The 72,089-nt window shown below is 36.2% G+C and overlaps 1 protein-coding gene across 1 annotated transcript; it reads right to left on the reverse strand.

Annotated features, from left to right (window-relative positions):
* Positions 1-26,768: 26,768 nt before the first annotated feature.
* On the reverse strand, positions 26,769-49,098 carry ZC3H15 (zinc finger CCCH-type containing 15). The gene is made up of 10 exons (XM_032292725.1): positions 48,348-49,098; positions 39,654-39,755; positions 34,872-34,983; positions 34,065-34,217; positions 33,202-33,293; positions 31,879-32,061; positions 30,525-30,671; positions 30,280-30,381; positions 29,293-29,416; positions 26,769-27,588 (listed from the first exon to the last, which is right to left on the reverse strand). Exons 1-10 carry the CDS (start codon positions 48,420-48,422, stop codon positions 27,398-27,400), a joined length of 1,281 nt encoding a protein of 426 aa, XP_032148616.1. The 5' UTR covers positions 48,423-49,098; the 3' UTR covers positions 26,769-27,397.
* Positions 49,099-72,089: the final 22,991 nt, after the last annotated feature.

The raw sequence follows: 72,089 nt of genomic DNA on the forward strand, positions 1-72,089 counted from the left end.
CATGCCTGTACTTTGAGAGGCCATGGTGGGAGGATCCCTTGAGGCCTGGAATTCAAGACCAGCTTCAGCAACATGGTGAGACCCCCATCTCTACAAAAAATGAAAAAAAAAGTTGTCTGGGCATGTTGGCATGTGCCTGTAGTCCCAGTTACTCAGGAGGCTGAGGTGGGAGGATCTCTTGAGCTCAAGAGTGCAAAGTGGCAGTGAGCCATGATTGCACCAGTGCACCAGGATGGGTGACAGAAAAAGACCCTGTTTTAAAAACAGACAACTCCCCCAAAACCCCATGTAATTATACATTTGTTCAAACCCATAGAATATACACCAAGTGTGGACCCTAATGTAACTATGGACTTTGGGGAGGTAATGTGTTGATATAGGTTCATGAATTGTAACCTATGTGTACCACTCTAGCGCAGGGTTTTGATAGTGGAGAAGGCTGCACATATCTGGGCTTAGCAAGGATGAGAAATCTTTGTACCTTCCACTTAATTTTGCTATGAATCTTAAAGTTATCTGAAAAATAAAATCTATTAAAAAACAAAACAAAACCCAGAAACAAACAACAAAGAGACTTCCTGGACCTCACATCCCTTCCAGCCACCGTCTCATTTCTCTGCTCCATCTTACAGAAAAACTCAAGAATTCCCTATGCTTGCTAGCTGTCTTTGTTTCCTCTTCCCATTCCCTTTTGAGTCTGTTCCCACTAGGCTTTTGCCCTCACTATTCCACTGAAATGTGGGCAATTCTGAGTATTTATCTTACTTGAAATGTCAGTAGCTTTGACACCAGGACACTTCATCTTTCCTGATCCACTTACTTCACTTGATTCCTGGGACACTCGTTCACCTTCTCCATTATGGGGCACTCTTTCTCAATTTTCTTTGTTGCTGTCCCCTGATGTCCCTAAATGCTAAGCATTGGAATGCTTCTAGTTCAGTCCTTGTTCTTTTCTCCATCTACACTAACTTTCTTGGTGATCTCATTCAGTCTCGTGGTTTTTAAATCCTATTAAGAACTGAGGACACGTAAATTCAAAATATCTCATTTAATGAGTTGTAGTGAAGATTAAATGAATTAATGTAGATTAGGCACTTATAACTGCTTGGAACAGAGTAAGTACTTTATATAATCAGCTATAAACTTGTTAAGCTAATAGGCATTGCAAATGTCACAGATTCAAAACGAAGCTTCCAATTTTTCTCCCTTAAACTCTCCCTCTGCAGACTTTTCTCAAATACCTATTGCTTCCTATCATATTCTGCATCTAGTCTATGGGAAAATCCTAGTGGCTCTACTTTCAAAATATACTCAGAATTCAAATTCTTTCCAATAACTTCATTACTACATCCTTATTCAAGGTATAACTATCTTCCACCTGTTTTATTGCAAATGTACTAACAAGTCTCCGTGCTTTCTTTTGTTTCTCTGTGGTCAAGTTTAACATGGCAGCCAGAGTGATTCTTATAAAATGTGAAATCATGTGACTCTTTTTCCAAAATCCTCCAGTCTTATTCAGGGCCATAGCCAACATCCCTGCAATGCCCTATCAGGCCCTGTGTTAATTGGTCTTTTGATCTTTCTCTGATCTTGTGTCCTACCATTCTGTGTGATCACTCTGCTTCTGCCACACCAGAGTTCTTGCTAGTGTGTTTGTCACTAGAGTGTTATATTAGGTTGGTGCAAAAGTAATTGCAGTTTGTGCCAGCACTTTTAATGGCAAAAAAATTATATCAGTGTGTAATATACCAAGTACACTCCTTACTCCCTTACCTTTGTATTTGGTTTCCTTCTTTCTGGTATGTTCTTCCCCCAAGATAATCTGCTCAAATGTCTGCTCATCCTCTCTTGCTTTTTCCAGTGTCTTTCTCAAATACTGTTCCTCTCTCTCCTGCATCATCAGGGCCACTAGGGGACAATCCAGCCTGTGCCCTAGGCAAAAACTACAAAATCAGGTTCTTGATGAGATCCTCTGAGCATAGATCAAGTCTTGCCTATTGATGGATTCAGTTACAGGAAGCAATCATGCCTTTAGAGTTTATTATAATAATCAGCAAGTTCTTCAAACTTGGGAGGTGATATACATGAAAAAATCATTATTCGTAGTATATTTTAATCATAATTTATTATTATTTTAATGTGATGGAATTGTATAATGATTCATATTAGAAAGAAATGTATAATTTGCCTAAATAGAGGATGGAGAAATGCATGGCTTAATCTTTTCTTCTGGAAACACGATTATATTGTACAACATCAAAAGAAGTGATAGAAGAGAGGGCAAGGAGACAAAGAAAAGGGAGCAGACAGTTACAAACAATTAGGCTTTGTGCTAAGTACTTCATATGCATTTTCTTCTTCAAAACTTAGCATCCCCAGGGCTAGTCTTTTTCTCCTCATTTTACAGATGATGATGGTCAGAAGGTTATGGTCATCCAGCTATGAATGGGGAAGAATCAGGATTTGTGACTGCGATTGTGTTACTCCAAAACCTATCCTCTTGCCATTTTGCCATGCTGGGTTTGGTCTTTAAACTTTTCTACAATAAGTAAGTCTTGTTTATTGAGTCAGTGAGTGAAGCCAGAAACCAAGTGGAAAAAAGAGTTCTTTCAGTCTGCAAATGTCAAGGGTGATAATATGTAGTTTTGTTCTTACCATTGAGCTCAAAATCTTGCAACTTAGTCTTCTGTAAAAATACGAGGAAGGGAAGAAATTTTCCATCAGCATTTGAATGTATTAAAGAACTATGAAATGTTACTGCACACAGTTACAATATCCCACCTCTTCTTTGGAATCCATTCTATGTTGGAGAAAGATATGAATCAACTATAAATAGAATGCATTAACTCATCTGTTCCTGCCAGAAGCAGTGAAATTTAGTATCTAGGGTAAGGGCAGATTTAAGGGTCTCCCTGAACTTACTTTTCAGTGGGCAAAGAATTTTGAAGTAGTGTATATCTAAGAAATTGTGATTATTCACTGTATTATTATGATACAGATTGTAGCTTAAACTGTATCATATTTGAAATAATTCAAGAAAAACAATGTGATACTATCTCTGGAGAGATTAACCTTAAGCTACAGGAAAAAATATATAGTTAATTCATTCAAGTCAACATTGTTTACTAAGTGCCTGTTTGTACTTTGAACTCAGCTGGATACCATGAATAAAGACAGCATGGTGTACTCAAACTACTCCATAGTCCTAGAAATCCTTCAGAGACCCCTCTTCTTTTGTGAGCTCCCAGGCAATGCAAAAGCTACTTGGGATGAGTTATATCCTGGGCACAAAGAAGTAATTTAAGTTGGCCAGCTCCACTCCGTCACGGAGCAAGAAGAATTGAAATAAGGGAAGGGTATTCTTTTTTAATCCTTTGCATAACCAACCTAAATATAATCCTTTAAATATCTTCTAAAATAGTTGGTCTTACACATTATTTTTTGAACCTGTATGAAAATACATATTCCCAGTACTTAGAGATACTTAGAAATGGATACAATAATTTTCTAATAATTCTTCTGGATACATAGATGTTTAAAAAGTCAACATTCTGGTTTTTTATTGGGACAGCTGATCTGCAAGGTTTATTGTTGACATTCTAGTTACTTTAAGTTTGATAGCCATGTTTTCCTTTTAGATTCAATGTTTAATTCATTTGTTGCTGAAACTGTCCTCACTCCCATTCAACTTTTGTGCTGTGCCAAGAACATGTTTTAATCTATATAAATCTTTTGCCTTTTGTTCCTCCTCTCTCAAGAATTTGCAATAGTAGTCAGTCTCCATTTGGGGCCACTAGTGTGTTACTGTGCTACCCTTTCATATGATAAGGAAGTTGTTCATGGTGTTATATCATACAGTTAGGAGTTTCCAAGAAAAAGTTTATTCAATTCCAAATCAACCACACCTTTCAATACACACATACAGCAGTGTCTGTACATGGATGCAAAAAATACTTGGAAAACAAGACTACAATACTCTTGCAGGAGAAGGAAGATGACACACTGGCTATGAATTTTTACTTCTGATGCCAAAAGGGCCCTTCTGCCTGCACTTTTACACTCTCCAATCCACTTTGGGGTTTTGAGGGTCCAGTTTCAAGAAACCCTTATCAGTTCTGGCAGTCTTGCCTTGCTTGTATGGTTTTTGGAGTTTGGGTGGGGCATCTATGCTTGTTGTGAATATGCCAATCTGTGAGGCAATTTTTAGGGACCCTAATAAGCAAGGAATTATGACTACTACATAATTTTATTCTTTTTCTTTTCTTTTTTGAGATGGAGTCTCATTCTTTCGCCAGGCTGGAGTGCAGTGATGCAATCTTAGCTTACTGCAATCTCCGCCTCCTGGGTTCAAGTGATTCTTCTGCCTCAGCCTTCTGAGTAGTGAGACTACAGGCACGTGCTACCAGGGCCAGCTAATTTTAAAATTTTTAGTAGAGATGAGGTTTCACCATGTTGGCCAGGATGGTCTTAATTTTTTGACTTCGTGATCTGCCCGTTTTGGCCTCCCAAACTGCTGGAATTACAGGTGTGAGCCACCGTGCCCAGCCCATATTTTATTCTTTAACAATCATGGGACATACAACTTTTGTCAGTTTGTGGTCTGTGTATCAGTTGGGTGGCATCCATGGAAACATTTTTTCTCTCTCTCCTTACATGCAGTATGTTGAAATATATATTCAAACATGTAACTCCAAAACATATTTACGGTAACATCTTCCACTTTAGTGGGAACTATTAAGCTCCAATGTGATATTGCTATTTTTCAGAAAGAAAACCTAAGATAATGGTTGAAAGACCTAGACAGTTGATAGAAATTAATTTGGAATCGAGGTAAACACTGGAAACATGTTTTTTCATTTTCATGTTGAATATATGAAATAATTAAATAATAAATTTTCTAGGCTGGGTGTGGTGACTCACACCTGCAATCCCAGCACTTTGGGAGGCTGAGGTGGCTGACCACTTGAGCCCAGGAATTTGAGACCAACCTGGACAACATGGTGAAATGATGTTCCTACCAAAAAAAAAAAAAAAAATTACAAAAATTATCCAGGTGTGGTGGCGCATGCCTGTGAGTCCCAGATACTCAGGAGGCTAAGGTGGGAGAATCACCTGAGCTCAGAAGGCTGAAGCTGCAGTGAACTGTAATTATGCCACTCCAGCCTTGGTGACAGTGAGACAGTCTCTCTGTCTCTCTCTCTGTCTCTCACACACACACACACACTCTCTCTTTCTATGTTAATACTGGACATGTATAGCTTACTCTGTTGTTTTAAAATTTTCATTTATCATGTAAATTAGACAGTATTGTTTAATTCTTTTCTTTGGTTTATCTGAGTCAATACATATGAGAATTTGGTTAACGTAGTTAAATCTAAGTTTTGTTCTATGTTTGGCTAATGCCTATCACATTATAAACATATTAGACTAAGCCATTATTAATAACAATTATATTTGAGAGTTATTGATGAGTAATTCACTCAGATTCAGAGGAAGCTGGGGAAGGTGGGATATGTCGGCACGGAGAACATCATTTTGGGGATTAAAAAACTGGCTCTTTTTGATAGCACAATAGTCAATAAAATTAACTCAATTATTGCTTGGGTTTGATGAAATTGATTGCTAAAGATCATCATTTCTGGCAACACTGAGGACTCAGTAGTGGCAGGGGCTTTGTAGTCACTGGAGTATTTTAAGAAGCAGGAGCTGACTAGCTCTGCTGTGTGAGCTATTTCTTGAAATATCTCAGGAATGAGCTCTACTAGAGTCTTCATTCCCGTGCACAAGCCACCTCAGAACTTCTTCTCTCACTCTCGAGCTTTATCTAAAGAAAAACTGTATGACATTAATTTATCATTAAAAGCCATAGCAGCATCTAAGAATTTCATCATTTTGGAAGAATGTCGAGCCAAAAATATTCCTTTAATTTTAGCAATAATTATTTGACTGTGAAAGCGTGGCTTTTGAGACCCTGAATCTTAATTATGGTTTCCTTAGGTCTAGAATGTTTAACTACTAAATCAGAAATCTCTTACCACTCCTCCTTAGCTTCATGTTCCAACTATACTGAACTAGTCTCAGGGCCTTTACATGAGCTGGGCTCACTCACATTCCTGTACCTCTGCTAATGCTGCTCAAACAGCAACCTTCACTTACTCATTTGGCCAATTTTAACTTGCACTTCACGTTTTAGTTTAAGTATTATTCCGTCTTGCTTCTGCTTTGGTAAGATGCTCCTCTCACATGCTCTCATAGCACACATGCATGTCTCTATCACACAGTACGAAAACCATTTAGTTTTCTGTCTTCCTCATTAGGCTAGGGCTTCCTGGAGACAGGATTCTTTTTTTAAACCCCTGTTATTCCAGTACCTAGCACAGTGCTTGGTATATAGTAGCTGCTGAATGAATGAAATAAATAAGCAGACATGCTTAACAAAGGAACAAAACTGTAGGGATTTGGCTATTTTTGTCCTCCATATTTGAAAAAATAAAAATAAAAAAACAAGAGTCATTGTTAAGTAGACACAGCAGCCAGATTGCCAGTTTCTATACTGACCTCTACTCTTAAAATTATTTCAAGTGAATTATTCTCTGTAGCAACAAGTTCTCCATGTGAAGCAAGCATGTTAGCATCACCCCATTAACATTATGTATAATAGCGGTACATTATTGATGGAGCACTTTGATCATTCTAATTAAAATGTTCTAGTTAGAAGAACTGCTACAAGAATGTTGCACTGAGAAAGAAGGAATGAGTACATATAGAAATGTAACAAATGAATTCATTAAATGGCTAAGCAGCTTGCTTTAGAAGTTCACTGGTGTCATTGAACAATCCTTTTTTCACAGAGAGTTCGGTATTCATTTTGAATGGATCTGTTATTTTTTGGTCCAATTAATTCATCTTGAAGACCTGTTGCCCAGAAATGAGTTGCTGAATAGACTCAGATATTCTTCTAACTGCATCACAGTACTGTCGATTTTTATATTAATAATCATAATAGTGTTCAAGCTTAGTTTAGGAATAAAGAACTACTCATAAAAGAATGCCCTTAGCAAAGCTTTTAAGACAAATCAGGATTTGAATTCTGCTTCTGATGCTTACTGGTTCTGTCCCTTGGGTAATCTTCTTAAGTTTTCTGGGCCTCATTTACCTTTTATGTAAAATGGGGTAACAGTACTCAGATCACAGGGTTGTTGTGAGGAGTAAGTGAGATTATCCCGTAAAGAATTTAGCGTGATGCCTGGGACACAGTAAGTGCTTAATAGATATAAACTGCTCTCCTTCTCTTCCTCCTCCTCATCACTACCACTGCTCGTTATGTGACTGTTATTTCTCCTCAATTCCATTGGGTTTGAGCTCCAAGTAAAGGAATATCAAACCCAAACTTAATAATTAACAACATCCAAATTTAAAAAAGCCTTCAAAGTACTTTAAAATCCAGTAATTAAATATATCTCATTTGTATAATTATCTTTATAATAAAATGCAAATCTAAATGCATATGTTCATGCTATGTAAATATTTTAGAAATTTAGGCATAGTCCCATGAATGTTTCTGCTATTCAGCTTATTAAAATGATGTCAATATTGCTTTTAAGATAGCAAAGTAATGTTATAATGTAGAATAAAAAAATTCCCAATCACAATGAAGAAAAAAAAAATTAACTGTTTATGAGTTGTGGGATTTGATGACTTTCTTTTTTTTTACTCTCTGTATTTTTCCAAATTTTATATAACAAAATCATTTTAAGCTTTTAATACAGTTTTAGCCAGTAAAAATATTCACCTTATCTCATATATATGCAAATATTACACACACATAATTTTGCATTTTAGAATATATAATCCTCATAAAAATGATATAAACCAAATAGGCATGTGTAAAACAAAGTTAATTCAACATAAGAAAATCAATCAATGTAATATGCCATACATTAACAGAATGAAGGGCAAAAACCACATGATCATCATGATTGATGCAGAAGTATTAACATTTATTTATTCATTTTTTTCAAGACAGGTTATCACTCTGTTGCTCAGGCTGGGGTGCAGTGATGCAGTTAGTTTACTGTAACCTCAAACTCCTGGGCTCAAGCAAAGAGGAAGATTTTGACCAAATTTAATATCCTTTAATGATAAAAATACTCAACAAACTAGGAATAGCTAAAACACAGTATTGAAAATTCTAGCCACAGCAACTGGACAAGAAAAATAAATAAAAGGCATCCAAATTGGAAAGGAAGAAGTAAAATTATTTCTGTTCACAGATGACATGCTCCTGTATTTAGAAAACCATAAAGACACCACCAAAAAGACCGGTTAAAACAATTAAATAATTTCAGCAAATTTGCAGGATATGAAATCAATATGTAAAGGCCAGGTGCATTTCTATACTTTAATAATAACCAGTCCAAAGAGGAAATTTAAACCCTCCCCACACCCCAAAAATCCCATTTGCTGTATCATCAAAAAGTACCGAATACTTAGGAATAAACTTAACCAAGGAGGTGAAAGACTTGAACACTCAAAGTTATAAAATATAGCTAAAAGAAAACAAAAAGGATACAAATAAATGGCAAGACATACATGCTCATGGATTGAAAGACTTTAATTTTGTTAAAATACCCATACTATCCAAAGCCACTTAGAGATTCAATACCATATTTATCAAAATCCCAATGGCAAGCTGGATGTCAGCACGTGTCTTAGTCCTAGATTCTTGGAAGGCTAAAGTGGGAGGATCACTTAAGCCCCAATTCGAGGCCAACCTGGGGAACACAGTGAGATCCTACCACTAAAAACCAAAAATATCCCAAGGGAATATTTTTTCAGAAACAGAAAAAAACTATCTTAAAATTCATATGGTATCTCAAGGGACCCTGAATAGCCAAAATAATCTTGAAAAAGAACAAATTTGGAGGACCCCACTTCCTGATTTTAAAACATACTTCAAAGCAACAGTAATCAAGATGATGTGGTACTGGCATAAACAGATATATAGACCAATGGAACCTAGTAGCCCGCAAATAAACCCTTGTGTATACGGCCAAATGATTTTTGACAAAGATACCAAGTCTACCTACTGGGGAAAGGACAGTCTCTTCAACAAATGGTGCTGAGAGGACTGGATAACCATATGCAAAGAATGAAGTTGGACCCTTACCTTACACTATATGCAAAAATTAATTCAAAAGTGATAAAAGACCTACATAAGACCTAAAAATATAAAACTCCTAGAGGAAAACAGGTGAGAAGCTTCAGGATACTGGATTTGGCAAAGATTTCTTGGATATGACATCCAAAGCATACATAACAAAACCAAAACCAGACAAATGTGACTAAATCAAATGTAAAAAAAAAAAAAATGTACATCAAATGAAATAACTGAGAGCAGAAATGCAAGCTATGGAATAGGAGAAAATATTGCAAATCATATACTGGATAATGGGCTAATATACAGAATATAAAAGGAATGTTTATAACTCAACAACAAAAAGCAAATAACCCAATTAAAACACGGGCAAACGACTTGAATAGGCGATTCTCTAAAGATACGTAAATGACCAACAAGCCTATGAAAATGTGCTTTGACATCACTAATTGAGAGAAATGCAAATCAAAACCACACTCAGATATAACCTCAGACCCCTTAGGATGGCCACTATCAAAAGAACAGAAAATAACAATGTTGGGGAGGGTGTGAAGAAATTGGAGCCTTGTTTAGTGTTGTAGGGAATGTAAAATGGTACAGCCATTATAAAAAACAATATGAAGCTTCCTTAAAAAATTAAAAATAGAATAGAATGTGATCTAGCAACTTCACTTCTGGGTATATATCAAAAAGCATTCAAAGCAGGATCTTGAAGAGACATTTGCACACTCACATTCACTGAAGAATTATTCACAATAGCCAAGAGGTGAAAGCAACCCAAATGTTGGAGAGATGAGTAGATAGAGAAAACATGGTATATACATGCAATGGAATACTATGCAGCCTTTAAAAAGAAGGAAATACCGTCACATGCAACAACATGGATGAATCTCAAGGATATTATGCTGGCAAAACAAGCCAGTCACAAAAGGAAAAACACTGTATTATTCCACTCACGAAGTTATCTAAAGTAGTCCAAATCATAGAAATGAAAAGCAGAAAGGTAGCTGCCAAGAGTTGGGGAAGGAGAGAAATTAGGGTTTTATGAGTCTGGAGTTTCAATTTTGCAAGATGAAAAAGTTCTAGAGATCTGTTGCACAACAACATGAATATATTCAACACTGCTGAATAGTACATTTAGAAATGGTTAAAGTGGTAAATTTATTAGGTGTCTTTTATGATAAAAAACCTGAAAACAACAAAAACATGAAAATCAAATTCTCTATAGTTACACCTCTTCTGCTCTACACACACCAAAGACAACTACTGTTAACAGCCTAATCTTTAGGAAAAAAAGACCACACCAGACACAAATACACAGTATACACTCACCTACCTTGAATGCAGTGGTGTAATCTTGCTCAGTGGTAGCTTAGACCTCCCAGGCTCAAGCAATCCTCCAACCTCAGCTTCCTGAGTAGCTGGGACCACACACCACCACACTTGGCTTATTTTGTTTATTTTCTGTAGAGATGAGGTCTCACTATGTTGCCCAGGCTGGTCTTAAACTCCTGAGATCTAGTGAACCTCCTGCTTCAGCTTCCAAAATTGCTGGGACTACAGATGTGAGCCACTGCACGCAGCCCACATACATACTTTTATAATATGATTATCATATAGGCTTTTTGTTGTTGTTTTGTTTGGGACAGGGATCTTGCTCTGTTGCCAAGGCTTGAGTGCAGAGGTGCAATCAGCACTCTGTAACCTTAAACTCCTGGATTCAAGTGATCCTCCTGCTTCAGCTTCCCAAGTAGCTGGGACCGCAGGCATGAACCACCACATTTGGCTAATTTTATTTTTTGTAGAGTCAAGGGCTATGTTGCCCAGGCTGATCTCCAACTTCTGGCCTCAAGTGATCCTCTTGCCTTGGCCTCCCAAAGTATTGGGATTACAGGTGTGAGCCACCACACCCACCATACTTTCTTAAAAAAAAAAAAAAAAAAAAAAGGAAACAACAAAAAGTCTTGATCATCTTTCCATGTCAGTACATGGAAAAATATTTTTTCACTCTTGTAAACAGCTGTGTAGTATTTTACCGTACGGATGTACTGTATTTGGCAAAGGCAGTACCTTAGATTTCAGGATCTTAATATTTCCAAAGGAATTGTCCCTTTAATGATAAAAATTTTAACAAATATTAAAAATATTAATTAAAAAAGTTAACAAATTCTTTGCCTAAATGTACAGCACTATGGGAGAGGACACCAACAAAGAATGACAGAGTTCCTGCCCTCAAGGAAATAACACTTTTATTCTAAGAGCCAAGATACACACATATACAAGGTAGAAACGGATTATTAATTGCCATGTGAATTTTGAATACCCAGTTTTGGGGAATCAAAGGCTTCATGGGAATACATCTTCAAAACATTCAAGGATAAGAAGGATTTGGGACTGTGAACACTGTCAAAAGGGATGTGAGAGAGAATATTTCACAAAGTAGGAACACACAGAAAAGACATACAAAACTACAGTGTATGGGCTGGGCACGGTGGCTCATGCCTGTAATTCTAGCACTTTGCGAGACCAAGGTAGGTGGACGACTTAAGGCCAGGAGTTTGAGATCAGCCTGACGAACATAGCGAAACCACATCTCTACTAAAACACAAAAATTAGCTGGGCGTGGTGGCAAGGGCCTGTAATTCCAGCCACTTGGGAGGCTGAGGCATGAGAATCACTTGAATCCGAGAGTCAGAGATTGCACTGAGCCATATTGCACCATTGCACTCTAGCGGGGGTGACAGTCTGTCTCAGAAAACAAAACAAAGCAAGACAAACAAACAGAAAATGCTACTGTGTATGTGGTAATAGCTACTAATATCTTAGTGCCTATGTACTAAGTACTTGTTACTAAGTACTTATATACCAACCTACTTTCTTTACATATAATACCCCATTACAGCTTCACCACTGAGGAAGAGACATTTTAATACCTATCTTACTAATGGGGTAACTCAGGATCAAAAAGTTAAGTATTACATTGTAAGTTACTTGACTAAAGAAATAAGAAGGTAGGAGAGGGAAACTGGGACCACCAAAGACGACTTTGAAGATCATGCCTAAATATTTAGATTGTATTTGGTAGGCAATTTAGAGCCATTAAAGAATTATGAAGTAGGAGACCTCCTGATTAAAAATATGCTTAAGATAAATCTGGCAGTGCTTTGGATGGATCAGTTACAAGAAGGAAAGGAAACAGGTTAAATTAATTATAAGTACACTGACCATATTATACCAGTTGTCTAATATCAGTACTAAAAGAGTTTCTTCACTCTCCAGTGTCCCTTCCACAGTCAAAAAATGTTCCAGTTTGGAAGATAAATTACATGTGACTAATTATGAAGGGAGAAGAGAGCCTGAGTAATGTAGGACAGTGGCCATGTGAACAGAAAAGAGGATAGATGTGGGAGAAATCTTGGTGTGAGAAAATAACCAACAGATATTTTTTAGTCCACATGGCAGCATAATAAATTCTCAATCACGGGGAAAGGGGAAAAAGGAGGAAAAGATTTAGGAAAGAAAATAACTTTAGTTTGGAATCTGAAGTATTGGCAGGATATTCATGTTGAGCTGTGCAGTAGCTTACTGGACATGTGAGGCTGAAGATATAGTTGTTCATATGGAAGTGATTATTTAAATCATGAAAGTGAATGAGATTGCCAAGGGATAGAGAATAATCAAAGATGGCAAGGAGGTCTGAAGGAAAAGGAAGATTTCTTTAGAAAAACCCTCAAACTACAAATACCAAATGAGGTTAAAGACAGTTCTATAATTACTTAATCACCTTGAGCCCAGTAAAAATTACCAACTGCCCACATGGAATGCTGAGTTTGAAAGGAGCTGGCCAGGACACCAAAAGGCAACTTCACAATGCGTTTCCTGCTTATCATTTCATGACATTTTCATCACTATTTTTCCTGTCAATGTAAACTCCCGAGTGTGATGTTATAAATGTATTCTTAGCCCAAGCCTAGAGTGATTGATACAAGAAGGTAAATACAGCAGTAAGTGATGTGGGCCACTTAAATGTCTCCATTTTCTGTCACTTTCCTGTACATTAGCACATCTGTAATAATGTTATTGTTTTCCACATAACTTGCCTTAGACTGTCAAGCTAAGGGTTTTCCCACATCAGTGATGACATGAAGACTGAAAAACGGAATTTATCTGTTTGTCAGTGTATTCAAAACCACATGGTATACATTGCCAAGTCACTTGATGTTCACATGTGAAAGCGCGTAACTTACTGTTTCATTTATATAGAGATTTAAGTCTCACCCAGGAAAGGCAAAGTATACCTTAAAATTACTCTGTGGAACTGATCTATGTAAAAAGCATTTTGAATTTAATGACTGCTGTGAATGAGAAAAAAATGCATTTAAAAAATTTAGGCCAGGGACAGTGGCTCACGCCAGCACTTTGGGAGGCTGAGGCAGGCAGATCACTTGAGGTCAGGAGTTCAAGACTAGCTTGGCCAACTTGGGGAAACCCCATCCTTACTTAAAATACAAAAATTAGCCGGGCATAGTAGCGTATGCCTGTAGTCCCAGCTACTCGGGAGGCTGAGGAATGAGAATCACTTGAACCCAGGAGGCAGAGGTTGCAGTAAGCCAAGATTGTGCCACTGCACTCCAGCCTGGGTGACAGAGTGAGGCTCCATCTCAAAAAAAAAAAAAAAAAAAAAAATTGTATAAGGCAAATTCATATTCCTTTGTCCAGAAAACAAAGCTATATGGAAGCACATCTAAAACAAAACATCACTTAACTGTCTGAGAAGTTGAAATTAAGCTGCAGGAGCACTGGCATGCTTACTATGCTTGTCTCTCTTTTTAAAATAATTCTAATGCTTCAGTAAGTACCAATAAATTCCGTAATTTACTACAGTCCAACTTAAAACACTGACTTTGCAATTATTTATCTATCTTTTCCCTTATTTAACAAAATTCTTTTTTTATTTTCAGTGGAAAAACAGTTTTAAAGTAGACCACATATTTCCCCATGTATCTGAATACAAATGGTTCCAGCTCACTGGGGTTACATAACATTTGTAGAGAAGAAAATAGAGCAGGGGAATGAATTTTTCAAGCCATTTCAATACATTCCAAACCTTAAAACTACTGTCAAAAAGACACAGTGCAGCAACTCAACTATAACTCCCTGAAAAGCAGACAGTGTTTTTAATACCTGCTTGGAAGAGAAATAGGTATCTACGCTACAATTAAGAATTCAGATTCTTTGCCAATATTGTGAAATGAATTCATGCAGTTGTGAGAATGTGCAAAATGCAGAATTTATTACTCATCAGTACCAGCAATTTTTTTCCAGGTTGGCATTGGGCCTTTCAAATGTAAAACTGATCATGTTTAATATGGCCACCATCAGAAGCTTATTTGATGGTAAAGCACATCAGTGATAAGCTATGGAGAGCTGACAGCTGACTCTAGCTAAAATCTTGCCATACACTATGTTGTCTGACATTATCTAAATGAATATACCAATGATGTGTTCAGGGCTTGAGGCAAAACAAAATGTCATCTTATATTCCTTGAATTTCTAGAGCTTAATTTTTAAAGTTTAGATTTTGAACAAGTTGTCATTTCAAAATGTATTCCCTGTTTTTATAGTAGTCTTCCATGTGTGGACAAGCAAATGAACCAAGGAAAAAGTGGTCAAATGTGTCTCAATATTTCTTGAGCTCTAATTTAAAGCAATAATTTTAATCTGAACATATAAAATGAGACATAAAAATAAAAATGAGACATGATATATCTGTATCTTTCTGAGAAGGTCACCCCCTGAATATTTCAGCTCCCATAAAGTTTTATAGGGTTTTAAATGATTTGTTAGTAGTTTCTGTGGCTTCAACATAAAAGCAATATATTTGGGGGAACCTTTCTTGGTTAATGGAATCACTTTAAATACATCTTTTTAACAGCGAATTAAAAGAAAACATGTATTACAACAAGAACATTCTTTACGCAATTCAATAAACCTCTTTATTAATTTCTCCTACAGTTCTTGACATTTATATTACATCTGAGTTGTTTTTATGAGATTTTAATATTTCATATTCCATTCATACATAAAGAATTTCTACTCAAATGCCTAAAGTATCATTCATGTTGGCCATTAAAAAAGAATCTTAATAGAAAAAAATGAGATTATTCTTTTCAGGCTGTTTTAAACCTTAACTCTGAGTATGAACTTTCTTAATATTAACAAAGCTATTTCTGTCAAAAGTAGAGTAGTGTTGACTAAAAACATAAGCTACCTGGGTAAATATGAGGATCTAGCTGTGAGGAATTAGCTGGGGGTTTTATAGTACTCAATGCTTATTTTAGAAAAAGGATCAAATCAATCACTCAATTGCTAGGTTAAGGAACTTTAATGCAAATTAAACCCCAAGTAAGCAGAAGAAAAGAAATAAAGACCATAGGGGAAATCAATGAAACAGCAAATTTATAGAGAAAAATCAGTGAAACCAAAAGCTGGTTCTTTGGGCTGATCAAATTACTTTTGCACCAACCTATGTAAGTTTCAAGCTTTATCAGCAGAAGGGTCAATTTCTATGTATAACCAAAAATAACTGTCTACAGGACTACTGAGCCAGTTTCAACAGCATTATCTTGATACAAAAACTACAGATTAATGCATCAATTATGAACATAGAAACAAGTATGCTAAATTTTATCAAATCAAATCTAACAACATATAAAAAGAAAATGCATCAGGCTCAAGGGTTTTTTTCCTAGGAATTTAGGCTGTCCTCACCATATATATAAGTTTTTTAAAAAAGCCATTTGATTATTTCAATAGACTCAGAAAAAGATTTGACAAAATCCAAAAGCCATTCTTAATTAAAACAAAACATAAAGCAACTTCTTCCACAAATCTCAGTAAACCAGGAACAGAAAAAAAACTCCTCAGTGATTATAAATATACAGCTAACATCATTACTTAATCATGCAAGATTGAATGCTTTCCACTTAAGATCACAAACAAGGCAAGAATGTTTGCTCTTATCACCAGTACAGTAAGGTAGAATTTTCCAACTTTTTTGTCAGTCTCTGTGGCAACTACTCACATCTGCTTGAAAGCAGGTATAGATAGTGCATAAAGAATAAAACTGTCTACAATAACAAGTTTGCTGACTCCTGGAATAACATAAAAATAAATAAAATGTATTCAGACTGGAAAGAAAGAAAACCATCTTTATTTACACAGGACACGATTGTTTATGTAGAAGACAATCTTGTGAAATCAACAAAAAAGCTATTAGAATAAGTGAGTTTAGCAAGGTAGCATGAAAAAATCAAAATGCAAAAATCAACTGTATTTCTATATACTAACAACAAACTGTGAACTGAAATTTTAAAAACTATTCACAATGGTATCAAAAAATATAAAATACTTAAGATAAATCTGACAAAAGATGTGTAAGACTTGTATACTGAAAATACCTAATACTGCTGGAGTGATTTTAAAAGACCTAAATAAATGAATATACATATGGGTCAGAAGGGTCAATATTAACATTGAGATGCTGTATTAGTCCATTTTCATACTGCTATAAAGAACTGCCTCAGCCTGGGTAACTTATAAAGAGAAGAGATTTAATTGACTCACAGTTCAGCCTAGCTGCGAGGGGGCCTTTGGAAACTTAACGATTCTGGCAGACTGAGAAGGGGAAACAAGTTACCTTCTTCACGGCAGGAAGGGCAGCAGGAAGAAGTGCCCAGCGAAGCAGGAAGAGCCCCTTATAAAACCGTCAGAGCTCATGAGATCTTACTTGCTATCACGAGACCAGCATGGAGGAAACTGCCTCATGATTCAATTACCTCCACCTGTTCTCTCCCTTGACACGTGGGGATTATGGTGATTACAATCAAGATGAGATTTTGGGTGGCAACACAGCCACATCGTATCAGATGTCAAGTCCATAAATCTGTTCTACAGATTTAATTCAAACTCAATAAAAATTATTGCAATTTCTTTTGGTAGAAATCAATAGCTGATTCTAAAATGCACATGGAAATGCAAAGAATCTAGAATAGCCAAAGTCACTCTGAAAAAGCTTAAGAAAGTTGAAGGACTCATTTGACGTGATTTCAAGACTTAATTATTATAAAGCTGTAGTCATTAAGATAGTATGGTTGGTGTGAGTGTAAAGATGGACAAATAGAAAAATGAATCAAAGCAGAATTAAACAAAGCACCATTGACTGAGAATCAGTTGGTTTTTGAAAAAGGTGCAAAGGTAATGTAGAATAGTCCTTTCAACAAATGGTGCTACAATGATTAGACTGTTAACCACAAGGAAAAAAGTGAACTTTGATTCAAACTTTGATTACATACAAAATTTAACCCCAATGGATTACAGATCTAAATTAAAACTGACCACATCAAGTGTTACTGAGGATTTGGAGCAATTGGGACTTTTTTTATTTTGACACAGGGTCTTGCTCTGTTGCTCAGGCTGGAGTGCAGTTGTGCAATCTTGTCTCACAGCAACCTCGACCTCCTAATTCAAGTGACTGTTGTGCCACCCTGAGTAGCTGGGATTACAGGCTTGCCACCACACCCAGCAAATTTTTTGTAATTTTGGTAGAGACAGGGTTTCGCCATGTTGGCCAGGCCAGTCTCAAACTGCTGGCTTCATGTAATACACCCACCTTGGCCTCCCAAAGTGCTGGGATTACAGGCATGAGCCACCGCACCCAAACTTGAACTCTTATAAACTACCATTGGGAATATAAAATAGGACAACCACTTTGTAGAACATTGTAGAAATTTCTTAAAAACTTAAAACATATGAATCAAACATTCCACTCCTACAGTTATCCAAAATTAATCAAACCATATGTTCATTCAAAAATTTCTATGTGAATATTCATATTAACTTATTTGTAACAGCACCAAATTGGAAACACAAGTCTATTAACAAGTGAATGGTAGTATTAGATCCATACAAAATACTACCGCTAAGCAATTTACAGGAATGTACTCGTATCTGCAATAACACAGATAAATCTCCAAATAATTATGTTGAGTAAATGCAAAATGAAAAGTACATATTATGATTCCATTTCTATAAAATCTTTAAAACTATAAACTAATCTATGGTGATCAGTGCTTGTCTGGAGTTGGTGGGTAGCTGCTGTTTTGGGAGGAAAGGATTACAAAGGAGTATAAATAATCTTTTGGGAGGGATGAATATGTAGATTATATCTTGTTATGATTTCACAGGTAAATGCATTTGTCAAACACCAAATTGTACACTCTGAATATGTATAGCTTATTGTCAATTATACCTTAAAGCTATTTAAAAAGCTTAGTAAAAATCTATGAAAAGTTATTTTGCTTTATCAGAGGAATTAATCAAACACCTCTCTCAATTTACCTCTTTGAAATTGGGCTTATTTTATACTTTTAGATGTTAATAAGTCACTATATAAGCTCCCATTTTGAAAAAAAATATATATTTCACTTAAAACTGTGGCCAAAATTTCCATGTAAAAACCATTCCAAAACAAATTTCAAAATATTGTTCTGTTTCTCATAGAGGGCTCATTCTTATTTCTACAGGCAAGTATGTTGATTCTCATTTACTTATGCAATTAAGTCAGATGTAAAAATATAAGTACAAGTATAAACCTGTCAGCCGCACTTAAGTTTGTTGTCTAGGACTCTGAAATCCTATTGGCTCACTTTAATATTTTTCCTATGGTTTTACTGTTTGCCTCTGGACAAGTTCTGACAGTGAATTTTGCATTTGGTATTCTGATCTTCAACTATCAAAGGGAAGAAATGAAAAAGATGGACAATTTTTTCAAAACTGTTAGCAGCAGGCAATTCTGTTCAGGAAGAATAAGCAGTAATACATTACATTATACATTTAAGAATCTTACTGAAACCTTAAAAAATTCTATTTTTATTTGGCTTCCAATAAACTCTAGGCAGCATACAAAGTTTCTGTTAAATTTTAATGAGTGCTATTTCTAATAAAAATTATGTAAATACAGATAAAATAGAGATTTAATGAAACTTAAGATGAATGACCACAAAATACTATTAACTTTTAAATGCTAATAGGTTAAATCCATTCAGGAAAGCTTAAATTTCACTTTTGCTGTTTTCTACTCACTGAATGGCACTTATTTTGTGTTGGGCGCAGAGAGTAGTAGTAGATATTTACCAACGTCTCTATCTCCTCATACTAACTAGTTTTTTAATTAAAATGTCCAGTAATGCTCTGAAAATCATTTTGGGGAACATTTAAGTATGCAGTATACAGATTTAAAAATGGCTTTTTAATAAGTATAATATACTTTTCTAAACATTTAAAAATTATATTCTATACTGTACTTCTATACTTCCATAGCACTTCTAGTTTAACATGAAAAATTTCAGAGTGCTTGTTGAAACTACAAAGCACTTTGGTATGTCTATCTTATGCTAAAACTGATTCCTCTGAAAACTCAAACAGTAAAAAATCTGCAATACAAGTGTACTATCGGGTATTCTTCCTTCAACAGAAGTTCACCTTATTTAATCTTGTATTTCTTTGTATAATTGTACTGATTACATCATCAAACTGGGGCAGGGGGAAAGCAAAGACATCTGAACAAGGTATATTTGGCTCTTAGATTTGAGGATTTCATTATAGTTTTTATTAAATATAGTTGATTGAAATTAATTACCAAATGCCTCTCTGAGCCATATTCCTCAATTTTGAAATATGGAGGTCAGCTAATTCTGTGTGGAAGGGAACTGTGTTCTTTTAAAAGTATTAAATTTTATATTAATGCATTCAAAGATAATTATGTGGAATTCAACATGATTATTCAATATCAAGAATATTTTGTCATCTCTAGCTTTGGAAGTCTTTGAAATTCTCCCGTTCTTTTATATACACATAACACTCCCATGTAAAGAGTGAAAAGTACATTTATGTGCTTGCCCAGATGAAGGCTTTGATTTTGTGCAAATGGATTATCAAGAGAACAGATCCTTTAAATGATATTCACTTTTCTCTTGCATTCCTGTATTTTTAAATAGTATTATTTTTGTACAGTAGCATGCTGTATATGTACACAGAGATATATAATCATTAGCGTGCTATAGGACTATGTTCCTGTGAATACTCTCGCAGCCTTTTAAACATTGAGGTGGTAGCTTACTTTTTCTCATCTTCCTTATAGACAACTCATCTGTTAGTGCTTCTGTCTCTTCTAATATAGATTCTGCTTTCGTTTTCTTAGTAAAGGGTAAACTTTCACCTATTACACAATGTTTATTTTTTCTTGAGATGGAGTCTCACACTGTCACTCAGGCTGGAATGCAGTGATGCCATCATGGCTCAATGTAACCTCGAACTCTTGGGCTCAAGCAATTGCAAAGTGCTGGGATTATACAATTTTGAATTTTATGTATTTAATCAATCAGAAACCAGCTAATAAACCTGCCAATTAAATAATTTTCTTAGTTGTTATCCCTAATGATGGGATAATTAAATATATAAAAATATTTAACTATAATAGTTAAATAATTAAAGAGAATTATTTGCTGCCAAAAATCTTCTTGGAAGAGAACAGGGGTGGGAGTGGTGTGTCAAGGCATAGATGGGATCTCCTGTATATAAGCCATTTTATTCATCTAAAAGTCCTTGAAAGCTGCATTTCATATAGCTGAGGCTTTGTCCTTCCATTTAGAAGGCTGTTCTGGGAAAAAGTGTTAAAAAAGAACAGGTAATTAAAAAATGGCCACAATTAGCTTAAACTTGATTATGTGATTCTTTGTAGTCCTAGTTTTTCTTAAAACTAGACTGAAGATATCAGCAATTAAGTTTCCTCCCGACGGGTGAAAATAGGTCTAGAGTGTAAAATAATAATTAACCCCAAATATACACAATTATCTATTTATTCAATCAAAATATTTTTAAAAAGTAAATTAAAATTTTTCTTTTCCTTCTATGGTGAGTTATTAGTGCAGTAAGTATAGGAATAGATAATAATTCCTAGCATATCTGACGAAAATGGTCCATGGAGTCAACCACCTATGTAGTTAATTAGTCTGTATACAACTGACAATGTATCTCCACAAATTATCTAGTTTTTCAATCAAATATTAATTCTCAAAATTAATTTATCAAAGGGTATTTAGTTATCTCCTTACCTACTTTTTTTTTTTTTTTTTAAACAGCTAGGGTCTCACTGTGTTGCCCAGGCTGCAGTGCAGTGGATGGTCACAGATGCAATCACAGTGCACTGCAGGCTCAAACTCCCAGGATCAAATGATCCTCCTGCCTCTGCCTCCAGAATACGTGGAACTACAGGCACCCTGTGATTGCACCTGGCAGATTTAGTTATTAAAGCACTTACTTTCAGTACCTATTCAGCACTGTGTAAAAATTCAAGGATGAAGATTCCTAATGCATTGGATTCTATTTCTCACACATTAAGTTTCTCTACTTTTTAGTGAAATACGTCCAATATATACATTAATGGACAATCATGACGTGATCCATACAATTACTATATTACATACTACACTTCCAAATTAAGGTTTTACGTTTTTTTACTTTTAATTATAGATTCTTTGATATTTCTATACATACTGTAAAAGCAAGGTAATTCAAAAAAATAATCAATTAAATATGGTAACATTAAAAAATTAAGTCATATTGATGACCTTTGTCACATTTGGAATGAAACTGATATATGGTCCTTTGAAAAAACCCTAGAGATTAACTGGCAAAAAATATAGTATTTCATTGTCTTTTGATTTATAATATAAGGCTAACTACATAGGAATAAGGGAACTAAGTCCTGATGCTTAAGTCCCATAAGGACCAGTTAATTTTACATATATCTGTTTGAAAATCAGATCAGCTGAAACAGAAATGAATGCCTCTGGGGACTGAGTACAAAATAATCACCTTTACCTGAAAAATGCCCATCACACTATCTTCTTAAAGAAAACCTTAAACAAAAAAACGAAAGAAAAAAACCTCTGTGAAACTGAATGTAAAATACTGGAAAGTCTAATTGAAAAGGCATCCTTGTTAATGGTCAGGCAGTTACTAGTTTTGCCTTGTACAGCTGATTTTTTTCGTTCTAAAATGTATACTCAAATCAGGCTAAGACCATGTCTTAAACTGTTATACAGTTTATACTATCTCTAGTGCCCAATACAAGTGCTGTACGTGTAGCAAGGCACAAAATATACATGAAATGAATGAAAACTAACCTCCTTTTCTTTTGACATTAACAAAGAGTAATCAACAATTAAAAAAATACAACATTCAAAGGAAAAAATGTGAAAATACATTTTGTGCTATTATTTCATTTGGGTCTGTTTTTCAAGACACAAAATTTTGCAGACGTTGTCAAATTCTAGTTAGAGTTCAGCTTCTAGTAATTTCTACTAATTGAAAAGTTAAGTGTTATCTTCATTCTTAGAAAACACCCACCAGTAAGATATATGCTTATAAAAAAAAGGAGAGACAAAAATCCAAAACACAAGACTTTGGTAGTCTATCCTCTCATCTGGTATTCCTTGAAACTAATTTATTATAACATATATCTGAGTTCATATGATATGAATGGTGTGCTAAGTACCTAGAAGCAATGACATAATAGTGTATGTGTGTGTATATATGTGTATGAATGTGTGTGTGTGTGTGTGTGTGTGTGTGTGTGTGTGTATATATATCAGCAACTTAGTCTTATACTTAACATAGGGAGAAATCTCGTCTGTGATTCTGAAAGTTCTTTGTACGAAGTTAACTACCCAGAACAAGATAACTCATATAATAATACCATTAACTATCTGTATGAATGTCATCGTTCCCTTTGTCTACTTTGTGTGTTAAAACCTGATAGATGTGATGCCTTCTTAATGATCTGATCCTGTAGTCTCATTACTACCACATTTTAAATCACTTAATGGTCAGCGTTGAATAATATACATACTAAAAATATATTGTACAATTATACAATTTATATTAGTCCATGTATGATGGGCTTACAGCATCTGATAAACCATCTGTGCAGATGAAGTAAAATTCACAATGTAACTTCAGTCGTGCACTGCTTAACTAAAGAATATGTTCTGAGAAACACATCATTAGGTGATTTCAGTTGTGTGAACATCATGGTTACATAAACCTAGATGCTACAGCCTACCATCCACCACACCTACTGCACACCTAGGCTATGTGAAATAACCTATTGTTCCTAGGCTACAAACCCATACAGCATGTTACTGTACTGAATACTGTAGGCAATTATAACACAATGGAAGTATTTGTGTATCTAAACACAGAAAGGTAGCAAAAATACAGGTCTTGGCCGGGCGCAGTGGCTCATGCCTGTAATCCTAGCACTTTGGGAGGCAGAGGTGGAAGGATCATGAGATCAGGAGTTGGAGACCAACCTGGCCAACATGGTAAAAACCTGCCTCTACTAAAAAAAAAAATAAATAAAAAATTAGGCGTGGTGGCACATGCCTGTAATCCCACCTACTCAGGAGGTTGAGGCAGGAGAATCACCTGAACCAGGGAGGCAGAGGTTGCAGCGAACCGAGATTGAGCCACTGCACTCCAGCCTAGGTGACAGAGCAAGATTCCGTTTAAAAAAACGCAGGTACTATAATCTTATGGGACCCCTTTGTATTTGTAGTCCAGAAGCAACTGAAACTCTGTTATGTGGCGCATGGCTGTATTTTAAATTAGAAAGATTCTGGCAAACATGGGATCACTATAGGCGGTAATAGTTTTTGAGTATAGGAAAGAGAATAGGCTAATGAAATCACATACATATATATACACACACACACACACACACGCATGCACACACACATACACACACACACACACAAAGGTGAAAATGTTCTTACGTTTGGGAAAAATCTCATTTTACAAAATTTAAGGAAGTGCAAAGCTATAGTTCCTCTCCTGTGGAAAACTTCATTCTAAGTTTCAGAATTTCTAAACCACAAACTTTTTATAACTGAAATTAGATCACACAGATAACCTATGATAATAGTGGGAATTATAAAAAAGAATTAGGAAGAATAATTATTTAAAATTAAGGTTATATATAAATGGCTTTGAAAAAGTAGAGTCAATTTCAGATTAACTGTACCAACACTGAGTAACTATACTCACAATACAAAAATTATTTCTAAAAACCTCTGAAATGTACTATAATTTTAGAAGAAGAGTTAATTTTACACTTTGATTCTCTCAGATTAAAATGTTTTTGATTTCTCTGCGCATGTATTGTCTTAATAATGGAAGAAATTTCAGGTCAAGATTGAGGGAGGTCACCTAATAATTAAAGACTTTTAGGTATAAAAAATTACCTCCACATTGAACCATTTTCCTTTATATCAATACACTTACTAAAAAACACCTTGACTTTTTAGATCACAGTATTTGCTGTGAGATAGTAATGTTTTAAACACACCTAGAATCTTCTGGCATCCTTTCGTTTATATGGTCCTACTTTATGTACAGCTTTTTAAAAAAAAGTCCCTAAACTTAGGATGGAAAGCAAGGGTGTCCAATCTTTAGGCTTCCCTGAGCCATAGTGGAAGAACTGTTTTGGGCCACACATAAAATACACTACCACTTGATACATAGGCAAGGACTGTATGACTAAAACACCAAAAGCATTGGTAACAAAAGCCAAAATAGACAAATGGGATCTAATTAAACTCCAGAGCTTCTGCACAGCAAAAGAAACAATCATTACAGTGAACTGGCAACCAACAGAATGGGCAAAAATTTTTGCAATCTACCCATCTGACAAAGGACTTATATCCAAAATCTACGAAGAACTAAAACAGATTTACAAGAAAAAAACCCATTCAAAAGTGGGCAAAGGATATGAACAGACACTTCTCAAATGAAGACATATATGAGGCCAAAAAACATATGAAAAAATGCTCATCATCACTGGTCATTAGAGAAGAGAAATGCAAATCAAAACTATATCTCATGCCAGTTAGAATGGCGATCATTAAAAAATCTGGAGACAACAGATGGGAGGGACAGTGTGGGGTAGGGAGTTAGGGAGGGATAACATGGGGAGAAATGCCAGATATAGGTGATGGAGATGGAGGCAGCAAACCACATTGCCATGTAGGTACCTATGCGACAATCCTGCATGTTCTTTCTATGTACCCCAGAACCTAAAATGCAATTATATATATATATATATATATATATAAATTGCAAAAAATATCTCATAATGTATGAAGTTTACAAATTCATATAGGACTGCATTCAAAGCCATTCTGGGTGGTATGTGGCACGGAGGCTGTGGCTTGGGCAAGCTTGGTCTTAAGTAAATGGATTCTAGCTTTTATGTATAAGATAAATTCTTAGAAAATATTTTAGATGACTTCAAAATAGAAAAAAAGGTTTAAGGTCTTTATGCTATTTTGAAAATTTTTCATTATTAAATAATGCAGCAAGTACCATTTAAACTCTTTCACAAAAAGAATGGAACAAATCTTTCATGAACATAAACTTTAAAACTCAAGCTTTTTTTTATATATAAAGTATTTAAGTACACTTTCCTTGTAGCTAGGAAATAAACTTGGCTTCTGATGTTCTATATTTAAAAACTGTCAGTTATATAGTACTAGTACTAAACAACTAGGAAGTCAACTTCTTTATAAACTTCTGTGTTATCATTTGACAAGATTGGCGATCATGAATTTCTTAGGCACCATCTTGGCTCACTTCAACCTCCATCTCCAGGGTTCAGGCGATTCCCTTGTCTCAGCCTCTTGAGTAGCTGGGATTACAGGCATACACCACCATGCTTGGATAATTTTTGTATTTTTAGTAGAGATGGGGTTTTGCCATGCTGCCCAGGCTGGTCTTTGATCTCAACTGAACCGCCTGCCTCGGCCTCCCAAAGTGGCGGGATTACAGGTATGATCGACCTTGCCCAGCCAGATCATTGAGTCTTAACTTTAACATGCAAATAAAGAAACTAAGGTTCAGAGATTTAAAAATCATTTATCTGAGGCAGAAATGAGATTAGGGCCCAGCTCACCTGACATTTTAGTGCTGTTATCTTAGTTGCCTTAAAATCCATTTGTTTGCAAATAACAAAAGCAGCATTATATTATTTGAAAATACACAACTTAATGGTAAAACAGGTATCATTAGCAAATTGTGTTTATTTTAAATGTATTATCGCCCTAATTTTTCAGGGGATCTTAGTGCCAAAAACCCTCAGCCCAAAGTTTTTTGGTGAATTTGTTTACGCTTATATTAGTACGTACTATTTTATCACCATGGATCTCAACAACGTTCTTAACCAGTACTTGATTCAACTGTAGGTGATATTTAATTCAGTTGATGATCTATCAATTCAGAAGTTACTCTTTTACTCTTTTTTTTTTAACATCACCTACAGTCTCTTTTTGGAAGCTTGGTATTTGTGTTATTAAATTCATAGTAGTACTGTCAGTACTCTAGATGGTTCTGTAATAAGTATTAAGAAAACATGCCTTATGTGACACTGTAACAGATATTTAGTTAATATCAAGCTAGAAATGTTAAATTTTTCATAGAAAAAAGAAGGCCCATATTTGGATTTTAATGTATGATAGTCTTTATTTACAACTTTATTGGCAAAAAAGAAAAGGGAAAACTTTTAAACAGTTTAACACAGGGCATTGTAGCTGATCCTGTCAGATAAAAGAAGTTCCATTTTAAATGTCCATCTAATTGTCCAAAGATATACAATACTGAATCTGCATATGCAGTTTCCTTTATGAAGTACAGTGCTCACGTTTTAGGCAGTTTTCTAAACATACAAATACAAAGGAAATTAAATCACTCATTAAAAACTCTGTCAAATGAAGGGTATTTTAAATGTAAGTTTGTTGTTTCTGGTAATAGCACATGCCCAAATGAAAACCAAAAGATTGAAAAGCAGATACACTTCTTACTTGGGTGGATAGTTACAACAATCAATCATTTTCTGCAATGACCATTATATTTTCAATTTATCATGAACTAGTCTGAACTTACTATGAGATGAAGCCAAAGTCAGAAGAGAAGACATAGGAACAATATTCCTTTTTTGTAGGAGGGTAAGTCCTCCAGAATCAGCATGGGAAATAAACATCCTGTTGATTCTAGGTGGAAAAAATTAATGTAGTCAATTTCAACTCATGCTGAGCTGACTTAATTTTTTCATCGACTTGTTTGGTGTCATTCTTCTAAATCAAGTGTATTTAATTCTTCTTCTAGTTCATCCAAATCCTCTCCAGTGAAAAGATTTTCATCAACAGGAACAGCATCAATAGCTCCATTTTCTGGTCCCTCTCTTTCGTTGTCCTCTTCCAAGTCACTTCTTTCACCATTTTCAGCCCTACCTCCAGAAGCTTCACTTAATTTGTTTTCTAAAAATAAAAATTGGAACCAGTAAGGCGTAGAAGCAGAAAACACCATCTTACATTAGCAATAGACAACACAGACTGATATTACACTTCCTCTTTTCCTTTTCTCCATGAAAGCCTTCCCTACAATTACTCCAGCAAGAACTGATCATTCTTTTCTGAGCTTATTTGTACCAATTATCTATACTTACTATAAAATACTGTTTTTCACTGTAGACATCTGACTGCTTAGTTGTTTCTTCTACAACTCTGTGTTCCCTACATGACCGAGGAATTAGATTTTAGTCAGTCAATTTCCATACAGTATTTTATCTGAATAAATGGTTATGGAAACCAAAAAATGTTTGTAATATAAGCAGCTTCTTGGCTTTTGGTTTTGAAAATAGTATTTAAATCATGGTGTTGTAATGCTGTGATTGTGACAGCAGAAAATCTTCATCATGTAATCGAATGGTTAAAAAAACCCCCAAAACCTAGTCAGTCGTATACAGCTACTTTTCCTTATAGATTAAAATGACTGAGAAAACAAAAATGCTGCCTTTTTTGTTCCGTGCCATTAACATTTACACAAAGACATTTTTAAACAGCCTAATTTAGATTTCAGCTATTTCAAACATCTCTGATGACAAAGTCTTGGGAATTTTATAATCTCTAAAGTATTTGCAGTTGTGCCTATTGTCAACAAAGCCCACTTCTATAAAAAGCAAGTCAATCTAAATACTAGCAAGACAATGCTTTGATAACACTCTCAGATCTTGGGAGGGCAAGCTGGTTTTTCAAGTTATAGCTTGTGTACTTTTATTGTAAAAATAAGGTTCAGCCTTTTCTGTCTCAGCTTTTGCCTTAACTGGCATTTATTCTGCCTTTTTCTCCCATAGCAAGGATGCCAAACTTTCACCCCTTTCTTCAAGCACCTAACTCAAGGCACAATTAGACATAAATTATACCAACAATCCTAGTCAGCCTTCCCTCCATTCTCACACCTAACTCATTATACTTTCACGTCTTGCTTCCATAACTAATTTCCTTTTATCTTCAACTTTTCCTCCTTACCAGATCCTCTTTCTTTCACCTACAGATACATACTTACCAGATCCTCTTCCTCTGACCTACAGATACATTTAGGTTTTCCATATCCTAAAAAGCCCTTCCCATGACCATGTCTTCCCTCTAAACATTAAGAGAGAGAGAGGACTGTACTCATTTTTCTTCTGTTACTGTAGTCTTAATGAAACTGGCACCCTATTCCTATAACCAATTACAATTAGTAACTTATTTATATTCTTTTTCACCCTACTTGCTTCTTTGGAAACTTGTTTCTTAATTTTTCTCTGACTTTCTCAATGTCTTTTCTAAGCATTCCTTCTTTTACCTACCTTAAAACACTGATATTTTGTGCAGGGTGTTCATGTCTATACAATATCCTAGACAGTGCCACTTTGGACAATGAAAAAATCTCAAACTCATGAGGTCCCAAAGTAAACTCACTGGCTTTAACTCCAAGTTCATTTTTGTCTCCTTCTAGTTTCTGTTAATGATTTTCATATCCACCCAGCTGCTCAGGTCTTCAGGCTTCACTCTTTATTACTGCTTTTATATATGGTCAAACCACACATTTATGTTACCAGTTTGGTACCTGCACACATCTAAGTTTGCCATTTAGACAGCTTCCTAGTTCTTAAAATTAGACAAAGTTAGCATACTTACCATCTTTATCGGAAGTGTATGTGCTGAATCTTTCAAGACTGGCTACAGTAATACCTGTTTCATCTACATCTCTTGGGATGTACTGGCTTAAATCTATGTCATTTATGCTCACTGAATCATCAACCTTTAACAACATAAAGAAAAGAAAGTGTTACAAATAAGAACAGTTTTATTTTACTCTTGACATTTATGTTAATGTGCCAAAATTATCACTGATCCAAGTGAAAACAAAAGACCAATTACTGGCCAGGAGTGGAGGCTCACACCTGTAACCCCAGCACTTTGGGAGGCCGAGACAGAGGGTTACCTGAGCTCAGGAGTTTGAGACCAGCCTGGGCAACAAAGCCAGACTTCATCTCTATAAAAAACAAAATATCTATTGCTAACTTTTTTTCTAAACTTCTTTTAAAAATAGCAAGGTGGTATGTGAAACTTCTTCCTCTGCCATTACATTTTTATATAGAATGATTTTTTTCTTTCAACTGAGAGGCCAGAATTTTATGACTACACAAAAAATGAATTTTATCTGTTATTACTGAATCTGTCAACAAGCAAATGACTGTGCTATTCTCATGCTCCCTAGTTTGTATTTTTAAATTAGTGCACTTGTCCCGTAACTTTTTTTTAAGCATAAAATATTAAACAAAAAGAACTCTTTTTCTTTTAAAGGGTGGATAAAACATACTTTTTACAGGTAATACATATAGCACTCAACCACATATTAGGCACTGTGCTAAATTCTATAAAGAACTACTAATCCATGAACTCATTTAATTCTCGTAAACTCCCTATGATTTAGAGATTATCATTACATCCATATTACAGATGAGGATGGAGGCCTAGAGTTAAGTAATTTCCCATAGTTGACATAAGGATGTGAACCCAGGCACTGTGGCTCTAACGTTGGTGGCTCTTAACCATGTTGCGGTATTCTCTATTGTTTCTTTCAATTAACATAAGGAGATAAGGCATAAAGCTTCCTCTTACCTCATCACCACCTGTTCCCTGGGTGTAGTGGGTATCATCTGCTTCCTCATCATCATCATTGACCAGTTCAGGACGAAATTCAAACACTTCACGACCACTGATCTATTCAGAAACACAAATATATAAACTCAGGACAAAAATCTAAACATTCCTTGTTACTGATGAAATAAGGACAAAATCTTACATAACACAGAAATTAAAAATGGAAGAATAAAGAAATCAGTTTGGGTGAGTCTGAGACATACCACTAGTGCTTTCCCTGCTTTGAAGTCAGCTTTCCTTCTTTCCATGTCTTGTTCAAGTTTATCAATCTTTTCTTGTCTTTTCCTTTTCTTCCATGCAAGAAAAGATTCTAGAGTGATTTTGGTAACATTTGGACCTAGGGCAGAACGCTGCAACAATAAAGAGTTAATTTTTTTTCTACAGAAGTCACCTCAAATAATGCTTCACAGCAATTTTCTCTTAATGTGATTAATTCCTTACCTATGACTATCCTAAAAATATTAAATTTGAATAAACTATTTTTTTTTTTTTTTACTTTGCATGGCAATGAGCAAAATGAGTATCCAGAGATACAAACACTAAGAATATATTCTTCTGACCTAGATTTCTTCTCAACATTGAAGGTGAGTAAAACTTGTCATAAGAAATTGTTTTAACATGAATCAACTGCTGAAAATAATAAATGTATTATAAAAAGCACCATAACAATATCCAAGTTTCGTTTGTGTTCCCGAGGCAATGAAAAACAGAACTAAACGAAAAAACCCCACCTGCTCTTTAGGGCCAATAATCAAATAATAAATATACAGAACAGCTCAACACCTGCCAGGTATTAAACACTTTATACATGCTAATGCACTGATCCCCACAAGTAAATGAACAAAGGGTAAGGGGAGAATTGGCCAAAGATGAATAGTTAACATGTCGCAGAACCAGTATACAAACCATTTTAAATATACCTGACTCTGAACTCTACATTTTCTAATATACTATGTTATACCCTGAGTGAGACACTAAACAATATGTCTATTTAAGGCAAAATGGATATAGTTTGTAATATGTAACCCTAAATCTAATATTTTGAATAATCTAAAAATTTGCATAGACTAAAACTGTTCTGTACTGAGCCAAAGACGAGTAGCTAAATATTTGCTTCAGCCTCATTCCCTTCTATAAGCAGAGTGAGTGTTTGAGTCCAGAGCTGATGATAAAACATATAATTAAAAAACTAGAGTGTCTTCTTTCATACATATGCTAATAACTACCAGTGAAAACCAAAAAATATCAGGGTTAGAAATCTAAAACTACAAAAATGCAATCTGAGAACTAAGCATTTTTGCTAACTTGATCTTACAGAAACAATTTGATAAGCCAATAGCTAGTACTTAAAAAACTGTTTTACAATCCTAAAATTAATGTCGTGATTGGCTAATGTAAGGTTTACATTTTAGACATACAAGAATAATTAAAGTAGGGCAACTTTGAGAATAGATCACAGTATTTTTTTTCCTTTCATAACAGGCTATTGCCCCCAAGTGGTAAGTATCAGAATTTCACAATAAATACTGCTTTGTTTTTCTGGTAGGAAAAGGATACCTCTCTTTCAATTAGATCTTCTAATGAAATTTCATCTTCTTTCTCTTCTTTCTTTTTATCCTTTTTCAACACAAATCCAGGAGGAAGAGCATGACGATACATGCAAATATCACCGCCGCCAGGGCATACCCAAAACCAGCCATACTTGTTGTTTTCAATAGCTTCAAGGAAATGCTTACACACCTATAGAGACAATATTATTCACAAGCGGTGGCTCATTGTAGGCCATTTCCAAGGTAAATGCTTAAGTATATGGATCAAGTACATTCTCTTCACAAGTATGTTCTATTACACAAGTACATTCTGTTCATTTCTGCAAGTAAGGGTGCTCTGTCTATCCTCTATTCTGTGTAGAAATGCAACAGAAGTTTATCTTAAAATACTTAAAACAATGGCAAATTCCCTTAAAAGGGAATCTATACAAAGTTTTCTAAACTCTGAATCATACAAAAATGACTTGTTTCGGTTACCCTTTATAAATATACTCCACAAATCAGAACATACAATTGGCTATAAAAAAATAAAATCAATGATTTTCTTTGGTTTCATCTTTCCTAAATAAAACTAATCACATGCAGTATACAGGAGCAAAGCACAAAAGGAATACAAAAGAGAGTGACTCTTCACAACATGGATGGAAGGCATAATTGCATTTAAGCCTCAAGTAATAAGTTTTGCAAATAAGAGAAATTAATAAACAGTATCCACCTCCCCCCAACAAATATAACAGATGTGTATGAAACTAGCATTCAAAATTTTTCTAGCACAGCAAGAATATTCACTGTAACTGAACTATAAATAAATATATGGATATAAACGCAGAGTCTGAGAAACAAGGAACCAATTTTTAAAGGTAAATTTTCTGGAATACTAGAGCCACCACATACCAGAAATTCATTCTGGAATTCGTATGTCATAATATTTTAAACCTTATAAAAAAAATTTCTCCCTATTAAAACTAAATAAATTATTAAGTGTGCTTGTTTAACAGGTCACCCTCTATACAAAAAAAAAACAGAGATTTTAATCTGAATATATAATTGTGTTTATCCATATTTGAGAAAGTTCACTTCAGAAAATGGCATTGAAAGGACTTCAGTATCATAGTTTTACTCTTGTTCAGCTATTCCTGAACAAGAATGTAATTTTATAAAATCTAATTTGTAAATTTCAAAAATAAACCTCAATGTACCTTAGCTTGATGAAATCAAATTTTCTAGTAACTTAGAAAATAATCTAATAGAAAATAGCAGCAAATACCTTGCTACATAATTCTCCCTAATGCTAAATATCACAGCATCTCAATTCAAGAAAAGGACATACTATTTGAGTTTTTGGTTTTTTCTTTTCCGCCTCACCGTGCTTCTTGTTCACTACTTCTTCCAGCTTTTTCTCATCCCAATTATCCATAGTATCTAAATAAAGAAATGAAGATTAAATACTGTAATTTTACCTACTGCTCCCACAACACATATCTCCTTAGACATGAATGCTGTGTTATAAGACTCATGGCTTAACACATATTTCTTTTTCTTTTCCTTTTATTGAAACAGGGTCTCACTCTGTTGCTCAGGCTGGAGTGTGATGGCATGATCAAGACTTACTGCAGCCTTGACCACCGTCAATTACCGTTGACTGATTGAGCTCAATCAATCCTCCTGCCTCAGCCTCCCAAGCAGCTGGGACTACAGGTATGCATCACCATGCCTGGCTAATTTTTCTATTTTGTTGTTGTTGTAGATATGGGGTCTCACTATGCTGCCTATGCTGGTCTTGAACTCTTGGGCTCAAGTGATTCTTCCTGCCTTGTCCTCCCAAAGTGCTGGGATTATAGGCATTAGTCATTTCTCCCGGCCTCACGTTTGTCTTAAAACACCAAAGGCAGAAATAAATAGTTTTAAGATTATTCACCAAAGCTTCCTAAGTACTTTGGACAAATGAGAAGGTAGTACTGAAGGAAAGGGTGACAGACAAATCCAAAATAAATCACTGTTTTTTAAAGCATCTTCATTTACTTAAAGGGCATATTGTGGTAATGTTCATATTTTATAAAAAATAATAAACCCAATTAATTATTCTTCATATAGTCTATTAATATTGAAAGGTTCTTCCAATTCATAAATATCTTATTAGAAGCCAAAAGTATTATACATTTATTTTTAAGAGGATGTTTTTAAAAACATTACCTTTTTCAAGTTCTTCATCTCTTGCATCAATGTAAACACTTCGCTTTTCACATTTTCTCTCCAGAGTCAAGTCATGAGAGAACTTACACTTATCTCCTTTAGTACACTGTCCTTGCTTGAAGAATGCACATACCACAGACTTGGGATCTGCACCTATGTCAAATGGCATATGGTATTTGTATTACAATCTGCCAGATTGTAAAGTATAGATTCTACCTGAAATAGGATTAATTTTGGTTAACTTGTTATTTTCCATTCACTGATGTGAGAGGAAAACGGCACTTATGGGTGACTGGTAAGGCATTTCTTTCAAGTTCTTTCTGTAGCATTTTATGTCCAGTTTTCCTCTTTTATTCTTACTAAAAAAGGTAGCAGAGGGTGGAAAAACAAACAAGAACCTAGGGTATTTCACAGGCTTTGTCTAGTTGGTGTCAATAGGGCAAGAAGCAAAAAAGAAACAAACATACATGGCAGAAAAGTGCCAGAAACTTGGAACATAAAATTTATTCAACTATGGCTTTGCCTTGGCTACTGAATGTTACAAATCAATTAGCAGTCTGTTAAATTACTAATTTTGCCTTATGTGTGGGGTGTATGGCTGCAATTTAGCTGTACAATGACACCGATGTGAACATAGAGAGAAACCACAAGCAAGCCATTGACATACGTAATTTTGATGAAGGGAGTACTATTTTCATTGCAGACACACCTGGCTTATTATCTTAAGAAAATAAACATCAAAATAAATAGAGTTTTTAGAATAAGCTACATCTGATAAAAATAACACTTCTGAAATTTAAAGTTTACCTTTACTTATTTTTTGAGCAGCAACTACAGGTTTGAACAGTTCATTTAGCTCCTGCAATTCTTTCTTCTTGTCATCCTTCTTCAATTTCTTTTCAGCTTCACTCTGTGCTACCTATAATATTCCCAGGTTTAAAATGTAAATTTGATTGTTTACAAAAATTGTTTTTACTACACAGTAAGCATTAACATAACAAAGATACTTGCATATTTATAGTCTTTACCTTTTAATATCAGTGTTACAATGGCCTTACAGTGTCTATTAAATGTTGTAGTTAAACTATTAAACGAAATTGTAATGATGGTACCATGCCTAGTTAAAAGCAAAAGCTTACAGCAACAAGCATTTATTAAGCATTTACTACATGCCCAGCATTTTTAGCATATTGTTTTCACCTGCAATATTCTTCTGTGAAAACAACCCACTCCCCAAAAATGTACAGGTTCTTTTTGAAGATCAGAGAAGCACACATCCTGAAATGTACCGTCCCACATGATAATGAATTAGACCACCCCAAAAACCTATATAGTGCCCTTGTGGAAAAACACTGGGTTAGGTCAATGTAGGAGATTAAACAAAACAATTCAAAATAAAACATGGCATATAACATAATCCAGGCACACGATTTACATACCTAATATGATTAGAGGATTCATCCAAACATTATATGTCAGGTCCTATGTTAGATGACAGGGAATACAATGAAAAGACAAAGATGCTTATTTAAAGCAGCTCAGACTCTAACCATAATATAATATATAGTGCTCTGGGAACAAAGAATGCCCAGATACCTAAGAAAATTAAATCGAGCCAATAACCTTATGGATGCATTTTTCTTGATGGGCAGGTAAAGAAATACACAAAGAGCCAGCCAATGTAAAGTTACAGGGATTAGAGGTACAAAGTATGAGAAACGTCAATGAGATGCTTAGATTGTATCAGTAGATTGAACAGAGTTCCACTTAACTGTTTAAGTAACGAGATCAGGTCACATTTTATAAAAGATCAAGACGACAAGATTTGTGGAGGATGGATTTGGAATCCAAGAATAAAGGCAAGAGGCTATTTTAACTGCTGTACACAATGAAACGCAAGAGCTTAAAATGAGTATTAGTGACGAGAATGGAGAAAAGGAGACACAGAGAGCTATCTTTAGGAGACAAAGCTGATAGGACTATGAAAATGAAGTATAAAGGGGGAGGAATCTAGGATTATCATGTATATGGTTAGTGCTGTTAAACAAGACAGGGGATACAGGAGGAACAGGTTTCAGGGTAAGAGGTGAAGACAAGCTTAGTTTTAGAGTAAAAGATGCACCCAGAGCATCTCGGTGGAGCTCTTTTGAAGGTAGATGGACATGGATATTGATTCCACTGAAATTAGAGAGGGTATGCTTAGAGATAACGACTTTACAAATAGCAGCTTACAGATAATGATTAAAATGTTGGCTATATATTACTCAAGGACAGCATAAAAAAGTGGCAAGAGCAAAGGACACTTCCTTGAAGAAAATCCATATAAAATGGGACAAAAGAACCTAAAAATCCCAATAAAAAGAATTAGAAACATCAAAGAAGCACGTAGAAAACTAGGACAAAATGTGTTCAAGAAAAAGGAAATTTAAGGAAAGAAATGGCCAGATGCCATAATTAGGTCAAAGACATACCAAATCCTGAACATGACCCTATATGTAGATGTGTTTAAACAGAAAAAATGTTTTGAAAGAAAAAATTGAAGTCATTTTATTTTTAATAGAAGCATCCTTTGCTTATCAGGCCCATCCCAAACATTTGTGGGGCCTAGAGCAAGAATAAAATGGAAGCCTACAAGCCATTTATCTTAATACGTAAAATTAGAAATCAAGCTCAGGAATAAAATATTGTCTGTTATCCTACTTGACAAATATACCTTTTGACCTGGAAGGACAGGTTCAAATTTTAAATGCTCAGACTCTATGGAGTTCCACATTGAAGCATGCCAGTAACACAAGAGTCAGTCCCTGGCTCTTCTTTCTCCTCTTCCCTCCTCCTTTCATTCCACTTCGGGTGTAGGCGGAGGCAAAAGGGCAGGAAGAAAGGAAATGGTATGGATAGGGACACACCTTTATAGGCAGATAAAAGAGGGTCAGACTACCGTAGGAAGAGATGTTGCAAAATCTGGGTGGGCACATCGCCTTGGCTTGAGTGACTCCTTACCTGAGGGAAAGAATGATCTGGAGAAGACACACATATCATAGGACCTAGAGAAGGATACCTCCTGCCCAGCTCTAAAAGCAACAATACTGCTCATTTGCAATGTTATATATGATGGGTAGGTACCCCATGTTCACAGAGAAATGTCCAGTTATTCAAGCAAGTGTGAAAAATATAATATTAAATATACTATCAAATCTAACTGCCAGCACACAAATTTCATAACTTCCCAGGTTTATGAAATCTGAAATAATCACTCAAAACACTTCCCACTAGAAGAAAAAGTTGGGGAAGAGGAAACAGGATTAGAAAAGGGGCTAAATGAAGAAAGTCAAGTCTTCTTACATATTAGTATCTACATTCATCAGAAGATTTACATTATTTTCTTATTTAACCACCAGAATAACACAACAAGGAATAACTGCACTTCCACAATACAGATAAAGACCAGGGCTGCTATTTAAGGATCATGTAACAAAAAAGATAGGGAGATTCACACCCAAGTCTATCTGACTGCAAGGTCTAAACATTAATTTTTACTAAACTAAACTACACTACTAAGTTAGCAGTTTGGAAAAGCAATAGTTTTAGATTATAGAATCAAGCTGGGGAAATGGGTGTGAAAGGAAAGTGTTGAATCACTGATTTGCAGACAGCATGAGCAAGAGAAATTTATCTCACAGATACTCATTAGCAAATTACAAAAAAAACTGTAAACACATGAGAAATTCTTTCTTTTTTCCTACATCACAAAAATGTGTTTCCAGAAGTTAATGAAAAGCAGATAGAAATGGTGTGCAAAAGGTACTTTACAAAATAAAGATCCATGTCTATGAAATCTTTAGAAGTGAGAGGTCCAAAGAACCTGAAGAAAAAGGGGCTACATTTTTTTTTTCAAATGAGTTGCCAATGGATAAACTCATTTAAAAATTCATATGAAAGAATAAATGCCTAAGAACAACCAGAAAAAATAGAAAAGGCATACCATTTTGGGGAAAAGACTTCCCTTATTTGAGACTTTAATATACAGTCAAGCACAGCATTGTGACATTAAGGTCAATGACGGACCACATATGACAATAATCCCATAATATTATAACACCATATTTTTACTCTGTCTTTTCTATGTTCAGATACGTGAATCATTACTAATGTGTTACAGCTGCCTACAGTATTCAGTACAGTAACATGCCTTGGAGCAACCAGTTATACTATATAGGCTAAGTATATAGTAGGCTGTAATCTCTAGATTTGTGTAAGTACTCTATGATATTTGCACAATGACTAAATTGCCTAAGAACACATTTCTCAGATTGTATCCACATCACTAAACAATGTATGACTATGACTGTTGGTCAATAGTGGTACTTCAGTTGGATAAACAATGCTGCTGGAAGCAGCTAATCATTTAAAAGAAAACAAACTTAGTCTGGGCATGGTGGCTCACCCCTATAATCCCAGCACTTTGGGAGCCCAAGGTGGTGGACTGCAAGGTCAGCCTGGGTGACATGGCCAAACCCTGTCTCTACAAAAAATACAAAATTAGCTGGATGTGGTGTCATGCACCTGTAGTTCTAGCTACTTAGGAGGATGAGGTGGGCAGATGGCTTGAACCCAGGAGGTGGAGGTTGCAGTGAGCAAAGATTGCACCACTGTACTCCAGCCTGGGCAACAGAGAACTTTAAGATATATAAAATTAATTTATATGACAAATTATAGACTACAAAAATAAAGTAATTAGAAATGATCTAGGAAAACAAGTAGAGTTCAGTGGCAGGTGAGACCTTTTAGCCATATTTTAAAAAAGCTAGCAATGTATCTGACAATATCAAACTATATGTATACATATAAGTGAAAAATTGGTACATGGCAAAATATAACTGAAATATCACCAATTATCTGCAATGCAGACAAAAGGTATCTTATAAATTGACAAGAAGACAACAAATAAAGCAAATAATTTCAATACGCAAGTCAGAAGTGCAAACCCAAACAGCTAACAAGTATACAAAAGGTACTCTCTAGTAGTGAGGGATACAATGTAACAATAAGATATCATTTTATACTTATCAGATTGGAAAACACTAAAAAGAATTTTAGTACCTATTACTCATGTACTGCAAATGAATATGTGAAGTACCACAGCCTCCATGGAAAGCAATCAGGCAAATTTATAAGATTAAAATTAGAAATCCATTTCCTTTGATCTGGAGTCTGTTATCAGAAAATTTATGCCACAGAACTAAAAGCACAAACACATGTAAGAACACCTGTATTTCTTTTAGAGGTGGTCTTAGTGTCAGAAAGCTGGAAACAAAGTGATCACTTATGAATAGTGAAATGGAGGACTATAATACACCTATACTGAAGTATGGCATGCAGTCATTATTAGAATAAATGAGAGTTCTATCAAAATGGCTTCGAGGAATATCCAAGAGGTACTGCTGGTAATGAAGGCCAAGATGCAAAAAGGTTTTGAGTAGGATTCTGTTTTGAAATACAATTATATAATAATATCAGTCATTTTTATCTGAAACAGAGGCTATATTAATACTACATTCAAAAAAAGCTATGGAAACTTAAATTACTTACCTGACGTGGATTTTGTTGACCAAATTTAACCTGATGTGTCACAGCCTTGATAAACTTCTGCTGCTTTGCTCCTTTCTTATTCTTCAAACCAAAAGTTTTGTCCTAAATGAGAGAGAGCACAGAAATACCTTAGCAATTTAGGTTAACATATATTTCATCCAATGATATCTAAAAATCATTCTTTTATTTATTGATACATGTCCTTCTTTACTAATATAAAAACATGTAAAATACTAAAACATCAAATCAAGGTAATATATAACTTTAAATCATCACCCAGATTCTTTACAATTCAATATATGCTTAACATTATCATCATTAAACCTGTTATTCTATGAAAGTTTTTCTAGAGTATGTTTTGGATATCAGTACTATGGGATGTGCAGAGTTCTTATACTGGCATAAGAAATCCTATAGTTAAATAAATTTAGAAAAATGCTTGATTAAAAGGATTCTTAATTCTCAAGCACAAGGTATCTTACAGCCCTTATCAGAGGGGATATAGTATGCAGCACTTCCAAATCTTCCTTTACAGCATAATCCATTTTTACTCAGAGTATTGTGAAGGGTTATACAATACTGAACATATTTTTGGGACTACTACATAAGAGGACGAAGATACCGGTTTTTTGTTTAATAAATGTTATCCTCTCAAAAACAAATTTAAGAAAGGAAGCAAACTACTGAAATGTATATATTCCTAGCTATTGCTAAGATAGAAATATTGAAGGTATGCAACATTTTCTAAATCTGGAATATTATTAAAACTAAACTAAAAAACAACATTTTCTTTAAGTCTGGAATATTATTAATACAATAATTTGGTAATATTCAACATAACAGCAGGTATTACTTACGAAATGCTCATTATGTGCTAAGCACTAATGGTGATCCTTGGCTATCTACTCGTATTTAGTAAGTAAGCAGTAAGAGGTTGGGGGAGAAAAACATCTTAAAAAAAGAAAAAAAATAAGTATGCAGTACAAAAACATTTAGAGGACATTGTACAAGTATGAGCAAGTGTGTCGGGGGGAGGGGGCAGTGGTCTGTAGTGAGTTGGATTTCGGAATGCCCCACAAAATTCAAGTCCACCTGACCTTAAATTTGACTTTATCTGGACATAGGTCTTCACAGCTGTACTATAGGGTGACATCATACTAGATTAAGATAGGCCCTAAATCCAATAACTGATGCCTTAATAAGGACCACACAGACACAAAGAGAAGGAAATGTGAAGACAGAGGCAGAGAGACTGGAGTGACACTGCTAATAAAAGCCAAAGAATGACAAGGACTGCCAGGTGCCACCAGAAACTAGGAAAATGCACGGAACAATTCTTCCCTACAGTCTTCAGAGGGAGGGAGCATGGCCCTGCTGACACTAATTTCAGACACTAGTCTCCAGATCTCTGAGATAATAAATTTCTGTTGTTTTAAGTGATCCAGTTTGTAGTCATGTTACAGCAGTCCTAAGAAACTCATAAAGCGGGCTTGACTAGTGAGCTTCTCCCTAAGGTGAATGAGTGTCCAGCCTGACAAGAAATGATCCAATGCTAATATCTGAAATATTTTTTCTATATCTTTTCCGGTTCTCTGAAGAAAGATCCTCTTAGCTGGGAGGGCAGTAAGTCTAACTGTAGACAGGAGAAAAGACTAGGTAGGAGAAGAGAGTCTCCGTTTACTGCACAGACTTACTAGCTTCCATTTTCAGGCTCACATCCCACCTCCTCTGTGCTTAGTGTTCCTGAAGCAGAGGCCTATTCCCTGTGACTCCCCATCTCCAAGAAGATACCTCCTGTTTCTTGCAGAGGTAGTCACCTGGCTGAATTGTAGTAGATAATATTAATTACTCCTAACACTTTCAACTTCTAGTTTGCAGCCTCTTGCCTTCTGTATTACCTAGTGCTTCCCACGGTTGAGTTTTTTTCAGAATTTTGCAGAGGAAATTCCCTTGCTTCTCACTGGCACACTCCTAGGCAAGCACTCAGGCATAACCACTCTGCTCTAAGTAAGTTATCGACTCATCCATCCACTGCCAGTCTTCATATGTTGAGGTTCAAGATTACAGCTGTCTCCTAATTTCAAACTAGAATTCGTATTTCTTTTTCATTCTCTTGTTTATGAGTGGTTTTAGAGAGGAAGAAGAGGCAAAAAGGTCTTTTCAAAGTAATCTGAGACCCTCTGAGTGGCATTTAGCATGAAACAAATTAAGTGGCCATTTCTAAGCCTTTATTTTGCTATTATTTCTAAGGGAAAGGAAAAAGTAATGAGTAGAAAGTATGATACAAAATACCACCAAGTGGACAAGCTGGAAATGGAAAATAACAGTACTGAGACAATTAGTATTTAAAAACATCCAACATGACATAATGTTTACAGCAACCTCAAAAATCAGTAAAAGATCTTTCAATAGTCTCAAAATGAAAAAGTACATTTTGCTTCTAAATGGTTATTTCTTATTGGGAAATATCTCTTTATTCACGACATCTATATCCATATACCAAAACTTTGCTTTCTTTTACTTAAATGCCTGTATCATGATTTAACATCCCAACATGGTATTATACAAAATTCTACATGAATTTCCTATAGTCTATGTGTATGAAAAAACGTAGGAACACATACAAGCTCGATGTTTCTGCACTGAGCCTGTTATGGATGGCTTCCCATGTTTCTACAGAGAAGAAAGTTTAACACTCAATTCAATTTGAAGATGGATGGTCAAGATAATGTGATACATATAGATGAACACAGTGCTGCAACTAAGTATAAAATGCCATACTTTCCTTTACAAAAAGTGACCTCTCAGGGAGGGAGAGGAGACTCTAGATAAAAATATGATCAGGATTAAAGTACAACAGTGTCTACAGGTGCTCTGCCAGAGGAGAATAACTGGGGTTCAACCCATGCTTCATATGTAACTGTAAAGAAGAAATAGTGAATAAATAATGCCAAATAGCAAAGCAGATACTGCCAGATAAAGACTTAGGAAAGAAAAAAGTCCCCTAAGGGAACCTGGCCAGTAAGAAAATAAAGCACTGTTACAATGGCAGTTTCTGATAAAGGTGTATAAGCTCCAGATCCCAGAAGATAAAAGAAAAAAAATCAGGTTTCATTACACTGCTCTGGCACATAATTAACCAGTTTAAAGAGATAATAAGTGAGTTGTGTTCACCTCTAAGTTAGAGCTCAGAAATTTTCATTTTTCCACAGAGAAAGAGGACAATCATTTATCTAGCATTCACTAAACATAACCCCTGAATATATACTTTATTGAATCCTCTCAACAATTCTATGATATACAGAAACTCAGAAATGATCAATTCTTTTGAAGTTACATTGGTAATAAGGGGCTGGCTGTATAGTGCAAAGATTTACAAGTATAAACTCTGGAGCCAGACTGGCCAAATTTTAATCCCAAACAGAGCTGGGTAAATTACCCTCTTTGCCAGTTTTTTATGTGTAAAGTGAGTCTCACTTAGGGTTGTTGTAAAAGTTAAAAGATTTACCTCAGAGAGACAGTGGTGGACAACAAGGACTCCAGGGGCAGACTTCCTGTGTTAGAATCCCTGGCATGGTTACTTGCCAGGTTAGTAAATTTGGGCAAATTATTTAATCTCTATGCCTGCTTTCGAAACTGTAGAAAGGGTAATAATAATACATATCCTACTGAGAGAATTAAAGGGGCTAGTATATTTATCACTCGTAGTTGACTTGTCTCTCTTCTCTCCTTCTCCCTAAAACACTGAGAACCTTTTCTGGCCCAGTAAGTGTTAACTATTAAGTGATAGATATCTGAACCTAGGTATATTTGACTCCAAGCAAATTCCTTGTTCTACTGTTTTTAATAAACTACTTCCCAGAGAAACCTCGATAAGTTATTGGGCTGGATGGTTCAAAAAGGCTTCTTCCCTTTTTCCTGAGTTTAGGATCAACCCTTACCTAAAGATTAACCTGATAAGGTAGAAAAAAAGATTACAGTCAACCTGAAACCGAAACCACAGTTAAAACTAGAGGAATAGCAGTCCTCATTGGATTAATAAGGTCCCAAAAGTCATGTGGTAGTAAAGGAACTGCGTGTTCATGTGTGTTTCAGAAGACAACTTGGGAAATGAACACAGAGGAGTCTAGAAAGTCGGTAGTAAGAAAAGGATGACTTCCTGAGGCTCCAAGGAGCCTTAACCTCAGTCAATTCCAGGCTTCACTTAAAATACCCCCTCTCATCCTTAAGTAATCCCATTCCTTTTACAGGCCAGCTTCTACTCCTTAAATAAGATGCCCATAAAAAGGGAAGCAGCGGAAGGGCGGGTCAACACTGAACAGTACTCCCAAATAATGGAGTCCACCTCTTGGAACATTAGAGTAAGCAGAGGTTGTCACTGTTTTACCTCATTAGTTTTCTCCCAAATGCACTAATGTATTTTTGTTGTCCATCCATGCAATATATATTATACAACTGGTTAATCCATCTTCAAGTAATCAACATTTGACTTTGGCTGTTGGCAGCTGTTCTACACTGGCAACCAACTTCTCTTGCTCCATCCTTTACAACACCTGGATCCTGTCTCTCTAGGTCCCTATTACTATTTCCTTGCTGATACAAGTTTTTAGCTGGATATCTTTTATTTGCTTGCTCTAAGCCCAAGATTATTTCCCTCTTTCCATAATCAAACTTACTTTTTCCTTTTTTTTTTTTGAGATGGAGTCTTACTCTATCACCAGGCAGGAATGTAGTGGCACAATTTTGGCTCACTGAAATCTCCACCTCCTGGGTTTGAGTGATTCTCCTGCCTCAACCTCCAGAGTAGCTGGGATTACAGGCATGGACCGCCATATCCAGCTAATTTTTGGATTTTTAGTAGAGATGGGGTTTCACTATATTGGCCAGGATGGTCTCCATCTCCTGACCTTGTGATCCACCTGCCCTGGCCTCCCAAAGTGCTGGGATTACAGGCGTAAGCCACAGCACCCAGCCCATAATCAGACTTTCTATTGCTCAATGCCAACTTCCATTTGTCACTGAATTTTTGTTGTAAGAAAGTAAACAGTATATGCCATTTGGGACTAATGTGTTAATTTCTAACACATTAGTGTTTCATAATCCTGTTTCATATATTCGTTTTGGAAAATATTAATACAAATGAATTCATCAAGTTTTGGAGCATTTGAAGAGGTAAATTTTTAAAAAATGGAGGAAATATAAAAAAATGGGCAGGAACTAAGCACTGTATAGACTGTACAGATCAGTCTGATTGCTTCCCCTAATGTTTTTATTTATAATACACTATCAAAATAGGTAATAATAACAGCTGCCATTTACTGAATATATACATTTATATGGCAGGCACTTCACATGTGTAGTCTCATTTAACTCATGGGAGCTAGTTGAATTTTGCAGATGAAAATTGTGGTCCAGATAGACTTTGCAACTTGTCTAAAACTATAGAGCTAGTAATCTGAAACATGGTATTCAAACCCAGGTCCCTGATTCCAAAGCTAGTGCTCCTTTCATTAAATTATCCTAGCTGATGTCTCTTTAACTTCCTTAGAGTCCCCAAAATTTGCATGTTGTTTTTCCACAGTGAGGGTCCACAGAGGTGGCAGAAGAGGTAAAGAAGAGGAAAGAGGTAGTTAGGGCAACCATTATTTTAAAGTCTATTGAAAAGTGCTGCTTAAAAATACATGTTTTAGTTAACTATTAATTTTGAGCAATTTAGAATTTCAGGTCATACAGCTATAAAATGTCCCCAAGTTAACCAGCTTCTGAAATAATTATCAGCCTTCACATGTCAAAATAGAGTATAAAAAAGTAGTATTTTCCCCTCCAAATTTATAACAGCCACGGAGATCAATTATCTTCTTGGAATAGTTATTGAGACATGCCGGGCTTCTAGGAAAATTGAAAAAAAAAAAAGTTACCTAGAGTATTAAATAAAGCAGACTATATCATTTCCTAACCAGGTTGAATAACAGAACAGTCTCTATAAATCTAATTTCACAAATGCTGTAACTTAACACTACAATTCAAAATATTATTGTACCTCTCCAGCAGTAACAATTATCAATGTTGCACCTGGGTCCGACAAACTTTATTATGGTATTTTTTGAAAAAGCTCATCAGATCCCTGGACCTGAACATAACAGAACATCCAGATTACAACATTTCAGGCTCAGAGAACCTTCCTAAAGGCAAGCATCAGACACATTTAGAAGGAAACTACGTTCACTGAGAAACAACTGGAAGAGTTGAACATTTTCTTCAATAAGAACCCATAGCCAAATCCCAGTCTTCAGAAAGAGCCTCAAAGACACACATCCAACAGTATTGCAGGTTTGGTTGAAGAATGACAGAACAAAACACAAGGAAGCAAAATGCATGCATATTTAGCAAAAGCAAGAAGCTCAAAATGCAAGCATATTTAGCAACTGCAATTACCTGAGGGTGTGGTCAAGAACAACCCTTCTTAAAGAAATAGACTCACCTCCCTGATCCCCTAATGATGACTATCCTGTAGCTCTAATGTATACAGATGATTGGGTACTCTCATGCCAACAAGGTGAGGGTCTCTACAGATAACTCCGTTAGTCACAAAATAACCCATTCTGGCTGCCAACATTTTAACAAACACTGCCTCTAACCCAAATTGAAATGCTAAGTTCGTTCTTCAGGCATCAATTATAATATCTTATGGCTCTTCCAAGTAGAGAGAGACACTAAACACAAAAGGTGACATATTATAATGATTCCCATACAAGAGAATACTTTTCAGCAACGAGGAACATATTAGAAATATACACAACAACATGGATGGATCTCAAAAACACTGTGTGGTGTGAAACAAACAAGGACACAAAACACTACCTACTGTATAATTTATATGAATGCCTAGAGTGGTAAAAACTAATCGATCCTGTCAAAAAAATTAGTGGCTGCACATGTGGAAAGAATTGAATAGAAAGAGGCACAAAACAAGTTTAGTGGGGTGATGGAAACGTTTCAAGTCTTAATTAAGGTGGCAAGTTAGCTGGGTGAATAAATTCCTCAAAACACATAGTAAAACACAAAACCAGGCTTAATTTCACCACTCTGTTAGGATATTTTAGTTAAAAAATGGAGTTGTCTTATTTTGCATTTTTCTTTGGAGACATCTTCATTATTGATACTAAAATTGCTTTCTCTTTACCTAAAAAATAATCTTGTCACAAGATGACTGGAGGCATAATATATACATCATTTTTAAAGTTGATGGAAACTATAAATAACTTTCACACATAATGCCTTAAAACAAAAATACTAATCCTACTAATTAAAAACAATTAGATATAGTGAAAGTTCTACAATGCATAAAGTATAAACTGTTACATGATATTTAATTTCAGTGGGAATTTTACTTCGTACCATGGTCCAATCTCAAGGAAAACGACATCCCTAAAATGTGCTGGGTTTTCATAAAACTGAATGCCATCCAATCAGCAACCCCTGAGATTTACCTAAGTGCCAGGAATCCAGATGGTTCAAATAAGGTAATAGAAAACACAAATGCACAGGTAATATTTTGTTTTTAAGTGTCTGACTACAGTACCTGATAACAGTTTTAAATAGCAGAAATTAGTAATAAGAATACCAGTTCTCCTTCAGAGTTGGAACTTGGCCAAAGATACCAAAATTCTTAAGCAGTTTCTTAAATCCAATGAGCAGACTTTACACCTTATGCGGTAAAATGGTCATAGCCTTTTATAATATATCCAAAGTATAAGATGTCCTATTTGTGAGGAGGATTAATAGCAGAAATCGAGGGAACAAATATTTTATTGGGGGCTGTATGATATGTTTATGTAATGTCAAATATGGTTCACTTTTTAAGGAAACTCAATACATTTGTTGGACAAGTGCAGAATAAGTAAGAACATCAATAGCGTTCCTCGGCCGTTAAAGGGCTACAGGCTCAATGTGTTAAACCACAGGCTCAATGGGTTAAACGAATACGTATACACACACACAGAGATACATAGATCACACACACACACACACACACTCTAACAAACTGGGTTATGGGACTTCACACATCTAGTCACACTGAAACCTAATTTCATTTTAAGGCGTTGTTCTATTTAATCCACTTCAGAATGAAAGTGTCAAGCGCTGCGTACAAGACACTGGATTGTGATGTAAAGTCTGTCTATTCTTTATGGGACCTGAAACAGTTTAGAGGTTGATCGAAAAAGCAACCAAGTCGTAATCTGTTGGTTCGAAAGAACCACCCCTGGGTGAGGGGTAAAGAAATAAGGAACACAAAGACTCGTACTGAGTTAGCCTTCCAGAAACTCTGGCCCAAGACCGTTCACCTATTTCTTCAGACATAACCCTGGAAACGTCCTCAATTCTGAGAGGACTAGCAAAGGACAAAACCCTGTGGCAAGCCCGGGGGTCATTTCGCACCCGGGTGCATGGGTGGGTGATCACGGGCGTGTGGGCGGAGAGGCAAAGCCCAGCTGCGGGGGCGCCAGCAGCGTCACTATCATAATGAGAGACAGCCAGCGTCATCAGGGGGCCGGAGAAAGAGCAGTGGGCCACACAGACCTAAGGGACGAACACGTGGCCCGAAGAGGCGAGCCGGCTCCCAGGGAAGCCCGGAGCCGTGAGGTGGCTTCCCCGAGGTCTCGCGGCGTGAGTGGGGGAGGGGTGCGTACTCACTTCGATAATCTTCTCCTTCTTTTTCTGCTCCGCTTTTTTGCTGCCCCCGGCCTGAGCCTGTTTCTTGGGGGGCATTGCGGAGACAGATGACACTGGCCAGGCTTAAGCGCAGCTGTATACTGTCAGGGGTTCTGGCCCTGCGGCAGGAGGAGGAGGACCGGAGCCTCACTAGACGCACAGCACGGAAAGCTAGTCGCTCATTCGCCCCGTAAACTCGGCCTTTGCGACAGGTCGATGTCGCAGAGCATTGTGGGTAGCCAGGAGCGGCTCCCGGAAGCGGAGCTGCGCGTGCGCGTCCGCTGCGTCCGACTCTGAGGGGGCAGGGACGGGACGTGGGAAAATGACTACTCGTCACGCGTGATGTCTTGCACCCGGCGAGCCCTTTCTAGATGGCAACAGGGCTGAGGATGAATCTGGGCGAGCTGGTTGAATCCACGCGTCCGTGCTTCCTCAGTCCTCTTACGCTTAGGATAGAGCGACTATAGTCCATTGTCGACTCAGCTGGAGACTTTTCCTGCCGGCCCAGTTAACGGTCCCGTATACCATCCCCATCGTAAGTGACTACTAAGTAGCCGCAGCGACTAGGGGTTGCTCCATGACCACATTACTCAGTTACCTTCTTGTTCTCTGGCGAGGCAGGGATGAATGGCCCATGAGTGCAGTGTGCTTCAGATTCCTTCGAAAGATTATGAAAAGAACGGAAAAAGTTAACTTTCATTTGAAGGGTCTCTTTCATTTGAAGAGCGTCTGAGATGGTGTCCCAGAGAAGAAGGCACTTGAACTCCTTAGAAGTACTGTATTAAGTTATTTTGAGACTTCAGGAGAGTGCCTAGGTGATTCCTAAAAATTCCTTTATAATATGAAACTAACCAAACTTAGTCTGAACTTGTGTTTGGTAACTCCAGAAATTGCTTGGCACATTACACACACAGTTTCATTTAGTTATCACAACAATTAAGTGGGAGTTGTTACTGGTTTCGTTTTCTAAATGAAGCAGAGAAAGGATGAAAGATGCCCAAGGTTATATTAAGGAATGAGCCAGAAATTCTAATCTTGGCAGTCTGGCTTCAGCCTATTTATATGTAATGTTACCTAACACTATAAACTTAGATCTTGTTTGAAAAGATACTTCAATGATGAATGGCCCCATTGATTTTTTTTTTTTTTTTTTTTTTTTTTTTGAGACGGACTTTCGCTCTTGTTACCCAGGCTGGAGTGCAATGGCGCGATCTCGGCTCACTGCAACCTCCGCCTCCTGGGTTCAGGCAATTCTCCTGCCTCAGCCTCCTGAGTCCATTGATATTTGTACAAACCAAAATACTATCTTTTAAAAATGTATAATGCTTGGCTGTTTTTTTTTTTAAATTGATTATTGTGTAAACTATTTCTGTTAAAAAGCGTTGTGGAACCAGGGGTCATCTTTATAGATAAAAGTTTTATTCTTTTTCATTAAATTGCCGAGGGAGAAAATGATAAGCCCCCCTACTTAGTCAAATTGATTATTTACTTAGTCATTTTCTACATAAGATAATATCAAGAAACCCCAAGTATGTTTTTGTGTGTGTGTGTGTGCAGAAAAAATGTGATAGCTATTAAAAGGAATTGTGTAGAGAATGGTAGTTGTAGGTAGACACTTTTTGTCATTTGGTCTCCTGTTGCAGGTTAATGGGCTCCCCCCTCTTTTACGTATTTTCGTCTTTGTTTATTTTTTGTAATTGTTGTAGTTGTTGTCAGAGGGTGGAGGGATGCAGCCAGCTACCTGTTTACTCAGTATTACAATCTCTTTGATTATTTGGGGATCCTCTCCTTTGAGACTTTGCATATGGAATGTAGTTGTCTTAACTTCCTACTTTTAGTGCTCCAAAGATACTCTTTGGGCCTTTGATTTTGAGTAATTTTACAGATAATTATTATTATAAGGCAAATGAATTATAAGTAACAAATATGGGGAAGCTACAAATAATCTAGAATCTCATAACGTTATGATAATGGCTCCAGTTTCATGGTTCCTAACTTCCTCTGCCTCCTTCTGACTTTTGCTTTTGTTTTTTCCTCTGACGTGTAGCCCAGATAGAAAACAAAGATTCTTTCTTGCCTCAGGTGTAAAATACACATTTCTGAATATAGTCTGTGCTCTCATAGCACTCTCCCTCATCCATTAATTTCTTCATACATTTTGGAAATTATGAAGTCCAACTCATTGAATTCACTGGAATCTGTTGGACTTCATTATTTCTAAAATATATGAAGGGTAAGTGGTTGGAAACAGGGTAAATGGTTTTTCATGGTCTCAAATAGCAAATGGAAGCAGGGCTGAGAATTTTATGTTTTCTACTGCTATTTTTTTGACCGTAAAATTCAAATGTAACTTTCACAAAACAATGCTTAGAAGGCATAGTCCAAAGGTTGCAATTCAGATACCCAAGAAAGCAGGTCTATAAAATTGAGCATCAGGATGAGTGAAACACGTCAGGAAGTTGTGGGAACAGTGTTAAACCTGAGATAAATGCCCAGCATAAAAGAACTAAAAGAAAAACTGCCAAACCTGACTGCTTTGATTTGGTAGACAGGCTGTGAATTTACTGCCTTGGATAAAGCCATTTGGATAATTTTACATCTATTGGAATGTGTCAAATGTAATAAATTAAGAAGTAGACTTTGTACTGAATAGAAATTATTGTTTGCTATCCAGCATTCTAATGTCCTTCTGTGTAGGAAGGATATTTATATTAAAATATAGTAATTATGTAAAAATATAGGAATTATGTGTTATATTAAAATTTCTACTTTAAATGCAAAACAGCAATTTTCTCCCTTTTCCTTGTTCACAGAGTCAGATCCTAGATACATGGTTTAAGATTGAGCAGGTAAATTCTCCCTGCTAGATAAATTCTCCCTGCTATCGCCCCACTATGCCTAGGGTTTTTAATCTCAAGAAAACAAGACAAGGACTTGAGAAGAGTGTAGGAGTTTTTCAGGGCATTAGAATACATGTATGGCATTACCAGTCCAGTGGCAGCAGGCCAGTGTGGCAAGATCCGTACTATTCCTTATTTCTTTGCTATTATTTCTTGCTTCTTTTATTTTCCAAGCTTGATTTTCCAGGCTTCCTATAGACTCTGTGAGCAATATTTCCATAAACACATTTGCTAAGGTTGGTATTTGTTGTTTGCAACCAAGAGCTCCATTATAGGCTGAATTGTATTCCCCAGAATTCATATGTGGAAGTCCTAATGCCTACTACCTCATAATGTGATTGTAGCTGGAGATGGGGCTTTTCAAAGGGTGTTAAAGTAAAATGAGACCCTTTGGGTGGGCCTTAATCCAATCTGACCAGTGTCCTTTTTAATAAGAGGGCATACAAAGAGACTCTAGGCACGTATGTTCACAGAGGAAAGACACACCACATGAAGACATAGGTAGAAGGTGGCCATCTGCAAGCCAAGAGAGAAGCCTCAGAAGAAACCAAATCTGCTGACACCCTGATTTCAGACTTCTAGCCCCCAGAACTATGAGAAAATAAATTTCTGTTTTTAAAGTCACCCAGCCTGTGATACTTTGTTGTTGCAGCCCGAGTAAACTAACACAGACTCTGATTGGTAACAGACCAAACTATGCTATGGGTAGTGGGCAGAGGCAAGACCACTAATTTATCTAAGTAAATTTTTGTCATAAAGACAGGACTAATGTGGCCATATAAATTGCTGATTTGTTTTATGGGTTGAGGCACTACATTTTAGGCAATATTTGGATTTATATAGTGAATGCTTCAAAATTCTGGCATGTAGTCAGTCTCCTTTAAGACTTTTTTTTTTTCCCTCCAAAGTAATATATTACAAAAGATTTGCCAATGTTTCAGTTTCAATTTCAATAGTGTAAACTTTCACTCCAGCCTACACTGACACAAAATTTTCTTAAGTGGGTGACTTCAAGTGAGTGACTTCTCTGTTTCTACTTGAAATATTTCTCAGTGCCATTATGATGATAGTTATTATGGCATTTGTCAAGAAACCAAGATGTACAATTTCCAAATATTTTTTTGCCTCATTGATGCTAAAATCCTTCCCATGACTTAAATCAACTATGTCATTTCCCTAGTAATAGTTTTCTAATGACTTCCCATGTCTTTCTAAATGCAATATAAGGGATTCCACATCTTCCTCAGCCTATAACATCTGCATTTTATCTTCTGTTATTTGAGTTCTTACTCCTCATTTTAGGCCAGCTTTTCCCATTTACCACCTCCATATTCCCTCACTACTCTTATGTGCCTTTGAACTTTTCATAGTCATATGTATATACTTTCCCCACTCCCCTGCCCAAAAATCTACCTACCTTCCATCTAGGTATCATAAGGATCCTCTTTCAAATTATTTCCTTCCTACTTCACAATCCTATTTCAGGGCCACATTTTTACTTGGACTATTGCAAGTGCCCCTTGTTTCTCTTGATCCAATTTCTTCACAATGCATTACTCCAAAAGTAAATTCTCTATTGTATGAATTTGCTAGTGTCACCCTATTTTATAATTCCTTTGAGGACCTCCCATATATGTATATACAGGTTTAAATTTGCATTGATGATTCTTCTATAGCTATAATAGTTAATTTTCCTGTAACAAGTGTAAACATTTTTCATGCATTTATATAGTCTTAGAAGTCAAAATCAAAACCCTGTAAGGATTTTTTTTCTTCTCTGTAAGTTTGTAGACTGAGACATGATATTTTATTCTTCTATGTTTTTCATAACACATTGCATATTTTCTTAAATATAGGTGCTTAATAAATGTATATTTCAGTGGTTCTCAAGTTATGCTCATATGAAAGAGTTCAGTAGGTTGGACTAATATGATCTAAATTGAATGATGATGTGTTTCTAATTCACAGAAAAATATTTTTGTCAATTTTAAGCTTTCTTCCCACATACTCATTCGTTTTTTTTTTTTTTTTTTTTTATTATTATGCTTTAAGTTCTTGGGTTCAGTGCAGAACGTTCAGGTTTGTTTCATAGGTTTACATGTTCCATGGTGGTTTGTTGCACCCATCAACCCATCATCTACATTGGGTATTTCTCCTAATTCATTCTTAAAATATTAGTGGATTCCTAGCATTTTTCAGCTAGCAGATTAAAAAAAAAAAAAAAGAAACAGTAATGGATCAAACATTTTATGTGACTGAAAAACCTATATATTCTAAACAATGTGGGACATTTATGTAAAATATGGTCTTATGTTACAGTCTTTTTGGTCAAATTAAATTTACATGTTTCCCATATAACACTACAAGTTCTAGGTATTTTTTACCTGAAAACGTTTCAGAACCACTGTTTTAATGGATTGAATACCATGTCACTGTATATGTGGATTTAGTGTCACTCATCCTTGAATCCTAAAACCTTTGAAGTCGTAAAATTGTTCCTAAAAGAACTATCAAATTAGAAACTTATTTTTTTTCTTATGAAAGCTAATTTTCCACTTGTTTTTTAAGGCATACTGTATAAAAGGTCATGTTTTAGATTCAGAAATATGTGGGTTAAATTTCTTCCCTACCACTTTAAAGGTGACTTTAGGCAAATTATTGGACACCTCTAAGCTTTACCCTTCTCATATATAAAAGAGAAATAATTAATACTGTTCCTAGATCATAGGTCTATTGGAAGGATGAAATGATAGAATGCATGTGAGTCACTTATTAGCGTACTTGGCACATGTAAACACATAATTAGTGGATACTACTATATAATTCAGGTTAGAGTGTAAAGAAGCAAAGAATTCAGCATTGATAACATTAATTTCTAAATGAGCTTATTCCAGTAAATATTAAGACTATAAGATCAGGAGATTGGGTGACTGAATATGGAAGCTGAGGGGGAGAAGTCAGAAAGTAGAAGAGGATCCAGCTGTCAAGCATGGGCAAGTGATCAATGCAGATGCCAGGGAGTTTACATAGGCAATGATTGGAGTGTGTGGCCAGGACAAGAAATAACATATCCAGTTTTGGCTCTGTTTAATTTATGGTCCTATTGGGTCATTTATATGGCAAAATCCAATGGCATATATTTGACTTGTGAACTCAGAACAGAGTTTAGAACGTAGGGACCAATGGGAATGGATTACTTTGAGAAAGATTCTAGAGAGCAATAAATAAATAAATAAATAAATAAATAAATAAATAAAACTGTGGGGAACAAGGTTTAAAAGGTAAATATAGAAAAAGAAGTTTAGGGAGGAAAGTGAGAAGAGGCAACTCTGGCAGGGACCTTAGGGAGAAGAACCTTTCAGGTAGTAGGGTGTCAACAGGGATTGGTAATTTTGCCTTGAGTTGGCCTAAAAAATATGGCTACTTACTCATTCCAAATTAGGATGAATCGTACTAGACTTCCAATTTAAGACATAGCTATCTGAAACAGGTGTATATTTCAAACTCTACTGGCCTGTATTTCTTTTCTTACTTATATGGATACTGCCACCTGCTGATAACTGCATTTTTGAGGGGTCTTTTTGTAATTATGACATTGTATTTAAGGTATTATTGCCCTTGTTCCCTTTTGGGGGTATATTGTTCCGACAAGTCTCCACCTGGCTGGCTTATTTTCATCCTACAGATAGCAGCTCAAGTAGCAATTCTTCTAAACAGTTATCTCTGACCACTACATCTAAACAACTTCTACTCTCTACCCCTAGTTAATATCTATGTCATCACTTGTTTCACTCCTTTATTTTTAGATTTATGTTAATTTGTAATTACTTTGTGTTTTTATGTCTTCATTTCTTACTTGGGTGTCTCTTGTCCCAGAATATAAGCTTTATGGGAGCAAGAACCTTTGTTCTCGTTTACCATTGCATTAACAGTGCCTAATACAACCTGTCTCTCAGAAAGAGCTCAATAAATGTGCTTTTAAAGATGAATGATGGCGCCCAGGCGAGGTGGCTCATGCCGGTAATCTCAGCATGTTGCGGGGCCGAGGCGTGTGGATCACGTGAGCCCAGGAGTTCAAGACTAGCTTGGGCAACATGGCGAAACCCTGTCTCTACTGAAAAAACAAAAATTACCCGGGTGTGGTGGCGCATGTCTGTAATCCCAGCTTTCTGGAAGCGTAAGGCCTGAGAATCGCTGGAATGCAGGAGGCAGAGGTTGCAGTGAGCGGAGTTTAGGCCACTGTATTCCAGCCTGCACTAGGAGCGAGGCTTGGTCTCAAAAAAAAAAAAAAAAAAAAAAAAGATGGCAGAGAACTAGAGCTGACTAACAGATCTTGCCCCATTTGTGCTGTAAGAGCATATTTAGCTTTGGTGTTTATCTTATCTTTTGATTATGAATTTAACAAAAGCATCTGTGCTAAGATGTTATGAACACTCTAATACATCTGGGGAATTTTCCAATAATAATGGGGATGTCCTATTTGTCCCTAAGTCCAAAATTATGCAATAAAGGAACAATTAATAGATGGCATAAGGATAAATGTTTTTAAATAGGTGTATGCATACATTTGAAGTCTCCTTTTCTTTTCTGTTTTTTTATTTCATGAGATGGAGTTTCATTCTTGTCACCCAGGCTGGAGTGCAATGGCGCGATCTCGGCTCACTGCAACCTCTGCCTCCCGGGTTCAAGCAATTCTCCTACCTCAGCCTCCTGAGTAGCTGGGATTACAGGCATGTGCCACCACGCCTGGCTAATTTTTGTATTTTTACTAAAGATGGGGTTTCTCCATGTTGATCAGGCTGTTCTCGAATTCCTGACCTCAGGTGATCCGCTCGCCTTGGCCTCCCAGAGTCCCTGGATTACAGACGTTAGCCACAGCGCCTGGTCTGTAGGCTCCTTTTCTTTAAGTTCCCCTGATGAAACCTCAGCTACTTATCATGGAATGTGGGTTTGTAATAATGGGGAATGGGAAATGCATAATGTGGAAAGGTAAACCTTGCTAATATATTTAACTGTGTTCTGGACTTGAGATAGCACTTTGTCTTCTTTAACGATGCAGGTTAACAACACAAAATGAGAAAAGATTTCAAAAATTCTGTGAGACAGGTCTTTTCCAGCAACAGATTATTCTGTAAGTCCTGGAAGGGGCCAGCAAGTGTCACTAGCAATTATATTTTTTAATTAAATTATGGAAAACAGTCTGAAACGTTTATTCATGTTCATACAGAGACAAAAGGACAAAATGTTTGAAACTGAATCAGTCCTAAAATTATCCACAAAGTGTAGGTTAACAATGATATGCCGTCAGTAAATGCAAGATAATGTGGAACCATAGTAGATGAAATAATTTCTTACTAAGGAAGTCAGAGAGAGCTTTGTGAAAGAGGTGCTGTTTGAACTCTGGAAATAAGAGTTTGCCTAGCAGAGCAGAGAGTAGTGGGTATTGCAGGCAGAGGAAATAGCATGTGCAAATATGTGAATGTGTGAAAGTACATGCCATTTTCAGGGAATGACAATGATTTGGTCAAGGTTTGTTGAGACAGTGGTAGAGATGAAGCTGAAACATATTACGATCTGATTTTAAAGGGCCTTATATATCATTTTAAAGAGCTTGGGCTCTTTAAACTGGTTATTGGTGAGCCATTCAAGGCTTTTATAGACATATATGATCTCGGATCCATATTTTAGCCAAGATAAATCTGACAAAAAGTAAATTTAAATTAGAATAGGGTGAGACTAGACATAGGGAAATCAATTATTTGGCTCGTGCAGTAGACTTGGAAAGGAATGATGATAGCCTGTACAAAGATAGTAATGATGAGAAGAAAATAAGTTGAGAGTTATTTAGAAGGCATACACAGTAGGGATAAATGCGTATCAAAGAATATGAGAGGTAAGAAGGAGAAGTAGGAATTGAGGATAGTTGTTTTCTAATTTGGTACTTGGGTCGAAGATATTAGGAGCCAAATTGGAGCAAGGAGGAAGAAAAACAGTTTAGTTTTGGACAGGTTGTATTGGCTTTCTAAGCAGATGTAGGATAGGCAGTTGAAAGTACAAATATGGATTTGGGAAAGGAATTGAGACTAGAAACAATGACTTTAGATTCATCTATAATATAGATGACAATTGAAAAATGGGAATAGTTGAGATCACCCATGGAGGGTGAATAAGATAAGAGGGCAGAGGTAAGACCCTTAGGTAACAGCAACCTTCAGGAAATAAAATGTAGAAGTCTGTGGTAGTATAAAATACGTTCATAAAATAATTGATACTCTGATGTGGAGCTGAATTCCCCTCTTTTTTAGAGTGGGCTTGATTTAGTGGCTTACTTCCAATAAAATTAAAGCAGAAGTAACAGTGTATGATTTCTATGGCATAAAATGTACTGTAGTTTTCTCTCAGTATTGTAGTTCTCTCTCTTGCTCTCTTTCTCTCTCTCTCTGTTCCCCCCTGCTTCCTCTCCCACTCCCTCTTCCTCATTGTTTCATCTGGTGAAATCCATCTGTTATGCTGTGAAAACACTCAAGCAGCCTGTGAAGAGACCCATGTGGTAAGGAACCAAGGTTTCTTGCTAACAGCCAGTGAGAACTGAGACATCTGTAAAAGGCTAGCAACAAACTAAGACCTTTATCAACAGCCATGTGAGTGAACCATTGTGGAAGTGAATGCTCTATCTTGACTGTGACTTCATGAGGGCTCCTAAGCCAGAAGGGTGTTTTCCCTTTTCCCCAAGACATTTCTAAATTCCTGACCAACAGAAACTTTGAGGTAATTAATGTTTGCTGTTTCAAGCCACTAAGTTATTATCTATTTAATTATCATTATTATTATTTGAGATGGAGTTTTGCTCTTGTTGCCCTGGCTGGAGTACAGTGGCTCGACCTCCACTCACTGCAACTTCTACCTTCTGGGTTCAAGTGATTCTCCTGCCTCAGCCTCCCGAATAGCTGGGATTACAGGCTTGAACCACCACACTCAGCTAATTTTTCTATTTTTAGTGTAGACAGGGTTTCACCATGTTGGCCAGGCTGATCTTGAACTTTCAACCTCAGGTAATCCACCCACCTTGGCTTCCCAAAGTGCTGAGATTACAGACATGAACCACTGCCCCCACCCTATTAAATTATTTTAACTTTTATTTAGGTTCAGGGGTACAAGAGCAAGTTTGTGATACAGGTAAACTCATGTCATGGGGGTTTGATGTACAAATTATTTTGTCATCCAAGTACTAAACATAGTATCTGACAGTTATTTTTTCTGATCCTCTCCCTCCCCCCACCCTCCTTCCTCAAGTAGGCTCAGTGTCTGTTGTTCCCCTCTATGTGTCTATTGGTTCTCCTTATTTAGCTCATACTTACAAGTGAAAACATGAGGTATCTGATTTTCTGTTCCTGCATTAGTTTGCTAAAGATAATGGCCTCCAGCTCCATCCACGTTCCTGTAAAGGATATGATCCTGTTCATTTTTATGGCTGCATAGTATTCCATGGTGTATATGTACCACATGTTCTTTATACTGTCTGCTGCTGATGGGCTTTTAGGTTGATTTCATGTCTTTGCTATTGTGAATAGTGCTACAGTGAACATTCACGTGCATATGTCTTTATGGTAGAACAATTTATATTCCTTTGGGTATATACCCAGTAATGGGATTGCTGGGATGAATGATAGTTCTGCTTTTAACTCTTTGAGGAATTGCCATACTGCTTTCCACAATGGCACTAATTTACACTCCCACCAGCAATGTATAACTATTTCCTTTTCTCTGCAACCTCACCAGCATTTTTTTTTGACTTTTTAATAAAAGCCCTTCTGACTGATATGACATGGTACCTCATTGTGGTTTTGATTTGCTTTTCTCTAATGATCAGTGATGTTGAGCTTTTATTTATATGCTCATTTGTCACATGTATGTCTTCTTTTGAAAAGTGTCTATTCATGTCCTTTGCCCACTTTTTAATTGTTTTTTTTTTTTGCTTGTAAATTTGTTTAAGCTCTTTGTAGATGCTGGATATTAGACCTATGTCAAATGCATAGTTTGCAAATATTTTCACCCATTCTGTTGGTTGTCTGTTTATTCTGTTTATAGTTTATTTTTCTGTGAAGAAGCTCTTAAGTTTAATTAGATCCCATTTGTCAATTTTTGCTTTTGTTGCAATTGCTTTTGATGTCTTTGTCATGAAATCTTTGCAGGTCCTATGTCCAGAATAATATTGCCTAGGTTGTTGATATGGTTTGGCCGTGTCCCCACCCAAATCTCACCTTGAATTATAGTAATAGCCACATGTCAAGGGTGGGGCCAAGTGGAGAAAATTGAATCATGGGGATAGTTTACCTCATACTGTTTCCATGGTAGTGAATAACTCTTACGAGATCTGATCGTTTTATAAATGGGAGTTCCCCTGCACAAGCTCTCTTGCATGCTGCCATGTAAAATGTTATTTTGCTCCTCATTGACCTTCCACCATGACTGTGAGGCCTCCCCAGCCATGTGGAACTGTGAGTCAATTAAACCTCTTTGCTTTATAAATTACCCAGTCTTGGTTATGTCTTTATTAGCAGCATGAGAACAGACTAATGCTGTTATTTTCTAGGGATTTTATAGCTTTGGGTTTTACATTTAAGTCTTTAATCCATCTTGAGTTAATTTTTGTATGTGGTGTAAGGAAGGGGTTCAATTTCAGTCTTCTGCATATAACTAGCCAGTTATCCCAGCACCGTTTACTGAATAGCAAATCTTTTCCCCGCTGCTGTCTTTGTTGAAGATCCAATGGTTGTAGGCATGCACCCTTATTTCTGGGCTCTCAATTCTGTTACATTGTTCTGTGTGTCTGTTTTTGTACCAATACCATGCTATTTTGGTTGCTATAGCCTTGTAACATATTTTGAAGTTGGGTAACATGATGCCTTCAGCTTTGTTCTTTTTGCTTAGGATTGCCTTGGCTATTTGGACACGTTTTTGTTTCATATAAATTAAAAAAAAAATTTTTTTTAGGTCCATGAAGAATGTCATTGGTAGTTTTATTGGAATAGCATTGAATCTCTATATTGGTTTGGGCAGTATGGCCATTTTGATGAGATTGATTCTTCCTATCCACGAGCATGGAATGTTTTCCATATATTTGTATCACATCTGATTTCTCTGAGTAGTGTTTTATAATTTTTATCGTACAGACCTTTTACCTCCCTGGTTAGCTGTATTCTTAGGTATTTTATTATTTCTGGGTCAAGCCACTAAGTCTTAGGATAATTTGTTACGTAGTAATAGATAATTAACACAAAGACATTGAAGAAGAAAAGGCAAGGAGTTAACAAAGAAGTAGAAAGGAGATAAGAAAAGAATTGTGTTGAGAAAACCAAGAAGAAAGGGTTTTCAGAAGAGAAATGATGTCAAATGCTATAGACAAATAATCATGATACAATTGAAGAAGCTATTTGGGTCTGGTTAGAAGGACATTGGTGATTTAAATGAAATCAACTTGATTGGAGTTGATGGTGATGGAAGCCACATTCTAATGGGTAGAAAAATCAAATAGAATGTGGGAACAATAAATTTAAATGACTTAAGGATATTGGCAGTTAAATAAAGTAGATTGTGGGAATGACAAAAAGTAATGAAAGATATATTTAACATGGTGGGGAAGCTCGAGTGTGTTTATTGATTGAGAGGTCAAAGGCAGCCTAGATGCAGAAATTATAACTGATTTATTGACAAAGCACAAACAGGGAGGCTGAAGAAAAGGTAGAGAACATAGAGAGAGGTGTTCTCCTTAGGAAAGTGGAGAAAGTACCAAGTTTATTTATGAGATAAGAGGAAATGGAGTGTGAATGGACAAAAATATAGGTATTTGGAGGTAGATTTAAGCAGAGGTGAGTTTCTTTCAATAGTTCAGTTTTTTTTTTTTTTTTTTTTTTGAAATCATCATTGGCTAAAAGTAAGGGGGCAGGGACTGTAGGCAGGTAACTTATGAACTTACTTTGAAGCACTCTGAGCCCATGTTAAGTCATCTTTCCCTCCTTTTTATCTGTCTTTCCACAATCTACCTTTTCTCTCTTTTTCTTTCATCTCCTGTTGAGTACGGCTAGAGAAAATCATCCTAATTGGTGTTTTTTAATGTATTTAAATGTATTCTTTCTTATGTGTTCTTGTGAGCAAAAAACTTTTTTTAAAAGGAATGTAATGCTAACTTTTATTAGAGGAAAAACATTTTTGTTACTTTATTGAGGCCTACAGAATAGGGTGGAGGAAGTAACACATTGATTCATTAATGAATGCCTTATTGAATGCTATAGCCCAATTTTCTGTACAACTCTCTGACTCCTATTTATTACAGAAGATAAATGGCCTACTAACTCACAGTTTATTATCTGACTTACCTGCAGCTTTTTTTTTTTAACCAACTACAATAGACTTACAAGTAAATTGGAGGGAGAATTGAGATATATTAATTCAAATGTCAAGTGCAAACAAGACCCAAAAATCCACACAGCAAATGGTATCCTGCAGTTACTGGTCGCCTTTTCACATTGTAGGGCAAAAGTAGCACACACAGATTTGGAAAAGCTATTGTGTAAAAGGAGACAAAATAAATGCAGCAAACCTTATTACATGGCTTTGATCAAGTTATTAATGTCCAATGGAAGTGTAGCAGATCCTCCAAATGGAATACATTTCAGATGAAAAATCAGGGAAGTTTTTCTGACTTTATGTGTGAATCCAATTTGTAATTCGTGTTTTACTGCCATATGTCAAAGCTAAAAATCAAGATACACCATTTTGTCAGTTAAATAGAAAGTAAGTTTTTAAATTGCAGTAATATTAAATATAGTTTGAATGGTTATTGGTGATATCTTTTCCTGGGTAGCTGCAAGAATCCTATAATGAGTTATAAATGTTTCAAGACGTTTTCACGCCTTACCTAATATGAGCTCAGAAAACCTGGTTGAAAGTACAGTTAATATAATCTCTGTTTTTCACAGAAAACTGAGGCTTACATTAGTTGTCCGGAGTCACTTGTTAAGTAGAAGAACCAGGACCCTCTTCCTATTTCAAAGTCCAGGTTTTTAAGTCATTAGGTAGCACAGATTTTACTAGTGTTTGGTTTTTAGTTTGACCAATATTTACCAAGTTTCTTCTCATTACTCTGCTTTTTTATACCTAGTGAAGTTGGTTTTGTAAAAAGTGATTAACTTAAAATTGCAAAAATTTTTGTTTTGTAGTTCTAAATTAACTTAGAAAATTATATATTTCTCTGTCTGTAAAGTTTATTTTAAAAAACTCGTTTTTGTAGATATTAACTTGAGATATTAACAAGACAGATAGTAAATTTTACTGATTTCAGATGTTAAATTTCTTAATATTAAAAAAATCATCTTTACTATGTAGAAACTGTGATTCACCATTTTAACCAAAGAGGATGGGGGGTAATTTTCCTTTTTGTTTGTATGGCCAAAGATCTTCAATACATAATTTAAACAATTGTTAAAATGATCTCCTTCAGCAAACTTTTTTGAATTACCTTTTTTTTTTTTCCTTCAAAGTCATCTCTGGCAAACACTTCATGACATCATATTAATTATCACTTCAATCAAGTATTGTCTTCTCATATTTTACCTGCATGAGTCTTAAGTTTTGAGTTTTCTCCATATGCTTTTCTTCTGAAGAAATCTTATTTCCTCTCATGGCTTTATATAATACTGCATGTAGGTGGGTCAAAAATGATTACATGTAGCCTCCTGGTTTGATTCCTGAAGTAGCAGCTCCTATTGAATCAGTGCCACTTGCCAGAGTCTTAAATGTGCTCAACCTTAATGAGCTATTCCAAATGGTAGTGAATCCTTCTCAAAAAGAGTTATTTTTCTTTTTATAGTCTCACATAATTTGTTCTTATATCTGCATTATAGATACTGTATGCCATCTATTTTCCTATTTATCTCCCTCATCAAACTGATTCCTTAAAGGTGGAGGGCCCATGTTAGAGTCACATCTGCTTCTCCTCTCCTGTTGCAGTAACTGGTAAACACACATTCAATGTATACATTCATTGAATAAATAAATGAATGTTGAGCAACTATTCCATTTGTGTTGTGATAGTCTAACTTGTGTTAGCCTAACTGACTCCATCTTAGCTGTGAACCACACAGACTCCATCTTAGCCTCTCCCTCCCCGACTCTCCTGCCTTGTCTCCCTCAGGTGCATAACTGGGTGCTGCAGATGCTGTGCTCACTGCCGCTGTGCTTATTCTGCCATAAACCATTATAACCACATCCTGCTTGGCAAGCACACCTGCTATTGTGAATACTTCTCCTTGGACCTCCCTTGGTGATTGTATGGAAATACCCTGGCCTGCAACCAGGTCCCTCTAACCTGCTCATTTTGCTTCTGTAAAATTCTGCTTCAGCTAGGCTCCCCCTCCCCTACCTTAATCAAAGTATAAAAAGGAATCAACCCCCTTTCTCGGGGCCGAGAGAATTTTGAGTGTTAGCTCTCTCTTGGTCGCTGGCAATAAAGGACTCCTGATTCTATCTCAGAGTGTGGCGCTTTTTCTATGATACGCTCGGTTACAGCAGTATTAGTTCTCAGTGGCAATGTAATGAATTCCCCAAAACTCATTGGTTTAGAAAACAAACATCTATCATCTCATACTTTTTGTTGTCAGAAATCTGGGCTTCGCTTATGGTGACTTCTGGCTGCAGTCAAGGGGTTGCCAGGGCTGTGATCTTACCTGAAGGCTTGAGCAGGGGAAGGTCCACTTGTAAGTTCACTTAAGTGGTTGTTGGCAAAATTCAGATCCTCATGGACTATTAGACTATCTTAATCCATTTTTCAGCTGTTTTATATTAAGCAAGACATTAAAGAGATTTGAAGAAATGTGTAACAATGCTAACTTTCTTATTAATTTTTCTAGAAAATATATTTTATAAAATATGCTATTATATAAATATAAATGTAATAAGCCTATGTCAACCTGTTTAATAAGTTTATTATTATTTTAAAATGAATAAATATTAATTAAACTTTTCAGAATTAATTTCTAATATGGTATTGAGAGATTAACCCTCATAAACAGAAGCTCTTTGGTTTCCCAAAATTTTTAAGAGTGCAGAATGGTTATGAGAACAAGTTTGAGTGCAGCTGTTACAAATGGTGAGTAACAAGTTGATCTCATGGCATGGGTGGCTGTTCTTATTTGTCTGTTTTAAAGAGTGGAAAAAAAACCAACAAAACTCTAGGTCTATTTCCCTCATAGGCAGAGGCTGAGCCAATTTTCATTACACAGGTGTCTTAGTCTATTCCTAAAATACCTTAGTATTCCAAAATACCACAGCCTAGGTAATTTATAAATAATAGACTATAACAGAAATTTATTTCTCATAGTTCTGGAGGCTGAGCAGTCCAAGTTCAAGGCACAAGCCTCTGGTAAGAATTTGTTCTTTGCTTCCAACACAGTGCCTTGTTGTTGTGTCCTCACGTGGCATAAGAGACAATGCTGTGTTCTTATATTGCAAAAGAGATGGAAGGGCCAGGAAGCTCTGTGAAGTCTCTTTTATAAGGGCATTAATCCCATTCATGATGCCAGAGACCTTAATCAGTGCTCTAAAGGTCCACTCTCTTAATGCCATTAACTTGAGGTTTAAGTTTCAATATGAATGTTGGAGGAATACAGACATTCAAAGCATAGCAACAGTGTTCTCATCAAAGTCATGCTTGGGGTCTTTCATTGTGTGGTTAAGATCAGTGGTGTACTGCAGCTTGCCATTTGACTTTTGACATCTTTTGTAGCTAGTATTGGTTCATAAAAGTAGATTGATAAATTTTCAGAAATTTTGTGTTCCAGTTGTGAAAAAGCCATTATTGAAAACTATTCAAATGTGCAAGAAAATAATTTGTATTGTTAACAAAGATAATATATATCAGCATTATGCATGCTGTTAAGGTTATGTCTATTGTATCTACATGGTAGAATTATTACATTATAATGTGCTACTGTACATCTCGTTCCAATTCTGTGTTCAGGGATGTCACATGGTTAGCTTGAAATCAACTGCATTGGGAACATTTACAAAAAGAAGTAGGCAAATCCTACAAATTAGAGTTCTTTTTCCCTCCTCTTCCCCTCTTCTCCACAGAGTTGGTTGGTTAACATATCACTGAATATGATTATTTTTTGATACATTGAATTTTGTTCCTCTGGCATTTATACTCCCCTTCATTACTGGTAGAATATCTGGAATCTGGTCTTTGTTCTTTCTCAAGACAAATTTTTATTGCTTGATAGAAAGGAGATGTTGCTTGCAAATAGCTTGCCTTCTTGGATTTTGTTTAATGGAGATAGCTTCTGAAAATATTCAGGATAGAAGAGAAAGCTGAATTCCTTTGATGGAAATGAGTGAGGGATGAAAAATCCCCCAAAACTAAGACTAGATGTTTATGACTCCCAAGAATAGTGGTAAGTCACACTATATTCCCTGACAGTACCCCCCGGAACTGTCAAGACATTTGAGTGGTTTTACTTTGTGCTTTCCTGGGCCCACGGCAATAGGACTCCCTCCTTTGACAAATATTTCTGCACTGAGATTTGACATGAGATGAGCAGAGCTGTCTTCTTTTAGAGACTTACTGTATTAGTCTGTTTTATATTGCTTATAACAGAGTACTTGAAACTGGATAATTTGTAAAGTAAAGGGATTTATTTTTTATGGTTGTAGAGGCTGAGAAGTCCAAGATTGAGGGGCTGCATCTGGTGAGGGTTTTCATGCTGGTATGGGCTTTCTGCAGAGTCTCAAAGTGGCACAGGGTGAGTGGGCTGAGTGTGCTAACATGGTAGCTCAGGTCTTTTTTTTGTTTCTTGTAAGGCCACCAGTTCTAATCCCATGATAACCTATTAATCCATTTACCTTTTAATCCATCAGTTCATGAATATATTGATGTATTGGTGAAAACAGAACCCTCATGACCCATTCACCTCTTAAAGGACCCACCTCTTAACACTGCCACGTTGGGGATTACATTTCTACATGAATTTTGGAGAATACAGCTATTGAAATCATAGCAGGGACTAAGTGACCTTGGAGAATGAGATATCAAAGGAGAACATGATAATGAAAGATAAAAGGATGCTTGTGACCTCTTAGGACGTAGGTTGAATTTCCTGCTAGCCTGTGTGATGAACACTTGGAGTTGGAATTAATTTGATTTAAAGAACATAAAAGAAATTTGGTATTTTGTGCATATCTGTTTGAAGTTAAAGATACAGTACATACCTATTTTATCCATGAGGGTTCTCCCGGGAAACAAAATTAATTAATTAATTCATTCATTTGTTTCTTTACTTTTGAATTGGTTCATGTGATTTTGGGGGCTGATGAGTCTGAACATTTGTAAGGCAGGTCAGCAGACTAACTGAAAATTCATGCAAGAGTTGATTTTGAAGTCTTGTGGCAGAATTTCTTCTTCTCTGAAAAACTTTAGTATTGCTCTATAAATCTTTTATTATTATGATTACCTGTATATTTGCTTTTGACATCATAGACAAAATAAAAAGGATATCAAAATGTCCACAAGGAAAAAATAGGAAGGACAAAAACATCAAGCATTTGCTAGTGCCAATTTTTAAAAACTCCGTATGAAAACAGAATTTTTTGGTAACCAATAGGAAGAACAAAAACATCAAGCATTTGCTAGTGCCAATTTTTAAAAACCCTGTTTTTAAAACCCTCTTGTTTTAAAAACCCTCTTGTTCCCCCAGCATTTTTTTTAAACACTGATAATAGTTGCTATTTGAAAAGCTTTCCATCAATCAGGAAAAAATAATTCTTATAGACAAGGAGACATGCTATTATATTTAAACAGGGTTTTTAAAACAAAATTGTATTTACTTAAGGTATACAGCATGTTTTTTAATTTCAATAGCTTTTAGGGTACAAGTGGCTCTGAGATTTTAGTGCATCCATCATCACCAGAGTAGTGTACATTGTACCTAAAATGTGGCTTGTTATCCCTAGCCCCCTCCCTCCCCGACTTCAGAGTCCCTAAAGTCCGTTATATCACTCTGTATGCCTTTATTTACTTATAGCTTAGGTCCCACTTATAAGTGAGGGCGTATGGTTTTTGGTTTTCCATTCCTGTGTCACTTCACTTAGAATAATGGCCTCCACCTCCATCCAAGTTGTTGCAAAAGACATTATTTCTTTCCTTTTAATGGCTGAGTAGTATTCCATCATGCACATATACCACATTTTCTTTATCCATTCACTAGTGGATGGTCACTCAGGTTGGTCCACATCTTTGCAATTGTGAATTGTGCTGCTATAAACATACATATGCAAATTGTTTTTCGTATAATGACTTTTCCTTTTGGTTAGATACCCAATAGTGAGATTGCCGGATCAAATGATTGATCTACTTTTAGTTCTTTAAGGGCTCTCCATACAGAAAAACAGATGAATTAAAATAAGCATCCACAAACACTTTTTTCTTGTCTAATTTTATAAAAATTTACTGTGATTGTTTCATGTGCTGCATGTCTGCTTTATTCTCATTCCTCTTGTTCCCCCAGCATTTTTTTTAAACACTGATAATAGTTGCTATTTGAAAAGCTTTCCATCAATCAGGAAAAAATAATTCTTATAGACAAGGAGACATGCTATTATATTTGGAATAAATTTGAAAGCAAAAATAATATGAATTAATTGGTATTACAAAGGGACATAAATGGATTGTTTATTGCACCTTTCTTTCTGCAGCCACTTCCAAGGTCCTTTTGTTCTTTATAATAAGACAAAAATAAAAGTTTAATCAATAGAAATGAGCTTGGTTCCAAGATAAGAGTTAACCTTGGATTTGAATGATTCTATTGATTTGGCTGTTTGAACCTGAGGCAGGATTTCATCTAAGGATTGGGGTGTACTTTAGTTTAAAATGAGCGCATCTTAAGTTGTTGGCAAATAGACTGGAATTGCCAATAAACTTGGCTGAGATGGGCTCAAACAATAGCTAAGCTCATAGAAAGATAATAACTCAGATAAATATAGGAGTCAGAAAATGTTCCCTTTATAAAAAACCGTTCTACACTGTAATTATCAAAATAAATATCACCAGTTATGAGAAGTGAAGCTAACCAAAATACTTCAAGGACCCGTGTGACCTTCACTGTGGAAAATAGGGGAATAGTTTTAATCTTTTTTTTTCCCTTAAGAGCTATATTCTTCCTTTTACCTACTCTCACTTTCAATTTCTATAATCTAAAATATCCGGTTTACCTACAGGAAAGCCATAATTTTGACAACTTCTTAACTTCTTAAATACTTGTTTAAGAGGTTCTGACCCTGAAACCTTAGACAATGACAGTGGTTAGCTCATTAGGCATAGGGATGTGGAAGGTAGGTTGAAGATGACACAAAACAATTGTAACCTCACGCCTACTCCTACCTCTCCTTCCCCAGTTCCCCATTTATCACTGCACCACATTGTAGACATAGTTCAGCCAACGAAATAATCAGCTTATTGCAGAGGAAAGGAAGTTTACTACTGGAAATAATGCAGGTTTGTTTTAAATGTTTTGATGAAGCTCACTGAGGTTTTAATTAAACTTGATAATATATTGTGTTTTGTTTTATTTTATTGCCTTCTAGAGGTTAGGGATGCAATGTGGAATGAGGTGTGGCCCTGTTCTTAATTTAATGGTAGATTTAGACATGAAGTAGTTACTATACAAAATGGTAAATTCTATAACAGAAGTCTGAAATGTATTGTGAAACTTATAGTGCCAAGAACAACTAACTCTGCCTTAGGATAAAAAGAAATTAATATAAAAGTAGGTCTTATAGTATTTTGAAAATGTGTTGACATAGTAAAAAGTAATTTAAGGGAAGAAAAGTCTTCTTCCAAAAATAAGAAGCCAAAAATGCAAGGATATGAGAAAACAGATCCATTGGCCTAACACAAGCAGACATAGGGAGTTATAACAAAAGTGAAAAGTGTAACACCCTGTAATTACAACATACAAATAAGGGAAGCCTAGGTATCATCTTCGCAATCCCTGGTTAACAGAAGAAACAGCCGGGTGAGGTGGCTCATGCCTGTAATACCAGCATTTTGGGAGGCCAAGGCGGGTGGATCATTTGGGGTCAGGAGTTTGAGGCCAGCCTGGCCAACATGGTGAAAACTTGTCTCTACTAAAAATACAAAAATTAGCTGGGTGTGGTGGCACATGCCTGTGATCCCAGCTACTCAGTAGGCTGAGGCAGGAGAATCACTTGAACCTGGGAGGGAGTGGTTACAGTGAGCTGAGATCATGCCACTGTACTGCAACCTGGGTGAAGGAGTGAGACTGTGTCAAAAAATAAAACAAAAAAACCCAAAACAAGTGAGGAAACAGAGGAGCAGTTTTTGATTTTGTTTCTTTTTGTATGGACATATATATATATATGTGTGTATATATATATATGTATATAACTAAATCTGTGCATTCATGAACTTTTTGGGTACTATAAACCTATAGCTTCTCTCCCTGACTTGGATGAAGTCAGTATAGATAATCACAAGAATGCCAAGACAGGCCGGGCGTGGTGGCTCACGCCTGTAATCCCAGCACTTTGGGAGGCTGAGGCGGGTGGATCACGAGGTCAAGAGATCGAGACCATCCTGGTCAACATGGTGAAACCCCGTCTCTACTAAAAATACAAAATATCAGCTGGGCATGGTGGTGCATGCCTGTAATTCCAGCTACTCAGGAGGCTGAGGCAGGAGAATTGCCTGAACCCAGGAGGCGGAGGTTGCAGTGAGCCGAGATCCCACCATTGCACTCCAGCCTGGGTAACAAGAGCGAAACTCCGTCTCAAAAAAAAAAAAAAAAAAGAATGCCAAGACATGTTGCCACATTTGTTCTCCTAGTCAGTATCAATGAATAGAAGAAACACTTTATTGGAGGGAAAAAGCAAAAGCTATACAAGGAGACAGAAGAAAGAAGTGGGAAAGGTTCACAATAGAAGTAGTTTTTTCCAAGTATGCGAGCAATGAAAAATGTATTCCAGGAAAAGCAAACTGTAAGTGCAAAGGCTCAGGAGCATAAGATGATTAATGGTGAATCTGACAAACAGTGAGTTGATTGAAGGATCTAGAGTAGCAGCCATCACCTCCAGAATTATTGGCAAAGCTACAGGGCATGGCTTTTGGTACATCACTACTCTTTGAACAAATCTTTAACTTGATAAATTGGGTCAAGACAGTATATAAATTTTGGGAATTCAAGGGAGTAGAGTGAAGTCTCTGATACTAGATTAATTTTTAGATCATTAGAAGATCTGTTTAGAAGTCTCAAAGTAGGCATATGAGCTCCTGGGGACTGGTTTTATCACTTCACTTGCCCTGGTTTTCTTTTACTGGGTACCCATTTGTCTCTTCACCTTTAGAAGCCTCTTGACTTTTGGTGCCCAAATAGCACTAAATAAGAAGAAATAAGATGCATCACTGCTCTAAATTCAAAAGAGCTCCGGGTTGAAGCTACTAAAATTTACAAAGCACAACTCCATTGAGAAGTTTACATTAAATTTGATATAATTCCCATGTTTTTATTTCTGTTTCCATTATATATGCCTTTATAAAATGCATGCTGTAGTAAAGTCTTAGTAAACTATATGGTATAATAAAGTTATGATTTTCATTGTTGATTTTGATTTCTTATGATGAATATGTCTTGGATCAAAAAAAAAAAAAACCCAGTGATATTCTAACACAAAAAAGTAAAGTTACAAAAGTTCAAAGGCATAGTGCATTAGTTTTCTACTGTTGCAAAACAAATTACCACAAACTTAGCAGTTTAAAAGGTCATACGCTTATTATCTCTCAGTTTCTGTGGGTAAGGAATCCAGGCATAGCTTAGCTGGGCCCCTGCTCAGGGTCTTACAAGGCTGCAGTAAACCTGGTATACAGAGCTGTAGCCTCATCTGAGGCCTGCTACCTCTTCCAAGCTCACTGGTTGTTGGCAGAATTTGATTTCTTATAGCCGAAAGACTGAGCCCTCACATCCTGGAGGCTGACTGACATTTCTTGCTGTGTAGCTCTCTACAACATGGCAGTTTGCTTCTAAGAGGCCCACAGGTGAGTGTCTGCTGCTGCTTTGAGTATCTTAAGAATTCATCTGATTAGGCCAGGCCCCATCCAGCATAATCTCCATTTTGGTCAACTAACTAGAACCCTTAATTACATCTGCAAAAATCCTGTTACCTTTGCCATACAATATACTCTTAATTAAAGGGAATGATATCCCATTCTATTCACAGAAACTGCCTACCCCAGCCAGTGGAGAGGCATACAAGGATGTAGAGCAGTGGAAACCATGTTAAAATTTTGCCTACCATGGCCGGACGCAGTGGCTCATGCCTGTAATCCCAGCACTTTGGGAGGCCCAGGCGGGCGGATCATGAGGTCAAGAGATCTGAGCCATGCTGGCCATCATGGTGAAATCCTGTCTCCACTAAATATACAAAAATTAGCTGGGTGTGGTGGCGCACACCTGTAGTCCCAGCTACGAGGGAGGCTGAGGCAGGAGGGTCGCTTGAACCCAGGAGGCGGAAGTTGCAGTGAGCTGAGATCACGCCACTGCACTCCAGCCTGGTGACAGAGTGAGACTCCATCTCAAAAAAAAAGAAAGAAATTGTCTACCATATGTTAATTATACATTACATACATTTTTTCTAGTCTCACAAAGATGCTGAGAAATTTTAAACCTTAATAATATTTAAGCCTTATATTCTATCACAGCACTATCCAATAGAAATATTACATAAACCACAAATGTGAACCACATATGTAACTTTAAAA

The sequence above is a fragment of the Sapajus apella genome, unplaced genomic scaffold (assembly GCF_009761245.1).
Source record: "Sapajus apella isolate SASKATOON/1434 unplaced genomic scaffold, GSC_monkey_1.0 scaffold28, whole genome shotgun sequence".
Taxonomy (NCBI): Eukaryota; Metazoa; Chordata; class Mammalia; order Primates; family Cebidae; genus Sapajus; species Sapajus apella.

Coding starts and splice junctions, on each gene's coding strand:
- ZC3H15 (XM_032292725.1), bottom strand. CDS start 48,422: ATGCCCCCCAAGAAACAGGCTCAGGCCGGGGGCAGCAAAAAAGCGGAG. Junction 33,294..34,064: donor AGATGAAGAACTTGAAAAAG/GTAATGTTTTTA, acceptor TTCTTTATTTAG/ATACTATGGATAATTGGGAT. Junction 32,062..33,201: donor AAAAACCAAAAACTCAAATA/GTATGTCCTTTT, acceptor TTGTCTCTATAG/GTGTGTAAGCATTTCCTTGA.